This window comes from Leucopleurus acutus (genome assembly GCF_964270905.1).
Source record: "Leucopleurus acutus genome assembly, chromosome: 20".
In the NCBI taxonomy this organism is placed as follows: Eukaryota; Metazoa; Chordata; class Mammalia; order Artiodactyla; family Delphinidae; genus Leucopleurus; species Leucopleurus acutus.
In genome coordinates, this window is record NC_139162.1 from 46,855,974 (window position 1) to 46,928,062 (window position 72,089).

Genomic DNA, 72,089 nt, shown 5'->3' on the forward strand with positions numbered 1-72,089 from the left:
CGGCATGTGGGATCTTCCCGGACCGGGGCACGAACCCATGTCCCCTGCATTGGTAGGCGGACTCTCAACCACTGCGCCACCAGGGAAGCCCTGTTTACATATTAAAATGGAAAATCTGCTGAGTCTATGCTGGATTTCCAGGAGCTATGTAATAATTCAAATGGCTCCAATTCAGGGTGATGTTACCTACTACTGGTGGATTTTACTGTTTGCCTTCCAATTAACAATGTTTTTTTCTCTAAAGGATGAAAATCCTCAGTGTACAGTGCAGACTGTATTCTGGAATCCTGGCACCGTCTCCTGGGTCTGAGGTATTTCACCTGCCAACTTGCAACCTGAAATGGCCACTACCAGTGAGTAATTAGGGGGTGCCTTCTGGTTTTGTGCTGGGGGCACAATGGTGACTGAAAGAGTCCAGGCTTCCTGGAGCTTCCAGTCCCCTGGTCCTCAGACAGTGGCAGCCCAGAGGGGTCAGGGCCAGAATGGGGGAAGCACAGGCAGAATGGTCAGGGCTGGGATGGAGGAAGCACTGAGGGCTTTATTGGATGTCCCCCATGTCCTCTGAACTTTCCTTTTACCTTGCTGCTCTGACCACAACCTAGCTCTCCCATGAAGACATGTCTTTCCATGCAGCCCTTCTAAGCAGAGGCTGTTTTCTCTTCCTCAGCCTTCATGCCCCCTGGGCCTCTAGATAGCATAAGCTCCTCCGTGCTCCTTGTCGCTGCTTCTAAACCATTTTCTGCCTCTTCTCTAAGCCCCTTTGAAGTTTATACACAGCATCTGCTCCCATTCTTGTAACCAGCTTTATCAACTCCCAAGTCACTGCACCTCGTTGCATCTTTTTAGCTCCAGGCTCACTGCCACACAAGCTGTTCCTCTCATAATTCTTGGTGATTTCCAAATTCAGGTAGATGAACCTTTGACCGTTCTGGCCTCTCGAGATGCCTTGTCTTCCTCTTCTCTAGCGATCTCGTCCTCCACCCAACACTTCCCTCCCACACTTAGACTTTGTGCTGGGGACACAATGGTGACTGTGGCAGCCCCGAGATCCCAGGCCAGTGGGGGAGAAAGGCCCACCCCCATACAGTGGCAACCACAAAACCACAGCCCCTGCAGTCTCAGTTCCATGCATCTCACTGTCTGCCCATCACCTCCTGTCTTTCCAGCTCACTCCCTCTAAACCTATTGCTCCAAGGATCCTTCACCCCCATAAGGTGACCTCCTTTTCCCTGCCCCTCACCCCCTTGTGACCACAGTACTCTCACCACCCAGCCCGATTCCTCATCCAGTGTTCTCTCCTTTGCTCCCACCCTCAAACTTCTAACTTTATCTTTTGCACCCAACTGAGTCCACTCTCCACCTCCTCCGCACCTGCTCACTGGAAGCTGAATATGGATGGAGAAAAACCCACACCCATTGCCAGAGTGGGTCTCACTTCGGATTCACGACCACAAACCCAAGTGGGCCCTAATGCGGCCCAGCCATCCTATCACATGTCCCTAATTAATTCATTCTCTCGTTTCCTTTTTTTTCTTAATAGTATGGGAAATGTGCTCATTTTAAAATGCCTGATTAAGGCATAACTTACATACCATAAAATCCACCTATTTTAAGTGTATATAGGTCCGCACATTTTAGTAAATGTATACAGTTGTGCGCCCATCACCGCAATCCAGTTTCAGAACAGATCCATCATTCCATTTCATACAAATAAAACCATACAGTATGTAGCCTTCTGCGTCTGGCTTTTGTCACTTAGCATCATGTTCCGAATGGTTGCATGTATCAGTAGTTGGTTCCTTTTCATTGCTGAGGATTCAACGTATGGCTGTACCACATTTCGTTTGTCTGTTCACCTGTCGAGCGTTCGAGATGTTTCCAGTGTGCAGGTTATCAATGCTGCTATAACCATTCACTTACAAGTACTGGTGTGGACAAATGCTTTCATTTTTCTTGAGAAGAGTCCCAGGAGTATAATGGCTGAGTCACGTGATCAGAGTATGTTTACCTTTTTAAGAAACTGACACACTGTTTCCCAAAGCAGTTGGACTCATTTTCCTGAAGGATTATTTTACGCTCTCTCTTCTCATCAGACCTCAAAACTTACTCTTTCTTACTCTTAGCTGATGACCTTGCTTCCCACTTGAACGAGAACATACAAGCAATCATAAGAGAACTGCAGTATCCTCCTATCCCCGTATCTACCAGGCAACGGCACCTGTTACCTCCTATGCCGTAAAAGAAAACTGTTTTTGTGCTCATACACTTCACTTCTGACACCAAATGTATCTCCACACCAAGCAATTCTCCAGTTCTCTGCAGACTCCACCTGCTGACCTATACTTTAATTCAGTTCGGACACTAACTACCCAGAGTTGCATCAGACCCCACAGGTTAAGGACGGAGAGGAACAGAGGAAATCACTTTAAGTGAGGTGGTTGTGGAAGCCCTCTCTAAGGTAGCAACATGTAAGTGGACATTTGAAGGATGAGAAGCATCTAGTCATGTGATGACAGCTTTTCGCAAAGGAATGAAGTGAAAAATTTTGGCATGTTCAATACCCTGAAAGATCAGGTTCCCAGATCGTAGTTAGCAGGAAGGACAGTGATAGATGAGTCAGAAGAGTTTAACAGGGGCCTTGTAGGACAAGGTGAAGGAATTTGATTTTATGACAAGATAAATTTATAGCCAGTGGTCCTATTTATATGTAAAGAAGAGTCATCTAGTGGCTGTGAGGATGAATTACAGGCAGGGAAGAGCAGATGGTACGCTACTGTTGACATGAGTGAGGATGGTGGTGACAGTGGGCACAATAAGAAAGACAGATTTCAGGTGTGTTTTGATACCATCCAGAAAGATTTGTTGATGGACTGAATAGATGGCAAAGGGGAGGGAAGAAGAACAATTCCCCATTTTCTGGCTGCTAGACTGAGGACTGGTAGTGCTATTCACTGAGGTGGGGAAGACCACTACAGGCAGGGCACAAGACAGGTTTCAAAGGGAAGAGAGACTTCAATTTTTGACTTGTAGTTTGGATGAACACATTAAATCCTTGCTCCAACTCTGAGAGGTAGGTACTACCCTTAACTCTACTTTATTATTTTTTTAAACATTTATTTATTTATTTGGCTGCACCGGGTCTTAGTTGTGTCATGCAGGATCTTTAGTTGCAGCATGCAGGATCTTTAGTTGTGGCATGCAGGATCTTTAATTGCAGCATGCAGGCTCTTAGTTGTGGCATGCGGGGATCTAGTCCCCTGACCAGGGATCGAACCCGGGCCCGCTGCTTTGGGAGTGCAGAGTCTTAACCACTGGACCAGGGAAGTCCCATCCTTAGCTCTACTTTAAATATGATGCTTTTGGCTGAATGTTTGTGTCCCCTCAAAATTCATGTGTCAGAACCTATCTCCAATGTGATAATATTTGGAGGTGGGGACTTCGGGAAGCGATAGGTCGTAAGGGTGGAGGCTTCGTGAATGAGATTAGTGTCTTTATAAAAGAGGCCCAGAGAACACCCTTGTCCTTCCACCAAGGGCGCATGAGATAGCCACCTATGAACCAGAAAGCAGGCTCTTACCAGACACCGAATCTGCTGATGCCTTGATCTCGGACTTCCCAGCCTCCAGAACTGTGAGAAATTTAAACTTCTGTTGTTTATAAACCACCCATTTTATGGTATTTTTTTATAGCAACCTGAGTGGACTAAAACGCATGAAGAAACCGAATGACAGAGACATTAACGTGCCAGGGTTATAAATGATAAAGTCAGAATCTATTGATCTTTTTTTTCATTTTCTACTTCTTCCCTGCAATTATTCATCTTCTCATCCATCCATTTTTCTAATCCTCCATTTCTCCATTTTCCCATTTCCCCACCCACCTTATTCCCAATCTACCCATCTATCTCCATCCATCCATCCCCTCACCTGCCAACAAATATTCATCACGTGCCAGATTCCCCAGGCATCTGACACCTGCTGTGCAGGAAGGAACGTCAGGGATGAGAAGACATAAGACAGGCACACTGGTATGCAGCTTAGCTTAAGATATTTATTCAATGCTTTCCCAGTTGGCCTCAGTGGCTCAGCAAAGGGGTAGAGTGGATGAGGGACATACAGTGACAGAGTGCATCCCTCAATTATTGCAACCTCCAGGGGGCTCAGGTCCTGAAGTCCTCATTCCCGGTGGATGATGATCAGTCCAGACTGCAAGAGACAGACACTTAGCACTTTTTGTAGACTGAGCACCCATCCTGACTGCCCCTTTCCCATGAGGACCCAGGTGCCCCTGCTCCAATTAGCCTGGCTTCCAAGCTACATTCCTCACCATGGGGAGAAGTCCTGTGCTCTCCAGTTTTCCAGTGTTGTCTCCTTCTGGGAGTCATGCCCATCATTGGTCTGGTCCGTGTCAAAGTTTCCGCAGGCCCCACACAGCATCCCAGCATGGTCATCGCCGACCACCACAGCTAGCTGCCCATCGGTGCCAAGCTGCACCCGAACCCCTGCCTTCTGCTGGACTAGCACGGAGCCATCAGGATTCCGACTCACGGACACAGATGTTAACACCTCAGCTGGGAGATCCACTTGGAGACCATTCACCTGGTGGTTGGGGGAGGGTGGGTGAAACACAGAGGTGAGCTGGAACCACAGGAGAGCTGGGGTGTTACTAGGATGGAGAGCCCAAGGAAGACAACAAGTTCAAGGAGCGGAAGCAGAGATGCGGATTCTGAAAGAGATGGAGACCTGGATGATTGCACCAAATGGAGAGATGGAGACCTAAGGTAGCTGGAGACGTGGATGGACGGATAGAAGGACAGAGAGCGGATGGATGAACAGATGGATCAATGCATAAGCGGGCGTGCACACAACATTCCAAGGGTGGCCGGGGTTGGGGGGAAGCACTTGTACCAGATAGATAAACAAACAATCAGTCAAACCCCAGCATCCTCCTGTCTGATTCTAGTTTACAAAAGAAAAGAACACTTGAGCATTTCCTGTAAGTTACTGGTTCCCTAACAAGGCAGCTTCATCCCTTATTTTTTCAATGCTGATGTCTGAAGACAAGTAATGACCTAGCAAGTATAATGATCATGTGAGAAAATGACTATATTTCTCCATCACTGGCTGTGAACTCAGTAACCTTGGTAACCTTGTGAGTTTTCCCCTTTAAATAACTGTGTCTGTTGGTTTTTTTAAAAAAATAAATTTATCTATCTATCTATCTATTTATTTACTTATGGCTGCATCGGGTCTTCATTGCTGCACACGGGCTTTCTCTAGTTGGGGCGAGTGGGGGCTACTCTTCATTGTGGCGTGCGGGCTTCTCATCGCGGTGGCTTCTCTTGTTGCGGAGCACAGGCTCTAGGTGCATGGGCTTCAGTAGTTGTGGCGTACGAGCTCAGTAGGTGTGGCTTGCGGGCTCTAGAGCGCAGGCTCAGTAGTTGTGGTGCACGGGCTTAGTTGCTCTGCAGCATGTGGGATCTTCCCGGACCAGGGCTTGAACCCGTGTCCCCTGCATCGGCAGGCAGATTCTCAACCACTGTGCCACCAGGGAAGTCCTGTTGTCTGTTTTCTTCGATGAGTTAACCCTTCTGAAGTTAGATTCCCTAGCAAGCCTTGTTTCAAAGAAAAGTTCTTTTTTTCTAAATGCTTTTTATGTGACTCTTCCTCTGCCAGATGATTGGAGAGGTGGGTAGATAGACTGGAAAGATAGGCAGATAGGTCTGAAAAGATGGATGGACGGGTGGGTGAATAAATGGATGGATGGAAGGAAGGAATGGAGGGAGGGGAGGGGTGAGGAAGAGAGGGAAAAAGGAAAGAGAGGTAGAAGGAGGAGAGAAGGAGGGATGGATGCAGTGAAGGACAGTTGGAGAGATGGATGGAAAGTTTCCCCTGGCTGCAAGCTTCGACGATATAAGAACTGGGTCTGAGTTATCTGTGTTACCCAGCACATGGCCTGGTGCGGAGGGAACAGGGATGAATGTATTCACAAAACCAAACTTTTCCTGGGTACCCTCTTGGTGCCAGGCCCTGATCTGGGTACTGGTGACAAAGTGATGATCAAGATGAACAGGATCCCTGCCCATCCGAGGATTGTATTCTAGTAATGGAGAAAGGCAACAAACACAAAGAAATAATGGATAACCTCAGATAGTGATAAGCACTTGAAGGAAATAAAACAGAGTAACAGCACTGAGACTGGGATGGAGTCAGAGCTTCCATAGGTAGCTGGGAAAGGCCTCGCGGTAGAAGCAATGCCAGAACTGAGGTCTGAAGGATGAGAAGGAGCCAACTCTCAGAAAATCTGCATTGCAGCAGTGGGAACAGCGAACGCAAAGGCCCCGAGGTGGGAACAAGCTTGCTCTGCTGTATGAATAGGATAAAGGCCAGCTTGGCCTATTATCAGCACAGCCAATGAGGGAAGGAGCTGTAGGAAATGAGGTTGGTGAGGCTGGCAGCAGTCCGATCACACAAGGCCATGGCAGGGAGGCGGCTTGAGTTTGGCATGTTGTTCTGGGAAGTCACTGTAGAGTTTTAAGCGCAGAATGCCCTGATCTGATTCACATTTCTAGAACATCTGCTGTGTAGAGAATCGTTTCTTGATAGAGGAGCAAGGGAAGGTCAAGAGCAGGGGTCTGTTCACCTGAATTATGGATCAAGCAGAGGCCAGAGAAAAAGAGGGACTGGTCCGGATTACACTAACAAGAGAACTCAAGCTTCCCTGCTTTCAGCAGGGCTGAGTCTTGGACCAGCTTGATGCCTTGGTGGAGGGGTGTAGACAGACCATTCACTGGGGGAGGAGTGTGGGGAGCATTGGCTTTATCGCCCCATGAGACCCAGAGGACACCAGTGGATGTCTCTGCAATCAATGAACAGGTCATGGAAACAGAGACATGGGAACTTTAGGGCAGCCTGACATCTGTGTGTGGGTCTTAGGCTCTATTACTTGGGCCACAGACTCTGAGTCAGCATCAGCCCTCAGTTCGGCCAGATTCTCTCTCTAGAAATTTGGAATTGGGGTGGTGAGAACTGTGGGGTTTGGTAAATGCAAGGCAGTGGTAAGTCAACAGAAGTCAAGGGGCAGAAGGGAGAACCCACTGGGGCTGGAATGGACTCATGAGGCAAACAATGACAGGCCTGAGGGGGCCCTAAGAGCAAGCTGAAAGACGGCTGAGGGAAGGGTCGAGTGGCCTGGGATTGATAGAGTCCAAAGGGTGTTCCCACTGAGCACTGCACCTGGAGTCCATCTTGGTCCCTTATATCCACACAGTCACCACCACACTCCATTCCCATCGAAGTGGTTCAGAGCCTGGGTGCCGGTGGGTTCAAAGCCTGGATCTCCCGGGTACTCTCTGAGTGACTCGGGTAAATGATGTCACCTTCCGGGGCCCTAGTTTCCCCTCTGTGTAAAATGGGGATAATAATAGTCCCTGTCTCATGAGTATGTTGTGGGGAGTCACAGAGAATGAAGCTGATCTGGGGGACAGCAAGTCTAAAACACAGAGGTACAAATTCCGATGACACTGCCAGGCACCTGGATCCAGCCACTCCTGAGGCTCTGTCCCTGGATTTTCTAGTTATGTGGGCCAATCAATTCATTTTTACTCAAGGCACTCCGAATTTGGTTTTCTGTCACTTGCAACCAACAGTCTTGGTTAACACTAAAATCAAAACTAGTAAGTTACTTGAATGTGCTTTTGCTCTTCAAGAGCTCAGCCAGAATAGAGGGACTAAGTTTGAAGTACTGACACAAATAGAAATCCCGAGAAACAAACTGCAGAGATCTGTAAAGAAAACAGACAGCAAGGCAGATGGGCTGCCAGGAATGTAGGGACACTGCAACAGGAAGAACAAAGCTCAGGGGAGACATGCCCCCTGTGTCCAGGCTTACCCACACGCCCTTGTTTCGGGTCACAGTCACCAGTCCATCCTGGAAGAAGATGTGAACGTGGCCCAGAACTGCAGCTTTGCCATCGCAGGGCCAGACATCAGCAACCACACGGTACCACGGGACGGTCTCCTGTAGTCCTGGGCAGCGGAAAGAGAGCTCGTAGATGCCGGGGGAGCTGACGGCACTGCGGGCCCCATCGAAGGTGGTGAGGTTGGCATCCACAGAGAGGGAACAGAGGCCACGGGAGACCCAGCAGTCCCGGACCCCAGCCTGGACCTCGCATACGCGGCCTGGCGGACAGCTGGCCGCTTGGCACGTCTGGCCGGTGCTCGAGGAGCAGGAACAGCGCTCGCTGCAGTCTGAGGTCAGCAGGGAGGAGTTCGCCTGTGCACAGAAAGGGGCCAGGTTACAGTGGTGCGGTGGACTGAAAAAACAGACACAACCCGTCAACCCTCTGGACCCATGCAGAGTGACTTTGCAGTAGCTCCCATTAAGAAATGGAGTTTCCCCTTCCTCATGAATCTGGGCTGGCCTTAAGACTATGCCTTGGTTATTACAATGCAGCAGAAGCAACGCTGTGCCAGGTTCAAGCCTGGACCTCAAGAGACCTTACAGATTTCTTCTCTCTTTCTCGGAACACTTCCCAGACGCCACAGGCTAGCCTGCCTGAGTATGAGAGACCCCGCGGAAGAGAGACAGCCAGCCCTCAGCTGACCCACTGGGGGACCACAGATGTATGAGTGAGCCCAGGGGTGGCAGAAGAACTGCCCTGCTGATCCCAGCCCAAACTGCAGAGCTGCAGAATTGTGAACTAAACAAACCGTTGTTTTAAGCCACTATGTCTTGGGGGTGGTTTGCAACCCAGCAAAAGCTAACTGATACAGGTAGGAGTGGGCACTGGAGATATTCCAGAGTCCTGGCACCCCCAGCCTAGAACAGAGGGGTCTGGAAACCCAATTCCAGGAAATGGACTTTCTCCTGTCTGACCGGCTGTTCTTTCTTCACTGCATTTTCAAGTTCCCCCTCATCTCCCAAATCCTGAACACTATCCTGCCCAGGGCTTAGTCCTCAGATCTATTCTTTATCTACCATTTACTACCTGGTGATCTCACCAAATCTCATGAAGACTAAAAGCAGTGTCTGATCCTCAGCTGCACCCTGGCCCAGGGTGTGGGTCGGGTGTGGGTAATTGTTATAGAGACCATTATTGAGACAACAGGTGAAATTCAAATAAAACCTTTATGTTAGATAACAGTATCAAGTCAGTATTAATTTTCTGACTTTGAATTGTATTGTGGTCAGATCAAATGAGTTTTTTATTCTTAAGAAATCCTTGCAAAAGTATTTAGGGGTAAAGGGGTACTATGTCTGCATCATACTCTCAAATGGTGCAGAAAAAGCAGTATGTGTGTATGCATACAAACATATATATATATATATATATATATATATATATATGGAGAGAGAGAGAGAGAGAGAGGGGATGATAAAGTGGCAAAAAAGGTCAACATCCGAAGTACCTGAGTAAAGGGTAGGCAGGAGTTCTTTGTACTATTCTTGTAATTTTTCTTAAATTTGAATTATTTAAAAATAAAAGTTTGAGAACTTTACACAAAATGAATACATTTAATTAAAAAAAAATTACCATCTCTATACTGATGACTCCCAGATTTATGTCTCCAGCCCAGACCTCTCCCCTGAATATCAGACCTACAAATCCAAGAAACCTAGCACGGGCAGAGTGGTCAAGGCTGGCATGGGGAAGCACAGGGGTCTGTGGGGGTCCAGAGGAGGAGCCTAACCCCACCTAGGGGATCAGAGAGGGCTTCCTGTAGGCGGTGAGGCCTGAAGGAAGGAGTAGGAGTAGTTTGGCATTTTCTTCCGCAGAAGTCCTGCACTTCTAGACACTCTAGCCTACCTTTCTGCCGTTAATAAAACTGGGAGGAACAGGGAAGGGGTGTGGTAATCCATCTTTCCTTTATTTGATAAATATGCTTTTGAAGAAGCAGGACAGCCTAGTAGTTCAGAAGGTGAGCCCAGGCTGCTGGGGTGTGCATCCCAGACTCCCCACTTGCTAACAGGTAGCCTTGGGCTGACTTCTCTCTGTCATCCATAAAATGGGGAAAATAACAATAGTACGTGACTCGTAGAATCGCTGTTACTATCAAATGACGTCTATAACAAACCTGGTGCATAGTAAGGGCTCAAAAAATATCAATCACAAAAGTAAATTAACTTTCGCTTCCCATTATTAAATGACTGTAGCTGTGCTCTGCTATAAATTACTATTATTTTTACTGAGTGTGATGAACATGGAGGGTGAGGCCCAGTGCTCAGTGGGTGCCTTTCAAGCACAATCACCCCCGATTCCTCAGACACCTATGGTGCAAGGATGATGACTAACCCCATTTTACAGATGGAGAAAATGAGGCTCAGGAAGGAGACTGTAGTAGGCCCGATAATGGCCACCCCAAAGACATCAGGTCCTAGACCCAGTAAATGTTACCTTATATGGAAAAAGGGTGTTTGCAGTTGTGATTAAGAATTTTTGAGATGCTGAAATTATCCTGGGTGGGCCTTAAATACAATCAAGTGTATCCTTATAAGGAGGAGCCAGAGGGAAATTTTATGACACATACAGAAGAGGAGGGGAAATGCGACATGGAAGCAGAAATTGGAGTGACATGGCCATAAGCCAAGGAATGCCTGCAGCCACCAAACGCTGGGAGAGGCAAGGAACAGCTCTTCCCCTACAGCCTCTGGAGGGAGTGCCGCCCTGCCGACATCTTGCCCCAGTTATCCTGATTTCTGTCTTCTGGTCTCCAGAACTGTGAGAGAATAAATTTCTCTTGTTTTAAGGCACCGAGTTGCGGTCATTCGTCACAGCAGCCACAGGAAACTAACACAGGGACGTTACTAACATTGAGTCACACAGCAGGGAAGTGGTGGCAGCCTCTCTGTCCCCATCCTCGAGGGGGTCAGCACAGAAACTCTGAGTCCCCCTCAAGCCCCTCCACCCTCCCTGCCCATCTCAAGCTCCTGCTTACTGGCAAGTATCGGCCATCATGGGTGCAGCCGCAGTCTTGGACAGGGATGCAGACACCCTGGGACAGCAGGAAGCGGTCGTCACACTCGCAGCCCTCAAAGCAGCGGGTGGTGCAGCCCGTGAGGCCAGAGAGAGCCGCACAGGAGCCCTGGCAGGAGCGCGTGCAGATGGAGTAGTGGCTGTGGGCAGGGCACTGGAGCGCTGCGGAGAGAGAAGGCAGGGTGGGGTCATGCCTACACACGGCCATTGAATAATGAATGGGGCCTACTGCACACCCAGCTCTGGGCTGCCGGTGCTGGGGACACGGCAATGAAGACAGCTCCAGGCCCTGCCCTATCTGTCAGTGGGACAGATAGCGATGGCCCAGTGTGATCAGGGCTGCATTGGGGAAATACAGACAGAAGGTCAGGGCCAGGATGCGGCAAGCACAGGCAGAGGGGTCAGAGCCAGGATGGGGGCTGTGAGGACCCAGGGGAAGCAACCAGAGTGAGGGCCTGGGCTCTGGCTAAGCAACTGGTGGATGGTGTGGCTGCCCCGCGATGAGGACCAGGATCAGGAATAGGAGGATCAGGTTTGGGGTGAAATGCTGATGTCATACAGGAACACAGGAGGTGTGTGAGGGACCCTGAGGACACCAAGTGCAAAGTGTCCAGGAGGTCACTGGACCCATGAGGCTGGCAGTCAGGAGAGAGGTCAGACATGGAGACAGGCAGTGTCTACTGCCAGCACCGAGGACAAATCTGAGGCTATAAGGGTAGGTATGGGCCTGGATGTAGGTCCTACCCTGAGGAGAATGAAGGAGACACAGCCCTGCCCTGGGGGCATGAGTGGCCACTGCCTTGTCCAGGAGAGTCCAAGGAGACATGGCCCTGTCCTGGGGGTTTGAAGGAAACAGATAAGCCCTAACTGGGGGTATCTAAGAGGTACAGTCTTGGGCTGGGCGTCTGAGGGAGCTGCAGCCTTGTCTTAAAGGATCTGAGGGGCTATGGTCCCATCCTGGAGGAACTGGGTGAGCCACAGACTCAGGCTTTATTGTGTGAGCTTCTGACCTGCCTGACCCACCCTCCAAGGTCACCACAAAAAAGGTTCCGGATGGGCCTTGAGAAGAACTGCATCTGAGGTCTCAGGAGAGCAGGCCCCTGAAAGGAGTCTGAGAAGGGCCGGTCAGCCAGGCAGGAGGGAAGCCAGCAGGGTGTGCTGGGGGAGGAGCTGGGGACTGCTCCTGAGATGCACACAGGACAGGGAGCAGGCCAGAGGGTACCCCCGAGCCTGGGCTGAAGTCCTCCCAGGGGCCCATGGACACTCACGGCAGAAGCTGTCTGTCCTCCAGGGCTTCACGGCCACGCCAGCTGCCTGGCAGGCCGCTGTGTAGGCTGACAGGCTGCGGCAGAGGGTGGCACTGTTGCCCTTCTGGGCACAGAGGTCATACACGCACTGGCGGAAGTACTCAGAGGGGCTCAGAGCTGCATGGCAGGCCGAGAAGGGGCCCTTGGCATCCTGGAGCCGCCCGCAGGCCTCAAGGCTCTCATACGGCGCCGTCTCCTCTGCTGAGCACAGGGGGCAGCCCTGGGGCCCACAGCCCTCGCCACAGCCCTGGGAGGAGCCGGGTGCCCGCCATGCGGCTCCAAAGGCATCCACGCTGGGGGCCATGGCGCCACTGGGCAGGACAAAGTCATCATTCCAGTTGCCGTTGAAGTTCCCACAGAGGCCACAAAGCCGGTCACGGAAGGGGCTAGGGATGGATATGAGGATGTAGGCATCGCCGTCAAAGAGAAGACGCAGCTCCTTGGTGGTCTGCAGAATCATGTTCCGGCCCTCGGCGGTCACCCGCACGTGGCCCACAGCCACAGGCAGGGCTACAGCCTCGCCATCCACAGTGACCTGGATGGAGGGTCAGATGCGTCAGGGCTCATAGAAGCGCAGGTAAGGCAGTTCCCTCAGACTCCCAGGATGCAGCTGTCTCTCTCTCAGTCACACTGGGGTGGGGCCATGTCCCCCCCAGACTTCCCAGGGTAGGGTCGTGTCCCCTTCAGAGACCCCAGGGCAGGGCTGTGTCTCGTTCAGTCCCCCGTGGGGCAGGGTCATATCTCGCTCAAAACCCCCAGGGTGGGCCCTGTCCCCCTCAGAGCCTCCAAGGTGGGGCCAGGTTGCCCTCAGACCCCCAGGGCAAGGCCACGTCCACTTACCTGTGGTCCTCGAGCCAGGCTCACAACCTGGCCAGCCACAGTAACCACCAGACGCTGGGGATCTCCAGCCGCATTATTCTCAAGCACAATGGTAAAGTCCTCGTCCCCAGGCTGTGGGTGGCAGACCTGGGCCAAGATATAGGAGCAGGAGCCATGCAGGTCATAGGCACGGCCGTCGAGGGTAATGTAGTGGACGCCCCCGCTGGCCAGGCAGCGGCCACAGCCTGTAGGGCGACAGGCCTGGACGCCATCCTGTAACCGGCACTCCTCGTAGGGCCCGCAGGCCGCGCCCTCCTGGCAGCTGACCTGGCCGCCCGGCCCACACTCGCAGCGCCGCTCACACTCAGGACCCGGGTAGAAGTCCTTGCCCAGCGGGTAGTAGCGGCCCTCGTGGAGGCAGCCGCACTGGCCCACAGGCACGCAGGTGTCTCCACTAAGCACAAAGCCAGCGTCGCAGAAACAGCCCTCCCGGCAGGTGGATTCGCAGCCCTCGGGCGCTGAGAGGCTAGGGCAGCTCACAGGGCAGGAGTCACCACAGAGCTTGTAGTGACTGTGGGCCGGGCACTGGAGGGCTGTGGGGACAAGAGGGAATGAGCCAGGCAGGCACGAGGGAGGAACACAGGGGAGGCACAGAGCGGGAGAACCTGCCCAGGTGAATCTGTATGTTCTGCCTGAGTACATTTCGTGAGTGAATCTGTCCGGGGATCTGAGCGGGGTGTCTGATCCACTACATCTAACGGGGGGATTCAGTGTGGGGACCTGGGGTCTCTCTGCCCAGGTAGTGTGTCAACCGGATCAAGTGTTTCTAAAGATCAAGTCGATCTGACTGGGTGAATCCAACCCCATATATCTGACCAAGATATGCAGGAACCAACTGTATCTCAGGGTGTGAATCTGGCCGGATGTACCTTGGGGTATGAATCCACACGAGTACGCTTGACTGTCAGTGTCTGACCTGGAGCCTCTCACGGTCTCGACGACAGGGTCTGTCAGTGTGTGACTCTGACCACATGTATGTGGATTGGGTGAAGCTGACAGGATAAATCTGACCAGGAGATCTGTCTGAGGGGAACTGCCCAGGACTATCTGACCTGAATCTGTATGTATCTGCCTGGGGCTATGTCAGGGTCCTGATTCTACGTGGGTATATCTGCCTAAGTGTGTCTCAGTGTAAATGTGATCAAGTGTCTCTAACCAGAGGAGTCTCTGTCTGAGGTTAGGGGACCAGTTCTATCCGACCCTGTGTATTTCCCTGTTTAAAACCGTCTAGGGGCATCTGACCAGGTGTAACTCTCTAGGTCTCTCTGACCAGGGGTAGCTGAGAGAATCTACCTGACCAGGTGTTATCTAGTTGTGGAGCTTGGACAGGGTCAGCCACCCCAGTCTATCTAAGCGCATGAATCCTGAGAGGGTACTGGACGCAGGGTTTCCAACCACGTGTATCTGAGTCTCTACCACTGCAGAATGTGACCTGGTATATTTCAGTGTGTGAATGCCAAGGTGTTTCTTTCACAGGAGATATCTGGGCTCAGGGGAGGCAGGGTGGTGCCTAAGCCCCACCGAGGAGAAGGCTCTTGTCTTAGAGCCCTGGGAAGGGGGGAGGAGGGGAGCCCCCTGCTATACGGCCCATGCATAGATCAGTACTCACGACAGAAGTCCGGCCGCCTCCACTCGCCAAGCTGGGCCCCAGCGGCCTGGCAGGCTACCACATAGGTGGCCACGGCAGGGCAGAGGCCTCCCGGATGGCCCTGAGCCTGGCAGGCGTCCAGCAAGCAGGCCTGGAAGTACTGCGTGGGCGGTACGTGGCTGTGGCAAGGAGCCAGCGGGCCGTCGGGGGCAGAGATCACGCCGCAGGCGTCCGGACCGCCGAAGGGCTCCTGCTGCTCCTGCGTGCAGGGCTGCGGGCACGGCCCGGGCACGCACTCCCCGCAGCCCTCGGCGCCGCCCACTTGCCAGCCGTCCGGGTTCCCGCCCACCGCATTCAGGTCGTCGTTGGGGTTCTGGTTGTAGTTCCCGCAGAGGCCACAAAGGGTGCCCGCGTACGCCGCCGGCACGCGCAGGCGCACGTTGTTGTCTCCGTCGAAAGCCAGCGAGATCGCCGTGGCCGTGGTCACCACCACGTCGGCGCCGCTCAGGTGTGCGCGCAGGCGCGAGTCCAGCTGGAAAGGCAGCGCCACCAGCGTGCCGTCCACCTACAGGGTCGGGGTGGGAGTGGGGGTGGTGAATGTCGCAGGCACAGGTTCGAATCCTGACTCCACTATCTAGTGGCGGGGGTGGGGGGGGTGGGGGGTGGGGGTGGGGGTGGGGTGGCGGGTAGGGTCCCTGTGCACGTGACCTCCCCCCTTGTAATTATAATGGTAGTACTAATAATAAGCGACTATAGGCACGATGTCACTGGCTCCTCACACTACCCTCCGAAGCAGGTACTGTTCTTAGACCCATTTTACAGAGGAATAAACTAAGGCTCAGAGATGGGGAAGCCACTACTCCAAGCCATCCAGCTCCAAGGCCTACTCTCTCTCGATCCCTCCATCTGCCCTGTTAACCTGTGAAAGGCAATCAGAGTAGTGGCAGACCCCTAACTGTCCCAGGCAACTCCAGGGCTGGTACATGCTCTTGCCTGGCCCACTGACCCCTCACCTGCAGCTGTCGGGGCCGGCGGGCACTGAGGGTGAAGCTGTGGCCATAGATGTGCAGGGTGACAGTGCGGGTGTAGCTGATGGCCTGGCTGCCCCGGTGCTCATTGTCTACAGTGACCGTGAAGTTCTCTACCCCCGGGGGTAGTCTGTGGCAGGGCATACTCAGCAGGTACTCGCAGGCGCCTTGGAAGTTGAATTGGTGCCGATCCAGGGTGATGTAATGGGGGTCACCCCAGGCCTGACACTCAGCTGTGCTGATAGGGCGGCAGCCATGCTGGCCTGAGGGCAGTAGGGCACACTCTTCACCTAGCCCGCAGCTGGCAGGCTTGCAGACCAGTGAGCCACCGCCAGGCCCGCAGTGGCACCGCTGGGAGCAGGTGGCATCTGCCCAAAACTCGCTGCCTGCCTCGTGGTAGGTGCCGTTGGCCCAGCAGCCGCAGCCACCATCCAGGGGAACGCAGCGGTCGGAGCTCAACACGAAGCCTGAGTCACACTGGCAGCCCTCGGTGCAGGGGCCCCCACATGGGGCAGAGGCGGTGGGGGGTGCAGGAGACGGGCAGCTGGCTGGGCAGGGGGGGCCACAGAGCTCGTAGTGGCTGTTTTCTGGGCAGGAGAGCTCTGTGGGTGGATGAAGGAGTGGGAGGGAAAGAAAGGGAGAGAATGGTGTCAGGAGGTGGGGTCTGAGGATAGGGTAGGAGGAGACAGACAGAGACCACGAGAGACAGAGCAGGAGACAACGAAAGACCCAGAGACAGGGAGAGAGAGGATGAGAGACAATCAAAGGGAGACACAGAGACAAGCGCCAAGAGACTGAGAGACAATAACAAAAACAGAGAGACAGAGAGAAAAAAACCAAACAAACAGACCCAGAAGGACTGGAGTGAAACCAAACCAGCCCCAAAGAGACAGGACCCCTGCCCCCAGCTTCTGCTCTGTCCCCCAACACTCACCGCAGCCGGCCTGCGTCCTCCAGTCCTTGATGACAATCCCAGCAGCCTGGCAGGCAGCGGCATAGGCAGCCAGAGCCTGGCAAAGTATGTCCTGGGCCCCACCGCCCAGGCAGACATCCAGAACGCAGCCCTTGAAGAAGCTATCAGGGGCCACGTGGGCATGGCAGGCAGCGAAGGGGCCTCCGGAGCCAGGGGCCAGGGGTCCACAGAAGCCGGGGCCCCTGTACTCCTCCAGTCGGTCCTCGGCACATGTTGGGCAGGACCCCTGACATTCATCCCAGCACAGTGGGTCCCAGCCTGGAACCCGCCAGCTGCCGCCCCAGACGGGTATGGAGGGAGCCAGCGTGCCGTTAGGGAAGGCTTGGTCATTGCTGGGGTTACGGTCCATGTTCCCACAGAGCCCACACACCACACCGTGATAGCTACTGGGCAGGGTCACCTCCACTCGCCAATCCCAGTCATAGCTGACCCGCAGCCCAAAGTCGGTGGCCAGCACCGCTCTCGATACGCCCTGGGTGACTGAAAGCTGCCCACCGGCCACAGAGATAGGCAATGCCATCAGCACGCCGTTCACCTGGGGGAAGAGGGGGAAGGGAGGCAAACATAGGTCACTGGAGATGCCAAGACCTGGCTCTGGCCCCCTGCCTCCCTTGCTCGTCCTGCCGTGGCTGGGAGCTGCCAAGGCCTTCCCCGTGACTGCTGGTCATATAGTCATTTGACAAACATTATGGACATCTGCTCTAGTCCAGGCCCTGGAGAATGAAAGCCCACTCTGCTGCTTTTTCTGGGTTTCTCTTTATTTTTTTTTGCGGTATGTGGGCCTCTCACTGTTGTGGCCTCTCCCATTGCGGAGCACAGGCTCCGGACACGCAGGCCCAGCGGCCATGGCTCACGGGCCCAGCCACTCCGCGGCATGTGGGGTCTTCCTGGACCAGGGCACGAACCCATGTCCCCTGCATCGGCAGGTGGACTCTCAACCACTGCGCCACCAGGGAAGCCCTGGGTTTCTCTTTTGATCTTTGTCTCCCTCCCTCATCTCTCTCTCTCTCTGTTTCTCTCCCTCTTTCTACATCTAGACCTATCTCTCTCTCTCCGGATTCTCTATGAGTTTCTCTCATTTGTCTCTCTCTCTGGGCCCCCTCCCTTCTCTGTGTCTCTCTCACTTGTGCACTATCTCTCTCTGCATCTGTGTGTGTGTGTGTGTGTGTGTGTGTGTGTGTGTGTATGTGTGTGACATTCTCTCTCTAGGTCCATCTCTCTGGGTCTCATTCACCTAGTCCCTCCCCCTCTCATCATCTCCTGTGCATCTCTGTGTGTCTGGGCATTCCTTCCACTCACTTACCATCATTTATTGAGGGCCTGCTCTGCTCCGTACTTCATTCTCTCCCTGTGAGCTGACATTAATCTGCATCTCCATTATTCTGGGCAGTCCATCTCTCTCTCTCTCCATCTCTCTCAATTTCTCTTCATGTCGGAGGCTCTGGGCCTCTCATTTGTTCCCTCACAAACAGTCAAGGGTGCTTACCTGGGTCAGACCCACAGCTGAGCACTTTACATGCATCACCTCACTGTGGGGCAGGGCCTGCTATGATCCCCATTTCACAGATGAGGAAACTGAGGCCCACCAAGTCAAGTCATTTGCCCAACATCACACAGCTCATAAGGAGAGCCTGGATTCAAACCCAGATCTCTAAAAAGGCAAATTCTAAAAAGGCAAAATTTAAGTCCTACATTAAAGCCCTTAACAAAGGGCTAGACTCATTTAATTCCCAATAGAGGTGTGATGTTTTTGTTGTAATTATTATTGCTCTTGCTGCCATTTTGTTTCAGGCCTAAGTGAAGAGAGAGAGCACTGAGCTCCTAACTGTGGCTGGCAGGACCCTTCCCACCCTACCTGGGGGCTCAGGGGCCATCCTTACCCGGACTTTGCCGATCTCGCCTTTGTGGATGGAGATGGTGGTGTTGAGGATGGTCACGGTGACCAGCCTCACGTAGGACACAGAGGGGTTGCCCCGGTTCTCATTCTTGGTGGTGACAGTGAAGGATGTCAGGCCCTGGGCGCTGCTCCCTGGGCAGCTGGTTGATGCCAGCACATAGCTACAAGTACCCTGGAAGTCAAAGTCCCAGCCATCGAAAGAGTGGTAGTGTGGGTCACCCCACAGCCAACACGTGGCCTCGTAGTTGGGCACGCACACACCCTGGCCATTCTTCTCCTGGCATGTCTCATGTGGCTGACACGTCACACCATGGCACGGGTCTGGGGGCAGAGGAGAGAGGACCTTGAGGGGCTGCCAAGCATACGGCCAGCTACTTCCCAGCATCTGCCCCAATCTGTGCGAGGGATACTGGCTCTAAGGGCAACTGGGGGTGAGACCAGATTCCAGGTTCCTCCCATCTGAGATGCAGGCCCTACAGTCTGCCATTTCTGAGACCAGGCCCTGGGTATCCCTCCACGTCTGAAACTCTGTGTCCAAGACCCTGTCAAAGGTCCCCACATCTGAGACCCAGGCCCTGCTGTTTGTTGTCTGAGACCCAGGCCCCGAGGTCCTTGCAGCCAAGACACAGGTCCTAGGGTCCCTACATCTGAAACCCAGGCTCTGGGGTCCCCTTGCTTGAGATCTCAGCCCCAGAGGACCAAGGTCTGAGACCAGAGACACAGGAGTCCCTGTGTCTGTGATGCTAGCCCTGTGGGCATCCCTGAGGACATCCACAGCCCAGGGTTCTCTGTGTCCAAGACCTCGGGCCCGGGTTCCCCCACACCTGAGCTCCCAGCCTCCTGAGGGCCACCACACCTGAGACTCAGGTCCTGGAGGTCTCTGTGCCCAAGACCAAGGTACTTCGGGAACTTTCTGGTGAGAAACTAACCCCAGAGGTCCCACCATTTGAGACCCTGACCCTGGGGTCCTTGTATCTGAGTCTCATAGCCTGGCAATCCCTCTGTGCAAGATTCTATCTCCTTGGGGTTGCTGTGCCTAAGACCCTGGCCTTGGGGATCTCATTTCTCAGGCCTTACCTCCGAGGGTCTCTTTGTCCAAGACTGTTCCTAGGGCCACTGAATCTGTGAACCCAGCTTTTGGAACCCCTGTGCCCAAGACCCCAGCCTTAAAACTTCCTTCTCTCTCCCCCTGTGCCAGTTTTCAGTTGACTGCCCCTTAGCTCCAAATCCACCAATAAAGTTAGGTTTTGTCAGCAGAAGGTGCTGGAGGGTCACGGCAGGAGGAAGGGGCTGGTCTGCTTCCAGTGGGCTTTGCTCTCCAGGCTCCTGGTGGCAAGCAGGGCCAGCAGCCTGGGGGGCACCCACTTGGTGAGGTTCACTGGCCCCAGCTGGTTTCCCAGCGAGTCACTCAGGCACCCCGGCAGGTGGCTTCCCAGTGAGTTTTGCCAGCACCCCAGTGGGGGTTTTCCCACCTTCCAGCGCAGCCTGCACAACCTCTCTGCCACCCTCCAATGAGATCTGCCTCTCAGCCTTGGAGTGGGGGCCGTCTTCCCAATTCCTCCCTTCCTTAGGTGCTCTGCTGTAACCTTTGGGGGCAGGGGCTGCTCCCTACATCTGCCCTTCCTGTGTCTGTCGGCGTTCTTTTTATCCCTTAGGAGTCAATCCCTATTACAAGCAAAGAATTCTATTAAACTTTCCCTATTTAAGCTACTGTGTGGCTTCTGTCTCCTGTTGGACTCTGACCAAGATACTCTGGTCCCTGGGAGTCCCTGATATCCTGCCCATCAGCCCTGAGATCTCAGTCAGTTCTGGAGGTATATCCCTTTATCCTCAGGAATAATTCTCTGCCCTCCAACCCATGAAGTCAGTCCTGTGGGGTGGCTTTGTGGTTTAGACTTAATCCTGAGAGGTGTCCCCTGTCTGAGAGTGTGTCCCTATAAATCCTGATCTTTCACTTGAGGTGGGTCCTGTATTCAAGACCCTGGCTTTGGTGGGGTCTCTGCCTTAGACCTCAGGACTCTGCTTTCTGTCCCTGTGGGTCCCAGTCTCCTCTACCCCTTGGGGATGGTGTCTGAAACCCTAAGCCTAAACCCGCATACCAGTGGCCAGCAAACTATACACTTCCAGCTGCTGGTTTCTGTAAATAAAATTTCATTGGAGCCACACCCCATTCACTTACAAAGTCCACAGCTGATTTCATGCTGCAAAGGCAGAGGTGAGTAGTTGTGACCAAGACCGTGTGGCCTGCAAGTTTAAATATTTACCATCTGGCCAATTAGAGAAAAAGTTTGCCGGTCCCTGCCTTACACTGACAGTCTCTGCCATCTGCCCTGGGAAACCTATCCCTGAGGGTTCCCACAGCCTGGTTTCCACCATAAGAGTCCCTGCCTTCCAGTCTGAAGGGCTACTGCCCCTGGCCTTGGGAATCCCAGCATAGGGGTCCCCAGGTCTGAGACTTCAATCCTTAGTCCTCTGTGCCTCCCACCGTGAAGAGCCGGGTCATATCACCCTCAGCTGCAGAGTCCCCGTCCTCTGTTACCCCAGCCACACCGGCCCTGGCCCCAGCCCAGCACCTTTGGTGACGCAGCTCAGGACGCCTCCCGAGGGCTGGCACACCTGCTCTGGATTGCAGCTGTGGTCCTGGCACAGCAGGCCTTTTCCGGCGTGGCACACGCACTGCTGCTGGCAGTTGTCAATGAGTACAGTCTGCCCCAGCTGTGGGGACAGAGGACACAGCTATCAGGGTGGGAGCTGACTCTGGCAACTTTGGTGTTCCGGGCATAAAGGGGTCTGGAGGACATAAAAGGGACATCTTCCAGCAGGGTGGCCCCTTGTCTAAGGCACAGCATGGCCTTGGGGCCCAATTTATTCATTCATTCAGTTTCATTCATTTACTCACTCATTTGTTTATTCCAAAATAGCTACTTAATGTCTGCTGTATGGGAGAAACACAGGAATTAAGGGCAAAGGCTCTGGAGCAGATTGCCTGGGTCTGAAGCCTGTTTCTGCTATTTCCAAGTTACACCACTCTGCTCAAATTACTTAGCCTCATTATGCCTCAGTTTCCTCATCTGTAAGTTTCAGGTAATAATGGCACCAACTTATGAAAGTATAACTGAGTTAATAATCCATATAAAGTACAGATGAAATGAAAAAGGATTTCCTTTAAATACCCAGAATGGAGAGGAAGCGGGGGTAGCGGTGAAATAAGATTGGGGAAATGTTGATTATTTTTGAAGGCTGAGTGATGGGTACACGGAGATTTACTATACTCTTCTCTTGACTTCTACCTGTGTGAAAATTTTTATAATAAAAAGTTTATATATAACATTATATAAAAAGTATATATATTATATAGAAATCAATAAATTCATATATATTGTACATACAGCACTTAAAGCAGTAACCGGCACACAGTAAGCACCATACGCCTGTGTGCTGTAGTACTATTATTATTCGTATGAGGAGGCAAACAGAGAGGGTTCCTGCCCTCACAGAGCTCTCAGACCTTTGAGGGAGACAAACTTTAGATAAACACACACTCAAATCAAAGGAAAAGGAGGAACTCTCAGAGACTGGGAGAGGGAAGCAGAGGGAGTTAGCCTCTGGTATCACAGAGACGAAATCTAGACCTGGATACAAAGCCGAAACTTGACCTGGGGAGCCGGGGATGGTTTCAAGTTGCAGGACCTATGGTCTTTATTTGGAAAGGTCTCACCTGCTACCTTGGGGATGGTAGATGAGAGGGAGCAAAAGTGAGGGCTGGGAGGGAGACAGCTGGGAGAGGACAAACTTGGACCACGGTGGGGCCATGGCGAGGGGAAGAGGAGTGGGTGGGAGAGACGTTCAGGAGGCCAAGCAGACAGGCCGTGGGGCTAATGGGCAGTGGGAGGGGGGTCCAGCTTGCAGTCCCCAGCTCTGCCCAGGATGACCAGGTCCCTACCTCGTAGTAGACACCGTTGTGGTAGCAGCCGCATTCCTGGATGGGCACGCAGGCTTGGCCGTCGTTGAGGAAGCCGGAGTCACACTGGCAGCCCTCGGCACAGCTATCTGGGCACTGCGGGGGGGCACTGAGTGCCCAGCAGCCCAGGGAGCAGGTGTCTGCACAGAGCTCGTAGTGGCTGTTAGGGGGGCACTGCATCGCTGCAAAGAGGGGGTGCAGGTCAGAGCCCCTGGGAGTGAGAGGTTGCAGGGCCCAGGGTCTGCCCCTTCTGTGCCTCTACCTCCCCCTCTCTCTGCCCCTCACTCACGACAGAAAGATTCGGTCCTCCAGGGTTCGATGTGGCCTCCAGCTGCCTGGCAAGCACTCACATAGGCATGAACGTTGCTGCAGAGAATGCTCTCGTTCCCGCCACCCACACAGAGATCAAAGACACAATCTTTCAAGGGACCCTGGGGGTCCACCAGCTTGTGGCAGGCAGCCAGCGGCCCCGTGGGGCTGGTGAGGAGCCCACAGAACTGCTGCTGCTCGTATTTCTCCTGCAGCTCAGGTTTACACTCCAACTCTGTGTCACAGCTTTCGCCGGGCTTGCAGGTGGGCAGGCAGGGAGAGCCTGGCACTGCCTCCTGCCAGGAGTTGCCGAACTCATTGGAGCTGCCTGCCTGCGAGCCATCGGGCTTCTGGAAGTCGTCCTTGGGGTCGCCGTTGTAGTTCCCACACAGGCCACACAGCTGCTGGTAGTAGTTGCCTGGGATGGTGACCCGCACATTGTACGCGAGGTCATAGGCCACGCGCAGGCCAAAGTCAGTCTCGATCACAACGTCTGAGCCATGCTGGGAGGCGCGGACCTGGCCCTCGGCCAGCACCACAGGCAGCCTCTTGTCCACACCATTCACCTGGGAGGTGGGAGATGCCATGCTTCAGAGGGTACACTTTGAGAGGTCAGACCCTAGATCAAGCCCCTGCCTGACACTGAAGATCTGTGTGACCTCACCTCTCAGGGTCTTAGTTTCCATATTTGCAAAATGGGCCTAATAATAGGGTCTTGTAGTGGGTTGAATGGTGGTTCCCCAAAGATATGTCCATCTAGAACCTCAGAATATGACCTTATTTGGAATAAGCGTCTTTGCAGATGTAATTAGGGTAAAGATCTTGAGATGGGATCGTCCTGGATTAGGGTGGGCCCTATATCTAATGACAAGTGTCCTTAAAAGAACCAGAAGAGGAGAAGATACAGGAACACACAGGGGAAAAGGCCATGTGAAAATGAAGACAGGGACTGGAGTGATGTGGCCACAAGCCAAGAACACCTGGAACCACCAGAAGCTGCAAGAGGAAAGGGAGGATTCTCCCCCAGAGCCTTTGGAGGCGGTGCATCTCTTGCCAACACTTTGATTTCGGACTTCTGTCCTCCACAACTGTGAGAAAGTAAATTTCTGTTGTTTTAAGCCACCAAGTTGGTGGTAATTTGTTACAGCAGCCTCAGGAAATGAATACAGGTCTCAATGTAATAACACCCTTATGAAAGCAGGGACCAGGAGGGAGGAGAAGATGGAGTGGAAGGGGTAGATGTCCGGAGGGGATAATCAAGGGGCAGGGAGGTGGAGACTGAGCCACATGGGATAAGGTCTTGGTCCCCCACTGTAGGCTCTGACTGGCACCCCCTCTCTTTGCAGACCCCATGCCTCCCACATCTACTCAGAGCTCTGTGCCCCCTGCCCCTGGCCTGAGTGCTACACATGCTCCACCCACAGATCACCCTCTACCCCAGGCCCCTTCCCTTCACGTTCCAGCCCTGCTCTCACCGTGACCTTCCACTGCTTCTGCTCCAGCCGCAGGGTGAAGTTGGCCACCTGGACAGTGACCACCCTGGTCACGCTGACTTTCCCATTGCCCCAGGCCACGTTCTCCTGCAGGACGGCAAACTGGGCCAGGCCAGGCTGGGTCCCGCAGGTCCGAGCCAGTGCATACACACAGGTGCCCATGAAGTCGAAGTGGCGGCCGTCGAAGGTGGTGTAATGGGGGTCTCCCGATGCCTGGCAGGTGGCAGAACCCACAACCACACAGCCCAGGACGCCACCGGACGGCTGGCAGGCCTCGTGTGGGCCACAGCTGGAGGGCTCACAGGACACCAGGCCACCCTCCTCACAGTGGCACAGGGAATTGCACCCCGACCCCGGGTGGAAGGTCTGGCCGGGCGGGTGGTAGGTGCCCTCGTACACGCAGCCACAGGAGGGCAGCGGCACGCAGGACTCACCGTTGAGCACGAAGCCCTCATCACACACGCAGCCCTCTTTGCAGTCGAAGCCACAGCCCCCAGGCACCAGGAGGTCTCCGCAGGACAGCGGGCAGCCGTAGGAACACACCTCGTAGTGACTGTGGGGCGGGCAGCTCAGGGCTGCAGGGAGAGCAGCCATCAGGATCAAGAATCCCTGCTCCCTGGGGACACCGTGGACCTCCCCCCACCCACACGCATGCACACACACATGCTCACACACACCCACACGTATAAGCGGTACAGCGGCAAGGAGACCCTCTGTTCAGTGGGGCCTGGCAAACATATCACAGTTAATCTACTCCTGATAATTAAGATACTATTCCAATTTAACGGTGGTCTGGGTTTATCTGTAATGTCTTTAATGACCTTATTCAAGTCGGTAACAAGTTGTGGATCCGTGGTACATATTTTAACCATGCAAATGCGTGTGTGTGTGTGTGCGTGTGTGTGTGTGTGTGTGTGTGTGTGTGTAATCTATGCAGTGTATTTGTGAATGCAGTATTTTTAGCTTCTTCACTCTATAGCAGTAATGCAGTAGTAGTGGTAGTAATTCTATAGTAAATTAAAATATTTGGCCAGGGTGGTAAAGAAAAAAATGAAAAAGAACCCTGTTTCTCTCTCCAAACTCCAGTCATTCCAGATTATAAAACAGCTGGTTTCCTCACAAAAAAAGAACAAAAAACCCCCCCTAAAACTGAACTCACTCAAGCCTCTATCTGCACCATCCAATACGATAGCCACATGTGGCCATTTAAATGTAAGTTAATTAAAATTAGGTAAAATTGAAGATTTAGTTCCTTGGTCACACTAGCTCGATTTCAAGTGCCCAATAGCCACACGTGACTAGTGGTGACCAGATGGGACAGCTTAGGTGTAGAACATTTCCACCATCACCAAAGTTCTATTGGACAGCACCATTATAGAGCTAATATCCAGTTTACAAGAGAATCAGGGGACAGAGGGACAAATTAAATACACTGTGAAGAAGCAACTAGCCAAATCCAGAAAGTAGGAAATTCTGTAGAATAAATGACCTGTTTTTTCCATGAACAAAGGATAGAGGGATAGACATGTGATAAAGCAAGTATAGTAAAACACAGATCGTAGAATCTAGATGGTACGTATACGTGTGTTCACTGTAAAATTCTTTCAACTTTTTTGTATATTTGAAAATTTTCATAATAATATGATGGAGAAAAAAAGGAGGGGGCTGTTACAGGATAAAAATGAATACAGAAAAATCAACCCAGTGCAGTGTGGATTTGGTCTGGATCCTCATTCAATTAAAGCGAAAAAAACACATTTTTTAGACAATTGGGGAAATTCGAACCCAGGTTGGGTATTAGAGGATGTTAAAGAATTAGTGTTATTTTTGTTGTTGGTAATAACAGCACTGTGGTCATGTTGCTTAAAAGTCCTATCTGCTGGAGATGTTTACTAAAGTATTTGTGGCAAAATTCATGTCTAGAATTTGCTTTAAAATATTTCCACAAAATAAAAAAAGAAAGGGGTGGTGGTGGAGGAGATAGATGAATGAGAATAGCAAAATACCCACAAGAGCTGAAGCTGGTGCTGGGCACATGGGTTCAGGCACCCCCCAGGCCTCCCTCTGCCTGGTGTCTGAGTCCTCACAACCCAGTCTTCTAGAACTTCCAAGGGGTCCAAGGGAAAGAGTAGTTTTAAGGAAATAAGAGATTCTCAATTACTACAGAGGCCATAGAATGCAACAATTAACTGTACAAATTCAGGAGTCAACTGGCCTGGGCTCAAATCATGCTGCCCTGCTGTGTGACCCCAGGCAAGTTACTTAATATCTCTGCGGTTCCATTTCCTTGATGATCCCACCTCACAGGGTGGTGGTGAGGATGAAATGAGAGCTGTTAAGCCCTTAGAACAGAACCTGCCCAGTGGGAAGTGTGCCACACAAGTCCTGGCTCTAATTATGCGAGTTCTTCCTAAAAACGATCGGCCTGAGAATGCGCCTCTGATGGAGTTGCATCTGCTTTCCCACTGTATTTTGCGATACATGGGCCTCTCACTGTTGTGGCCTCTCCTGTTGCGGAGCACAGGCTCTGGATGCGCAGGCCCAGTGGCCATGGCTTACGGGCCCAGCCGCTCCGCGGCATGTGGGATCTTCCCAGACCGGGTCACGAACCCATGTCCCCTGCATCGGCAGGCGGACTCTCAACCACTGCGCCACCAGGGAAGCCCCGTGTTTAATTTTTTTTATCAGTTGTGTACTAACGAGACTTGCAATGATAACTCTCTATCCTTTTTTTTTAACACTTAGGGTCTATGGTCTCAGGCATTTCTAAAACTTATTAAATGTTGCTCACTCATGCATATGTTTGTGGCAGAGATGTACGATGGGGATTGTGACAGACGGACGCTGGCCACCCCTTACTCTGGGTTTGGCCATGGTACTGACTTTGGCCAATGGGACATTAGCAAATGTGATGTCAAGCAGAGGCCTGGAGTGTGCTTGCCCACTGGGGGCTGTCCGCCCTTGCTGCTCTTTGGTACCTTGAGACCACTGTGTGAAGAAGCCTGTGCTAGCCGGCTGGAAGATGAGACCAAGCAGAGCAGAGACAAGCAGTCCTGGCTGAGATCCTCCAAACCAACCAGCCTGACAACTGCCAGATGTGCAGGCAGGGATCCTTAGGAGCTCATCTCTGAATGACAGGTGCCAAATGGGGATCAGACCTGGGGCCACCAGCTTTACTCAGCCATCTTACAAATATTTACTGCATCTGTGACCTCCTAGCTGTCGTGATCCCAGGCATGTAACGAACTTTCCGAGCCTCTGGTTCCTCATCTGTTAAATGGGTATAACCATAGCCCCTGCCTCATGGGGCTGTTATAAGAATTCAATGACTTAATGATATTTATACATTAATGAATATACGTAAGGCTGAGTCCCCCAGTCGTCACTCTCGGTACTCACGGCAGAGTTGCTCACTCCTCCAGGGGTGCACAGTGGCCCCGGCGGCCTGGCATGCAGCAGCGTAGGAGGCCAACGCGTCACACAGTGGTCCAGACTGGCCTGGCAGCAGGCAGCGGTCGTAGACGCAGTCTCGCACAGCACCCTGTGGGTCCAGTGTGTGGTGGCACTCCCGGAAGGGCCCACTGGGGTCGGCAAGGATCCCACACTCCTTCTTGCTCTGCAGCTGCTGGGCCACCAGGGTGTCCAGCTTGGGACAGTCGCCTGGCTCAGCTGCTCCACAGCCTGGCCTTGTTTCCTCCTGCCAGCTCTTCCCGAAGGCCAGTGCGTTGGCAGCTTGGCCTCCACCCCTCAGAGCCAGGTCGTCAGCTGGGTCCCCGTTGAAGTTCCCACAGAGCCCGCACAGGGCCCCTGCATAGCTGCTGGGCACCTTGGCAGTCACATGGTTATCCCAGTTATAGGTGACAGTCAGGCCAAAGTCTGTGCGCACGACAGCATCTTGGCCCTGGCGGAACACCTGCACCTGCCCGTCTGCCGCCTGGAAGGGCAGGTACTGAAGGATGCCGTCCACCTGGGTAGAGATGCGGGAGGACCAAGAGGTCAGGGTATTCAAGGCTCTGTGACTCACCCCTCGCTCACTCAGCTCTGGCTACTCTGGGCTCCTTGCTATCCTCTTGAGCACATTATGCTTGATCCACCTCTGGGCCTTTGCACTTGCTGTTCCCACTGCCTGGCAAATCATCCACCTCTCTTCATCCTTCAAGTATTTGCTTAAATCCAAATCCCTAACCCACGGCCTTCAAAGCCTACAGGATCTGTCTCCCTATTACCTCCCTGACCTAACCTCCTCCCACTCTCCCCCTCACTCATTCTGCTGTAGCCACCCTGGCTTTCTTGAGATTCCCCCAACTCTCCCAGTTTAGTCTAACTTTAGGGCCTTTTCACCTTGCCAAGAACACCGCCTACCACTTTTCTCCTGGCTGCTTCCCCTTCATTCTTTAGGACCTGGCTTAAATCTAAGCCCCTTCCCTAGAACACCCTGCTTAACCTTGGCTCTTGTCCACCTTTGTGCCTGCACCACCTCCCACATCACTCCCTCAGGCTCCCTGCTGTCTCCTTGCTGTCTCCCAGAACATATTAAGTGCACTCCCACCTCTGGGCCTTTGCACTTGTTGTGACCTCTTCCCGGGATACCTCTCATCACTCTTTAGTTGGCCACCTCTACTTCGTATTCTAGGCATCAGCTTTGATCCAAACCCCTTACAATGGCCTAAAAGACCGTACACGATCTGAGCCTCACTGCTCTCCAATTTAATTCTTCAGGACTGCCTCCTTCCCCACCCGGAACTCCAGCCATGCAGACATTTTGATATTCTCCTGAACTCACCAAGCTCAGCCCAGCCTCAGGGCCTTTGCACTTGCTATACCCTATGTACCCTATGCTTGCAACATACCTACCCTCTTCCACATCTTTATTCTTTGTCTGGCTGCCTCCCCATCACCCTTCACATCTCAGCTTAAAATCAAATCCTCTACCCACTAGGCCCTGCGTGTCCCCTCTTTTCTGACTTCATCCCCTACCCACCTCTCTATCCCATCTCCCCAGGCTCACTCTTTCAGGTGCAGCCTCCTTGGCCCCGTGCTGTTCTCCTGAACTCTTCAAGTTCAGTCCAGCCTCAGCCTTTGCACCTGTTGTTCCCTCTGCCTAGCAACCACTACTCTTCACCTGGTGGTCTCTTCCTCATCCTTCAGGTTTCAGATTAAATCAAAAGCCTCTATCATAGCCATCCCCTCCATCATCTCCTACCTCGCTCTCCCTTCCCTCTCTCCATTCCAGGCCCACTGGTCTCCATGCTGTTCCTCTACCCCTCATGTTTGTTCCTGCCTCAGAGCCTTTCAGTTGCTGTTCCTTCTGCCTGGAACAGTCTTCCATCCACTTCCATCCCTGCCTGTTCCATCTCTTTCTTCAGGAAAGGCAATAGAATGCAGAGGTTAAGAGTATGGACTCTGGAGCCAGACAGCTTGGCTTCAAATATTGGCTCTGCCACTCATCAGCTGTGTGACCTTGAATAGTTGACTTAACTTCTCTGTGCCCAGATTTCTCCTCTAACAAGATTACCTATTTCACAGGGTTGTTTTTACAGAGATTAACATACGAGTTACTGTATGTCAAGCATTTAACACATAGAAGTAAATTTTATATATATATATATATATATATATATATATATATATATATATATATATATATAAAATTTACTGGGTGGTGGACCCTGTAAGAACCCTCTGTCCAGAACCCTGTGGGCCCATCTGTAAGTACCCCCACACCCCTGTAACACCCCCCCAACACCTTTTGTTCCCGACTTTTCACATGTCACCTTACTCTCTGAATATCAATTTTCCTCCAGAAAATGCACCAATCTTTAACTTTGGAGGGTTCATAACAATAAAACATTGAGTCAACATTTACTGAACACTTGTTGGGCACCAATGTCTCTTTTAAACATCTTACAGGGCTTCCCTGGTGGCGCAGTGGTTGAGAATCTGCCTGCTAATGCAGGGGACACGGGTTCGAGCCCTGGTCTGGGAAGATCCCACATGCCGCGGAGCAACTAGGCCCGTGAGCCACAACTACTGAGCCTGCGCGTCTGGAGACTGTGCTCCGCAACAAGAGAGGCCGCGATAGTGAGAGGCCCGCGCACCGCGATGAAGAGTGGCCCCCGCTTGCCACAACTAGAGAAAGCCCTCGCACAGAAACGAAGACCCAACACAGCCAAAACTAAATTAATTAATTAAAAAAAAAACCAGTTTAAACATCCTACAAATAGTAACTCGTCAAACCTCCACAACCACCTTGTGAAGCAACTCGCATTGGCGAGGAACCATCTTATTACCCCATTTGTCAGAGGACAAAACTGAGGCACTGAGAGACAAAGTCACACAGCCAGGGAGAGGCAGCACCGCCTGGCTGGGGGGCCCCAAGCCTAATCACTGGCCACAAGGTCTTCTAGCAGACCCCCACCCTCCCCCAGTGGCCAGACCCCTACTCTTTAAGGGGAATTCCCTGCCCCTCCACCCGGCCTTGGGCACCCATCACTCACCAGCACTCGCCCAGGGTACTCCCGGCGCACGGCCACCTTCACACCACGAGCCTCCACGCGCACGGCGCGGGTGTAGCTCACCGTCTGGCTGCCCCGATGCTCGTTTTCCACCAGCACCCGGAAGGCAGGCAGCCCCGCGGCCTGGCCGCACGAGCCGGCCAGCAGGTACGTGCAGGTGCCCATGAAGTCGAATCGCCGGCCGTCGAAGCTCACGTAGTGCGGGTCCCCAGACGCCTGGCAGCTCCCGAAGCTGTCGGGGTAACAACCCAGGAGACCGTTCTGGACGCGGCAGCGCTCTCCAGCTGGGCACCCCTGCGTGTCGCTGCAGCGCACCTGCTGGGTGGCGGCGTCACAGGTGCAGCGCCGCAGGCAATACTCATCGGCCCACACCTCCTGGCCGGGCGCGAGCGGGCGGCCCTCGAAGTTGCAGCCGCAGGACGAGGCGGCAACGCAGGCTCCGCCGCTGGCCACGAAGCCCGGGAGGCACACGCAGCCCTCGACGCACGGGCGCGAGGAGCAGTTGGACGGCACCGCGGCGGGGTTGCAGGAGGCCGGGCAGGCGGGGCCGCAGAGCTCGTAGCGGCTGTTGGCGGGGCAGGACAGGGCTGCGGGGACACGGGAGCGGGGTCAGGCCAGCACAGTCAGAACGTGCCAGGACTTCCCTCCCCAACCCAGCTCCTTCCTCAGAGCTCCCCAGCTCAGTTAATGACACTTCCACCCTTCTGGGTGCGCAGGCCCCAGACCTCAGGGATACAGTTGATTCCTTCCCCTTTATTCACTGGACAACCAACATGTCGGTAAATCCTGTGAGCTCCATGTTCAAGATCTATCCAGAATCTGCCCCTTTTTCCTTTCACCACAGTCCCCACCCTTGTCCTGTTCACCCCAGCAGCCTCCTGCCTGGTCTCCCCCCTGCTCCCATCCTGCATCCCATTCTATTCCTCACATGCAGCCAGAGGGATCCTGTGAACACTTGAGTGAGATGACATCCGTCTCCTGCTCAGAGGCCTCTTGTAGCTCTGTCTTGCTCAGGGTAAAAACCAGAGTCCTCCTGGTCCATGAGGCTTCCCATAATCCACGATCTGCCCCCACCACCTCCCTGTCCTCGTGTCCTCTCACTTTCCCTCTGGCTCACTCCGCCCCAGCCACAGTGGCATCCTCTCTGGCCCTCACACTCCCTCCTCTGGGCCTTTGCACTGGCTTTTCCCTGCGCCTGTATTAGCCTTTCCTCACATGGCATGTGGTTAAGAGAAGGTTACTGGAATGTAGATGGCCTGGGTTCAAATCCCAGCTCTCCCCTTCTTAGCTGTGTGATTGTGAGCAAACAACTCCAATTTCTCTGTGCCTCAGTTTCCCCATCAGTAGAATGGGATAATAATAGTCCCAGTATCACAGGAGGCTCATCTATGTAGAGACACCCCATGTAGAGCATCATTATGAGCTCACACTGTTGCCTAATCCCGGTCTCTGTTCCAATGGCAGCTTCTCCCAAGGGTCTTCCCTGAGCACTCTCTTCATGAGTCTCCCATTTGCTCTTATCCCATGAACTCTGTTTCTTTTGCTCTCTGAAGCTATTCCACAGGTTACTGCTTACTCTCTGTCTCCCCTGCTAGGATTATAAATTCTGTGAGAGTGGGAACCTGATCTGTCTCAAACGTGGCTGAATCTGCAGCACCGAGGACGGGGCCCGGCCCACAGGAGATGCCCAGTAAATACCTCGAAAATGAATGGGTAGATGAGTGAATGCACTCGTTCTTCTTTTGCACCAGGCATTGGGGAACTCGGCGGTGGTGGGGAGTGGTGTTCACTGGGCAGTGAGGACACAGCAGTGACCAAGACAATCCCCAAATGGCCTCAGTGTCTCCCCTCGACTTACCCCTCTCTGGAGTTCCTGTCCCAAGCCAACGGGCCTGGGCCTGGAAGCCTCCTCCTCCTTCCTGTGCTAGCCTTTCTGCCTCCTGAACGTTTCTCTGGGAGCCTCACAAGGGCAGAGACAGGTGTTTTGGTCCCCACTGTGCCCATCGTCAGCACAGGGGTGGGGCCAGATAGGGACTCAGGGAATGCATGTTGGATGAATGAATACATGAGTGAATGAATGATTCAGTGGATGGATACCTGGCTATGGAGCTGGGACTTTATCCAGAAGACATCGGGGAATCATGGAAGAGTTATAAACGAAGAGATGTTCGCATGTCTGCTTTGGGACATCTCATGCCAAGTCTTTGCACATGCCCTTCTCTCAGCTTGGAACCCACTTCCTGCCCCCCCTTTTTTCTATCTAGCTCCAATCCCTCCTACAGGCTTCAGATTGGGCATCCCTTTCTCTAGGAGATCCCACTTGATTCCCCAGACTGAGTCAGGAAGCTTCTCTGGTCTCCCATAGCCCCTCTGAACTTCCCCCATCCCAGCCCTGACCACTCTGGACTGTCACTGTCTAGTGTGATACGTCTGCCCCAACCTTAGGCTCACTGTGGGCACAGCCTGGCCATCTTGGCCACTGCTCCGTCCCTGGCATGGTCCAGCTCCAGGCTGGATCACAGTAAATGCTCAGATATTGAGCAGATGCAAGGGGTCCCCTGCCTCCCACCATGTGCTCCCAGCCCCCACCAGGGTATCACTCACGGCAGCTGGCTGGCAACCTCCAGTTCCCAACAGAGATGCCAAACTCCAGACAGGCCTGGGCGTAGGCGTTAAGGGCACGGCACAGGCTGGCCCGGTCCCCACTGGCCACACATAGGTCATATACACATTCCTTCAGGAAGGGCTGGGGGTCCAGGGCATCACGGCAGACGGCAAAGGGGCCATCGAGCTGGGTCAGCATGCCGCAGAGACGGCTGCCCTCATAGTGCTGGGCCTGTTCTGCGGTGCAGGAGGGACAATTGTTCTGGCAGCCGTCCTCACATAGGTAGTCCTCGTCGTCCAGCTTCCAGCTACTGGCAAACTCCACAGCATCAGGAGCCTGCTCCCGGTCAGGTGTAAGGAAGTCATCAGTGGGGTCACCATTATAGTTGCCACACAGACCGCACACCTGGCCTTGGAAGTGCACGGGTAGGCTCAGTGCCAGCTGGGCATCCCAGTCATAGGAGACTACCAGCCCGAAGTCCAGCTCTACCATGGCCCGTGTCCCACTCTGGTACACGCGCAGGCGGCCCTCAGCCAGGGAGGCAGGCAGGCGTGAGCGCTGGCTGTCGATCTGCAGAGGGAGTCAGGAGAGGAGGGTCAGATCCCCATGTGGTCTGGCCTTCAGCCCCTCATCTCCTCCCACTTGCTTCCCCTGCTCTAGCTGCGTGAGGATTCCTTCCTCCCATTAGTGCCACTGACCAAGCCTCAGGATCTTTGCTCCTGCCTTCCCCGTGACCTGAAATGTTCTTTCCCTAGATATACACTTGGCTCACTCCCTCACCTCTTACACAAACTTTGCTCAAATATCACCGTCTCAGGGAGGCCATCCCAGACCACCTTATTTTATATGGCAACTCCTCCCTACTCCCTATTCCCCTTCCCTGCACTATTTTTTTCCCTAGAGTGTCTAACCTTCTAAAATGTCATCTGCAAATATCTGATGTTTATCACCTCTCTAACTTGACTACGCTGTCAGCTCCACGAAGACAGGGCAGCTGCTTCATCTCCAGTGCCTAGAACTGTACCTGGTAGAATAGCAGGTGCTCAGGAAGGGAAGGAAGCCCCTGCTGTATTAAATAAACATCCACTGGGCACTGACCCTGTGCCTGGCCCTGGCCTGGGAGATCCTGGAGATACACTGATGACAAAGACAACCCCAGACCCTACTGTCATGGGGCTCCCAGTCCAATAGGGGAGACAGACCTGTCACTAGACAATGACAGATCAGAGTGATCAGGGCTGGGATAGTGGAGGCACAGGAGGCTGCAGGAGCCTAGAAAAAGAGCCAGACCCGAACTTTCAGGTTAGGGAAGGCTTCCTGGAAGAAGAGACAGCTGAGCTGAGCCATAAAGGACCAGTGAGAGATAGCCACGAAAACCAGGAGGGGGAGTGGTGTTCCTCTGCAAATGTCCTGAGTGGAGAGAGAGTCCAGCCAGGAGATAAGGAGTGTGTTCTCTCTGTCCCCTGGGCCCATTTTCCTCTTCCTAAGCATGTCTTTCTTATACTTTCTTCACAAAGTCTTGTCTTAGCCGAGAGGATGGGATATGAAAAAAGGAGTAACAGGCAGAGGGGACAGCATAAGCAAGGTCAAAGGTAAGATAGATCGTTCATTCAGTCAGCAACGCCTCCATGAGCCTTCCTGTGTGTCCAAGTCTTTGCCAGGCAGTGACCGAGACAGCCCACATTCACAGGCTCTCAGTCCAGGGACCATTGTTCAAATCTGTCTTTTCCCTAAGACCAGTGATCTTCATTTTTAAATGACACAAGTAGTGCCTGTTCAGTACAGAAAACTTACAAAATATGCACGAGCAAAAATGAGAAAAGAGAAAATCACCCATACTGCTGTACACATACACACGGGGAGGGGGAAGGGTAAGCTGGGACAAAGTGAAAGAGTGGCATGGACATATATACACTACCAAATGTAAAATAGGTAGCTAGTGGGAAGCAGCCACATAGCACAGGGAGATCAACTCGGTGCTTTGTGACCACCTAGAGGGGTGGGATAGGGAGGGTGGGAGGGAGACGCAAGAGGGAGGGGATATGGGGATATATGTATACGTATAGCTGATTCACTTTGTTGTGCAGCAGACTAGCACAACATTGTAAAGCAATTACGCTCCAATAAAGATGTTAAAAAAATACTCACATTTATGAATCATGCCAGGTTTTTTTCTACCTTTAAATATATTTATACTTAAAAAAAAATAATGAGACCATGCTGAAGTCACCATTTCATGAACTCTTTTCTCCTAAGAAGCTCTTGTGGACATCCTACCATGATCCTACCAGGAACTCTAACCTTTGTCAGGTCACTGACCTCTGTAAGGATCTGACAAAGTAATGGACCCTCTCCCTGAAAAACTACACAGCATATGCAAGATTCTGCACAAAAGTTCAAGGGATTTGAGGTCCCCCTGAGCTTGTGTTCAACCTCTCTAGCCTTCAAGAACACTACTTTAATCCACTTGGTTATTAATCTCACAGATCCACCTGCACACTCACAAAACGAGGGAGATACAAGAATATTCATGGCAGTACTGCTTGCCAGCATGAACAAGGCATCCAACCACAGGGGCCTGAGCTAAATGAACTATGATGCATCCAGCCGATGACAAACTGTGCAGCTGCAGAAAGGAAAGAGGAGGCCCCCTTCCTACTGACAAGGAGACAGCTTCAGAATGCACTGTTCAGTGCAAAAAGTCAGGTTCAGAACAGAGCACAAGTACGGTACTGTTTGCTGAGAGAGGGGAGACGTAAGAATGTATTGCTTGTGTTGGCATAAAGAAACCCTAGATGAATACTCAGGAAACTAGTAAAAGCCATTACCTGTGGCGAGCAGGGAAAGCAGGTAAAGATAGGCGTAAAAGCAGGATCTTTCATAACATGCCTTTTTGTTTTGAGCTGTAAATTCTTTTCCTATTTAAAAAAATTAATCGCAGCAACATGGAAGAAACTCGAAAGTATCATGCTGAGCAAAAGAAGCCTTACACAAAAGGCTTCTTGCACTGGATGATTCCTTTACTATGAAGTTCTTGAACCAGCAAAACTAATCTATGGTGGAAAAAAATCAGAACTGTGATTGCCTCTAGGAGTGTGTGGGCCATTGTTTGGGAAGGGGCATGAGGGAATTTTCTAGAGGGATGCAAACCTTCTATATCTTAACAGAGGTTTCATTTGCACATTTGTCAAAACTCAGTGAACAGTGATTTGTGGATTTTATTATGTTTAAATTTTGATTTGTGGATTTATTTATGATTTGTGGATTTTATTACATTTAAATTTTGTTTCAAAAGTAAGCAAAAAGAAGTGTGAAAATATTGTATTCTAGTTAACGGTATGCTTGCTAAAATCTTTAGGAGTGAAGTGTATTGATGTCTAGGACTTATTTTAAAGTGAATAAAAAGTAAGAGGGTGGGCTTCCCTGGTGGCGCAGTGGTTGGGAGTCCGCCTGCTGATGAAGGGGACACGGGTTCGTGCCCCGGTCCAGGAGGATCCCACATGCCGCTGAGCGGCTGGGCCTGTGAGCCATGGCCGCTGAGGCTGCGCGTCAGGAGCCTGTGCTCCGCAACGGGAGAGGCCACGACGGTGAGAGGCCCACGTACCGCAAAAAAAAAAAAAAAAAAGTAAGAGGGATTGTTGAGTGGCCAGAGGGATGGACAGATGATAGATGTGTGATGAACTAAGCAGAGTAAAATGTTTAGAATCCAGGTGATTGGCAAATGGTGTTCACTGTACAATGTTCACTGTACAGCTTTTCTGGGTGTTTGAACATGTTCATAATAATACTGTAGGAAAAAGGGAAATTATTGTTTCTATTTATTTTGCTGTTATTATATTTCTGTAATTTATATTGGCTGAGTAGTAATCCATTCACCAAAGGCAGAATAGCCTAGAGGTTAAGACAGAGACTCAGGAGCCAGCCTGGGGGCGTTCCCAGCTCCATCTCTTACTAGCCCTAAGCCCTTGGGAAGTCATTCATCTCTCTGGACCTCAGTTTCCTCATCAAAAGTGTTAATAATAATAACGCCTACCCCCATAGATTGCTGTGAGCATTAAATGCGTTAACACATGGAAAGTGCTAAGAGACAAACCCGGCACATAGGAGGTGCTCACTACATTTTTAGTGTTTGGTCACTTAAGAAATTATCCACTGTTGGACATTTTGTCTTCTTTCTCTCTCTGCCCGCCCCCTCTTCTTGCTATTATAAACACATCGGCATAAACTTTTTTCTCCTAACCATATCTCTGAGCATTCTAAAAATTTTTAGAAATCGAACTGCTGGACAAAAGGGGTTTAAGGTTCTGCCACTGATTCTCAAATCCCCCCTCCCGAGCCCCCACGCCCTCGGCCCACTTCTCTGCACCCTCCACCCCTTGGCAAAGGGCTGGGGTCTGGGGCCTGACACCCAGGAACTGCCTCCTCCTTCTGCTTGTTGGGTGGCTCATGGGTTTCTTTTTAACCCGGAAGCCTCCCCCGGATCCTTACCCGAGCGAAGCCAATTTCCCCGCGGGCCAGCGACACCGCGTGGTTGTAGGCGCGCACAGTAACCAAGCCCACGTAAGAGACGCTGCGGCTGCCCCGGTGCTCGTTCTTGGTCTCCACGCTGAAGGCAGGCAGGGTCTGGTCGTCGCTGCACAGCTCCGCCATCGAGTACAAGCACGTGCCCATCATGTCATAGCGGCGGCCATCGAAGGTGGTGTAATGGGGGTCACCCTGGGCGCGGCAGGTGGCCGCAGAGTCTGCCAAGCACCTGGCCTGCCCATCCAGCACCTTGCAGAGCTGCTTGGGACCGCACTGCTTGCCTTCGCAGGAGGGCTCCTGGGTCTGCAGGGCTGGGGAGGGAAGAGGGGTGGCCACAAAGAAAGAGTCAGGAGTGTCCACCCTACCAGGAATCCTGGAGCTCTCCCCCCCGGGGGAGTTTGGGCAGTTAGCTCACAACTACCCATTCTAGAAGTGGGGGGACTGAGGTCTGGAATCTCAGAGGGAGAGAGCTGCTCAGGCCTGACTTCTCTTAGGTTTTCTGGTTCCCCAGAAAACACAGCTCAGCCCAGAAGAACTGGAAGGTGGTGAAGAACCGCCAGGCAGGAACAGTCATGGAAAGGTTAATGTGTGGCTTTTCTCTCCCTGTTTCCCCCTTGCCCCTACCTTCCCAATCAGGCTAAAAGGCTAAGGGATCGTTTTTATTTTTTATTTATTTTTAATTTTTGGCTGCACCACACAGCATGCAGGATCTTAGTTCCCTGACCAGGGATGGAACCCATGCCCCCTGCAGTGGAGGCGTGGAGTCCTAACCACTGGACCGCCAGGGAATTCCCCAAGGGATCTTTTTTAATGATAGAAAATGGAAGACAGAGACTGTTCAATAGAATGGAAACGGTGGTGTCAGGCCGCCTAGGTTAGAATCCTGGCACAGTCAATTAGCTGTGTGACACTGGAAAGTAATTTATAATTCTGTATGTCTCCGTTTCCTCACTTGTGACATGGGGGTGATAATAATACCTTCTTCACAGGGATAGTTGGGGAGGGGGGAGTGGCCCGGCTCAAATAAGCTAAAATATAAGCAGGGTTTGGAACTGATCTCAGGTGTTAATTAGGTTAATTATTACCTATTACAATCAATCACCCACCTCTTCCACATTACTATTCAAGCCTGAAGTGGCCCTTTGAAGTTGGGTAGCTTCCATGCCCTGGAGGATGGATGGGAGGGGCATTTTTGCCAGTGCTGGGAACCCTACTGTCTAGGATCCTTGCTTTGGGAAGGGGATCCACGTAGGAAGAGACAGCTCTTCCTCCCCTGCCTCCTAGTCTTCAGAAGCTCTTGCCTTCTGTCTGCTCATAATAATAGCTCACCCTTATGTAGCCGTACTCACTTGCCCGATACCCTCTAAATGAGCTACAAATGTTAACTCACTGCACTGTCACTTAACAACCCTGTGAGGGGTGCAGTTATGATCCCCATTTTACAGATGTGGAAACAGGTCCACAGAGGTGAAGTCACATGCCCAAGGTCACACAAGCAAAGGTGGGATTTGAACCTGGGAAGTCTGGCTTTAGCATCTGTGCCCTCAAACGCGGCACTGCTTGGAGGCAACTCCTCGACAGGCTGGGCCCAAAAGTACACACAGGGCCAGGTCCTAGAAATTAACTATGTTAACACATACAAGACACCTAGAGTGGACCCTGGTATGTTGAGAAATACTCCCCCCACATGGTAGCCATCATTATTATACTTCTAGACCTCCTGAGTTTGGCATTCCTATATGAGGTGTTGGGGGAGTGGCAGTTAGCAACTGGTATGGTTGTGTGTCAGTAGCTAAAATAACAAAATATTCCCAACCTGGTTGGTGAGAAGCTGCTGACCTGACCCGACCCCCCACAAAGATCCCTCCCTCTTGGCACCTTGGCTCTCCGCAGTTACCTTTCCGCAATGCCACCCCCCACAAAAGCAACAGACAAAGGGCTGATGCCAGACACCCTGGGGGCTTCTAGGACCCTGCTGCAGTGCTCTGACTGGCATCTCTTCAGACTGGTTGGGACCCTGGATCATACCAGTTGCTAAACACTTAGAGTATTGTTCGTGCAGGGGGGTGGGGGGACAGGGAGGGCTTGGGAAGCCTTAAGGAAAAGAAGGATGGCAGGGAGGATGCAGGTGAGTGGGAGACAGCCCAGCTGAGCCAGGAAGCCACAGATGAGCACAGAGAGGGTGGGAAAGGGGAAAAGGCAAGTGAGCTGGCAAAGGGGTCCCCAGGTGGACAGGGCCAGAGGTCATTTCTGATCACTTACTCCGGCCGCACGCAGCTGCTGTCCCAAAGCTCACGTCCTGGTTCAGCCCAAAGGTGAGCAGCCCAAAGCTGGTAGCAGCCTCAGCCACATGGATACTGTCCTTAGTGCCGAGGTCCACTTCAGCATATGAGAACTCACTGCCTGGCACAACGGCCCAGGTGAGATTGGCCCCCAGCCTCTGCCCATCTATGGTCAGCTCACCAGCAGCCTTTGTCGGTGCCACTACCAGGGCCACGCACTTACAGTTTGGCACGCACTTCACCACATAGGCAGGGCAGTAGGCTGCCACGTCTGGGATCAGGACCAGGTGGGGGTCATAGGTCACTCCATCTTTGGTGGTACCCGTGCCAAACAGCAGGACTTGGATGCCCACATCTGCAGACAGGTAGAGTGGCTGGGACTGCTGGATCTCAAACTCTGCCACGTTACCTGCCTGGAGCTCACGGGAGCCATTGGTGCCCCCGAGGTTGTAGGTCAGTTTCGTGGCCTGGCTGGCCACGACATAGACCAGGTCGGAGCGGGTCTGCAAGGACAGAGGGGGCACCACATAGTAGGTGCCCCAGGCAGATGTGGGTAGCAGCTGCTCCACCACATGGTTGCAGTTCATGTTTTTCTGGGCACAGCTGTGGCCAGAGAGGACAGCCACGGGGCTACTGGTGGTGACTTTTGACCCTGAGAGGTTAGCTGTGCTCTGCACCTGGGCCACCTGGTAGGGGTCCAGAGTCACACTCAGGACATTGCCCGCTGAGTAGGACTTGCCCTGGAATGTCACTGACCCCTTCAGCTGTATACTGACAGAGGCACCGTCTGCACCCGCCACCACAGCAAACTCCTTGAGATTCTGGGACGAAGCGCTGGAGGGTGTGAACACAAAGTACTCAGTGCCTAGGGCGCGGACAGGCCACAGCTGTGTCGCATCTGCTGTGTTGGGCTTAGCGTTTATTGCCTGCACAGAGATGGTGCGGTCAGAGTGGACCACCACCGCATGCTGGAAGGTACTGCTGCCGACCATCTCAGCCTCGGCAGTGATGTTGACCATGACTGACTGCCCGGGCCTCACAGTGACCTTCTGTGAGGTGCCGTCTACCTGGCTGAGGATGGAGACTGAGGTGAGGTTGTCCGACAGACTGGAGAGGAGGAGGTAGAGGTAGGCTTTGCTGTACCCGCGATTATAGTTCTGCAGGAAGGCCGTGAGGAATTCCTCCCCCCCGCTGTTCTTGGGGTCCACTGAGGCCTCCTGGGTCAAACCTGGGGTGAGAAAATGCAGCTGTGGGTCTGCTTTACCCAATTCTCCCCATCAGAGAAGTAACCTCATACCCCGTGCCTGGGTCACATGTTGAAATACTAATGTGGGTTTCTATTCTCTCTTCTCTCTCCTTTCCCCTTATTCATGCAGTGTTCACCTACCAGCCTTTCTGGCTTTTGCCTTCCAAAAGCCTGAACACTTCAGACAGGGATCTCAAATTCAAACACTGGCGGGGCCAGGCAAGTGATGTAAATGTGTGAAACAGAACTGTGCAGCTAGAGCATTCACATGCCATGGAAAGTGGGGTGTTGCTATTAGCTTTAATCTGTTGTTATGATGATGGCTTATGGGCTCTTTCTTAAAAATGTCAGATCTTACCATTTTTTCAAGAGAAATTGGATATCTGAATTTCCATGTGAAATCTCCAATCCAAAACGGTTTTAAGTAAGCACTATGGGGCCCAAACTGGCTGGATTCAGGTGCCAGTTTGTGATTTCTGTCTTCATAGGATTAGGGGTGTATGTGAAGGGGAAAAGGGGATTATGGGAGTATGGACAAAATGTCTCCTAGAAATAGAGAGGAGCGGGGACTTTTCAACACCTCAATCTAGGAAAAGATTCTCCAGGGCTGAGAAGAGAGAGGGGGAGGGAGAGAGATCACTTTACAGGATCTTGGAGAGAGCTGTGGTGGTTATAGGACTGTCTGCTGAATAAGGGGAGCCTTGAAGGACATCCCAGTGTCCCATGGGGCCAGGGGATCAGGGGCAATGAATGTTTCTAAAGTAACCTAAATAGATGTTCACTGGTAAAGAGGGCCGGCATGTCCCATCCCTCCCCCCAAACTTTAGCTTTACCTAAGACTCTAGTTCTGGACATAACTCTATAATTGGGCACCAAATCCCCCCAGCCCCCCCGCCAAGAAAGACTTTAGTGAAATTTTCCATCACCTCAGCAGAATGAGGCTCTAAGTCAAAACTTTAGTTGAGCTGCAGAAAATCAAGAAAGTAGTAGTTCTTACCTACTTGAATTTGGGGACTAAAGTTTTTACCTGTTTCCCTCTGGAACAGAGAGAGAATGGGTGAATTCCACCACATTTCTCTGCAGGACTTAAAGGGTCTCTCTCCCATCTCAGCTAGCCTGGGGTGGCACTGGGAGATGTGTTTGTGGAGGGGGCTCAAATGGAGGGTGCTGACCCAGGCAGGTAGAGTTCTTCAGACTGGAACCAGGACATAGATGGGATTTTGGTCTGACTTACCCCACAGGAGGGTTGCTCCGGCCCAGAGCAGCCACCAGCTCCGCAGAGAACCCATGTCTGCAGTGGAGAAAGAGAGCGGGTCATAGGAGGCGGTCTGCCCCTCCTGCCAGAGGACAAAAGGGCCCAGTCTCAGGACAAGGGCTGCCTGGGCACCAGGAAGGCTGAGGTGGGCTGAATCCAAGGGCCAGTGTGTGTGTAAGGGGAATTGGACATCTGGTGGGCCTGGGGGCTGGGCAGGGAGGGCAGGACAGAGGTAGGATAGGGCGTTGGATGTCCAGTGGGTCTGGGGGGAGTGGGATGGGGAGGTCTAGAGCCAGGGGCAAGGGTAGGGGACCTGATGTCCCACTTCCAAAGGGGATGCAGCCTCTCTCACCTGCAGGTTCCCGGAGCTGCAGGACTAGCCCCAGGTTCCCTGGGCTGGGCTATATAGTAGAGTTTCTGGACTCCTCAGGCCACGCCCTGGGCCACCTGCCAGGCAGATGATGCCAACTTCTCGGAGGAGGCTGCTGATCCCAGGGCCAGCTGGAATGGGGCCCCTGAAGGCCTGAGAAGGGTGGAGGGCAAGCTTGAATGCCTGAGTCCTGAGAGGGGTGTGAGAACAGCTGGTGGCTGTGCCTGGGGAGCCTGCTGGAAACGTCAGTCCTGGAAGGGTGGTGTCCCTGAGAGAAACAGCTGGGGAGCAGGGTGCTGAGGGCCTGGAGCTGGGTCCCCAGGGGGTGGGGAGCAGGAGTCGAAGGTGGCATTTGGTCTTGTTTGCTGGTTCAACGGCTACATTTTTTCCCTTTGTCTCCTGCCAGGAACAACAGTGAAGGACCCACATCCGGGTCCCCACCCCCCACAAGCTGTTCCCTGGTCCCCAGCCACACATATCCTCTTTCCAACCACTCAGGGTGGGGCGCAGGTGTCTGAGGTGTGCAGGAACCTGAGCACCTGACTCAGGACTTTGTTGTGAGACACAATACCTCCACCCCAGACAAACAGGGCCTCCTGGGTACCTAATCTGCAAAATAGGAACATCAAAACTAGCTTCACTGGGCTTACTTGTCTCCCAGAGGGCACTCTGTAAACTCTCAAGGAGTGTAGGTGGGAGGCAGGCTCTTCTGGTGTGGTTCGAGGTGGGGAGCAGGTGGCACCTGGGGGCTGGAGCTGTGTGTAAAGAACGATGCAGGACCCTGTTTCCTGGTTCCACGCAGACACTGGGCTTCACTTTCTGGAGAATTTGTTTTCTGGGAGGTGTTTTTTTTTTCCTGAGACGGGATTCGCTGAACAAGTTTTGGGTGATTCTGTGCCCCCATCACCCCAAAATCTGCCTGGGATGGGAGTTGGGGGTGTAGGTCACATACAGGGAGCAGAAGCAGAGACAGCTGAGAGGTGGTGTGGGCATTCTGAGGTGGAGTCCATTCCTCCTGAGGGGCTGACCCGACCCATGCCCTGCTCTCCTCCGCCCAGTCCCAGGACTCATTGCCTGGGGAGTCTCCCCTGGAAATAGCAGCTGCAAAGCCTGGGTGTCCTCTTGGACAACACCCCAGCAGCTGCTGCCCCCAGGACTTCTCCTCTCTTATCACAAGGCTTGGGCCTCTGCATGGTCGGGGTGGATGGGGGCTGTTAGAGCCCCACCCAGGGCAGGTCCCCAGAGGGAGAGAGAAAGGCTCAGAGCTGAATGGGCCCCAAGGTCAACCAGGAAAATGAGGTGAGTAAACAAGAGACCGGATAAGAGCCAGACATACTAAGAAACAGGCAGGGGTGAGGGGACCAATGGGGAGTGAGAGCTTTGTGGGGAGTGGTGCCTGAGTACCCGAGGAAAAGGACCGGAAGGAGGGGCTGCTGGGATTCCTAAGGAGGAAACAGCTATTGCAAACCAAGATGTCAAAATCTTCTGTCGGATACACCTTGTTTAGCCTGAGACACTCAGAGAAACAAGGGATGAGGGAGCAGAAAATTAGAGTAAGACTGAGAGGTGATTCTGCCCCCCAATCTCTGAGCCTTGAGGTCTCCCCTGGTTGACCCCAGAGAGATGCCTTCCCCCTCCTCAAAACCCATTGTTGCATTCTGCGGCCAGAGTCCCCAGAAGTGGGGCGGCGGTGGTGGGAAACCTCACAATTTAATATTTGACACCCCTGGGACCTTCTCCCTCCTTTCAGAGCCCAGGGGGTGTGAATGTGGTGGGTGGGTATGGTATGACGCATCCTGTACCCTACTCCATATCATATCGATTCTCAGAAACCCCACTGAGAACCCGCCGAGATAACCTGTGGGGACTTCTTTGTGGTCAGCGAAATCACATCCATCCTGCCACTGGCAGCCCTGCTCTGAGCCCAAACAAGGGGCGTTTGTGTGTCCAAGCCCTCTATCCTCTCCCTGCTGACAAGATCTGTAGGGGACAGGTCTGTACTGGTCATATGACTTGAGACCACTGGGACCCTCTGGCTTGTCTGGGTTTTAGAGATCCAGGGTACAGGTGAAGACAATTTACTCTGCAGCTCAATTCAGATTTTCTGGCAATTTTGAACTTCGTTCTTTCATGCTCTGGATCCCACAAGGGTCTCTGGACCCCCTTGGGGAGCTCCTTCATCTTGCACAAGTTGCCACTAACCTCCCTGAGGTTCAAACTTGATCTTGTTCCTCCCCTGCTCAAGGAAATTCCATGCTTCCCTGTCCCTGTGAAAGCAAGTTCACACTCTTAGCAGAACTATCTCAAGCCCTAACGCAAGGAAATTCCATGCTTCCCTGTCCCTGTGAAAGCAAGTTCACACTCTTGGCAGAACTATCTCAAGCCCTAACGCTCCGTTTCCTGCACCTTCCACCTTGTCATTGCCTGTGCAGTTCCTTCCACTTGGAACACTCTTCTTCATATTCTACCTGCTAACTCCATGCCTGGAATCCAGACATCATTTCCTGCATGTGTCATTTCCTGAGAACCCGAGCTGAGGCTAATCTCTTTTATTCCTCCTATACGGCACTGGCTATCTGCTCCCTTGCTTTATGGAAATTCCCTTTATTTGTTTTACCTTCTTGAAACTTCAGACCTGCTACAGCTATGTTCCTGTTCTTCACCTCCCCACCCATCTCTCTTTGACCCACCACAATTTGACTTCCATGTGCATCGAAACTGTCCTGCTAAATCCTCCAGTCACCTCTTACTTGCCACTTGATTCTAGCTCCTCTTTAACATTTGACATGAATGCTTCCTCCTCAAAAATTTCTAATGTCTTGGTTTCCATGATGTCACTTTCTTCTGGATCTTGTGTTACTTTGGTCTGTTTCCTATAATAACCCCTTTAACATTGGTGGTCCTCAGAAATAATGCCATTTGCAGCAACATGGATACAACTAGAGATTATCATACTAAGTGAAGTAAGTCAGAAAGAGAAAGACAAATACCATATGATATCACTTATATGTGGAATCTAAAATATGGCACAAATGAACCTATTTACAAAACAGAACAGACTCATAGACATAGAGGACAGACTTGTGGTTGCCAGGAGGGAGGCGGGGAGGGAGAGTGATGCACTGGGAGTTTGGGGTTGGTAGATGCAAACTATTACATTTAGAATGGATAAACAACAAGGTCCTACTGTATAACACAGGGAACTATACTCAATATCCTGTGATAAACCATAATGGAAAAGAATATAAAAAAAGAATGTATATATATGTATAACTGAGTCACTTTGCTGTACAGCAGAGGTTGGCCTAACATTGTAAATCAACTATACTGCAATTTTAAAAAACTGGTGGTCCTAGACTCTCTTTCTCTGCTTCTTTCTCTAACTACCTCTTTTCTCCAGGAGATCTTATCCATGTCCATTTATGCTGTCTAATAGAACTTTCTGTGATTATGAAAATTTTCTGTGTTTTGTGCTGTCCACTGTGGAAGGCAATGGCTCCATGTGTCTACTGAGCTCTTGAAATGTGACTAATGTAATGGAGGAACTGAATTTTTAATTTAATTTCATTAACCCATTTAAAATTAAAGTAACCACCTGTAACTTGTGTCCATATTAGACAAGACAAAACTCTAGAATTGTTGCTAGCCCAGGCTCCATTTCATCTACCTAGTCAGCTGCTTATATGTCTGTCACCCACCTACCAACCTATTTATTCTCTTTTATACCCATTTTTACATTCCTGGCCCCCTTGTAGGCAACCATTCTAATGTGATTCATGAGACTATTTTTAATGTCTTCTTGAAATAAAATACACATGTTAGTAAGTGCACAAATCATAAATGTATGTAGCTCATTGAATGATCTCAAAATGAGTACATCCTTATAACCTACACCCAGGTCAAGAAAGAGAATGTTTCCAGCATTCCAGCAGCCCTCTTCATTCTCCTTCTTAATCACTATCCACTCCCTACCTCCCATAAGGAGCCACTATTTTGGCTTCTAACACCACAGATTATTTAGCTTGTTTTTGAACTGTACACAAATGGAATCATAGGTCTATGTTGTTTTGTGACTGGCTTCTTTCACTCAGTGTTATTCCGTGTACATAACTATAGTTCATTTTCATTGCCATATGGTACTTGCTTGTTTAAAAATCACTACAGGGACTTCCCTGGTGGTCCAGTGGTTAAGACCCCGTACTTCCACTGCAGGGGTCACGGGTCTGATCCCTGGTCAGGGAACGAAGATCCCTCATGCCGCGGCCAAAAAAAAAAAAAATCACTACATATTTACCCATTCTACTGTTTCCACTTTGGGCTAATGAATACTATCTTCTGCTGCACATGTGCACAGTTTCTGTTGGGATGTGCTGTGGAGTTCCTAATGGTCATTTCTGGGTGATTTGGCTCAGCTTTAGTAGATGCTACCAAACATGTTTCAGTTTGAACTCCCATGATCAGTGTATGACCAATCTGGTTGCTCCACAGCCTCACCAATATTTGGCCTTGTTAGACTTTGTAATTTTAGCCATTCTAGAGGTGTAGTGGTATTGGGTTGTGGTTTTCATGTGCATTTCCTTGATTTTTTAGTGAAAAAATCAAGAATGTACTTGTTCACTTTAGTAATCTATTTGTTGAAGTCTCTTGCCCTTTTTTTTTTTTTTTTTTTTTTTTGCGGTATGCGGGCCTCTCACTGTTGTGGCCTCTCGCGTTGCAGAGCACAGGCTCCGGACGCGCAGGCTCAGCGGCCATGGCTCACGGGTCCAGCCGCTCCGCGGCATGTGGGATCTTCCCGGACCGGGGCACGAACCCACGTCCCCTGCATCGGCAGGAGGACTCTCAACCACTGCACCACCAGGGAAACCCTCTTGCCCATTTTTTAAATTGGGTTGTCTGGTTTTTTTTCTTATTGATCTGTACAAATTCTTTATATATTCTGGATACAAGTCATTTTTTGTTAAATGTTTTGCAATTATTTTTCTCGTACTCCATGACTTATCTTTTCACTTTTTTTTTTGGCCCACATTGTGTAGCTTGTGGGATTTTAGTTCCCTAACTAGGGATCGAACCTGGGCCCACAGCAATGAAAGTGCACCAAGTCCTAACCACTGGACCATCAGGAAATTCCCTTTTTTCACTTAAAAATATATTGATTGATTTGGCTGCACCAGGTATTAGTTGCAGCGTGTGGGATCTTTGTTGCTGTGTGTGGGATCTTTAGTTGCAGCATGCGGGCTCTTAGTTCCCTGACCAGGGATTGAACCCCGGCCCCCTGGACCATGAGGGAAGTCCCCCTTTTCACTTTTATAATGATGAAAAAATTCTTAATTTTAATGTAGTTCATTTAATCAATCTGTAACATTTCATGGCTGGCCTTTTTTTTTTCTGTGTTGAATTCTTCTAATCCAGAAACATTCTATTTTTCCTATTTATGTAGATTTTCTTGGATTTATTTCACCAGTATTTAAATTTTTTTCAGAAATATTATGGGGACAGGAAGTAAGAATTCTGAGGGGACTTAGAGAAAATAGAAAAGTGATGTGAACCCTGCTACCTTGGCATGTGCTCTGTCTGAAGAAACTAATAAACATGCACTCTGAAGACTTTCAAAGGGACACTTTGTGCTTGATGTAATGGTTAGTGAGAGTGAGTGGGCTCTGGTAGATATTGACTCTGATGAGGAATGAATAGATATTTCTCATCATTCTCAGGACTTGTGATCAAACCCTTTTATACCTGGACTCTGCAGAGTGGATCCTCCTACCTAGAGTGAAAACATGACACCATCCAGGAAGTTGAAAGAATGCCTCCCAGTCAGAGATGCCATTTTTCTCTTCCTTGAATAGGTGAACTACAGGGGTTTGACAACTTCCTGCCTGAGCCATGCCCTTCTCCAGCAACCACAGATGGAACTGAAAGGAAAAAGGAAAAGCAGCAGGTAGTGGGCAAAATTATCTAACTCAAGATTTCAGAGCTGAGTTGATGCAATTCTATGAAGAAAAGCTTTTGGAAAACCTTTAAGACTGAGTTAGGGGACCCTAACTCAGTGAGCTGGGTTCTCCACCCCCAGCACCCTGTAATTCCTTTACCAAAACACATTTCACATTGTCTTGTAATTGTTTTCTTGACTTCCTTAATCTGAATAAGGATGTGTTTATTTTGCTGATCAGTGGATCCCCAGGGCCTGGTATAGTCCTGGCTCATAGTGGGTAGTTAATAATTATTTCCTGATTGAATGGAGAAATGAAGAGAAGCTCTGGAGGGGTGACACAGGTTTGTGGGGTTCAGCTCTGTCTGTTGTATGGCCCTTCGGTGGAAGTTGTCCTTCCCATAGCGATAATGGAGGGTGGTATAGACACTTTGCAGAGGCAGAGTGGGAGAATCAGGCTGCCTGGTCATATAACATGGATACGCTGTACTTCAAGTACACAGCTCAGATCAATGGTCTCTGTGTTCATTTTTTTTTCTAGGAAAAGTGATGTTGGCTATTTTTAAGCTTAGTCAAATATTGCTGTGACACACAACATATATGTATTAGCCAGATCTGAATAAATATAGACCATAGGACTACATATCTGAAATTTACAGAAATATTTAAAGAGAAAAATGCAAATGCCCTGGTGGTTAAGAACCTAAAGTCACTTGGCCGGCTAGTGCCAGAAATGGAATTCCATCTGGCTCTCTGGGCTCCAGGTGCAGTGCTATTTCCACTCTGCCACCGACTCACAAGTCCTTTTGGTGGGGACATATAAAATATTACTGTTTTGCACATGAAAAAGTAGTCAAACAATTCTGGATCACTTAATTGTTGTAGTTCCCACTTCTCTCCAAGGAAGCCCAGTATCTACCTTGAAGGACATCTATAAGGTGTCTTAAAGGCTCTTAAGTTGTTTGCTTAAATTTGCAATAGTTATACATACTTGTTGAACATTTTTCAACCAATTCAAAGTGTGGAGATAAAAAGTATAAGTATTGCCCACCTACCCTCCTCATTCCCCATCATTTCCCAGAGGATAACTCCAGTTAGCAGTTTGATGTATACCATTCAGTCCTTTATATATTCATATATACTTATATACACATATGCATATGTACACATACATAGCTCTTCTAATAAGGAAAAATGAGATCAGTTATAGGTTCAATTGTGTCCCTGCAAAATTCATATGTTGAACCCCTAATCTCCAATACCATAGAATGTGAGCTTATTTGGAAATAAGCTTGCTGCAGATATAATTAGTAAAGATGAGCTCATACTGGAGTAGGGTGGGCCCCTAATCCGATATGACTAGTGTCCTGATAAAAAGGGGCAATTTGGACACAGAGTTAAACATGCACACAGGGAAAACACCACGTGAAGATAAAGGGAGAGATTGAGGTGATGCATCATCTACAAGCCAAGAAATGCTGAAAATTACCAGTAAAACCATAAGAAGCTGGTAGAAAGGCATGGAACATATTCTTCCTCACAAAGGAACTAACCTTTCTCCAAACCCTTCTGACATCTTGGTCTTGACTTTCTGGCCTCTAGAACTGTGAGACAATGCATTTCTATTCTAAGCCCAAAAAGTGTGTTTTCTCAACACACAGATCCTGAACATGTTTTGTTAGATTTATACTTAAATACTTTATTTTTCTTTGGATCTATTGTAAATAGCATTGTGTTTTCAATTTTGGATTCTACATTTTCATTGTTAGTGTATAGAAATGCATCTGATTTTTGTGTGTTTATTATTTGTTTTTGTTTTTTTTAGAATCCTTGGGATTTTCTATGTAATCATGTCATCTGAAAATAAGGACAATTTTATTCCTTTCCAATCAGTATTTTTTTAATCTTTGTTTTGCTTTGTTTAGCTGGCTAGAACTTCTAGTACTGTGTCAAATAAGAGATGAACATCCTTACTTTGTTCCTAATAAGGGGAAAAACGTTCAGTCTTTCAGCATTAAATATGTTAGCTGTAGGTGTTTTTTTTCTTGTTTCTTTTTTTTTGTGGCCGTGCCACACAGATCTTAGCTCCCCAACCAGGGATCAAACCCACTCCCCCCCGCAGTGGAAGCACAGAGTCTTAATCACTGGACCACCAGGGAAGTCCCTGTTAGTTGTAGTTTTTTGGTAAATGCTGTTTTATCAGGTTGAAGCAGTTCCCCTTTATTCCTAGTTTGTTGGGGTTTTATCATAAATGGTGTTGGTTATTGCCAAATTATTTTCCCATGTCAATTGATATGATCATATAATTTTTCTTCTTTACCTTGTTGACATGGTGGATTACATTGATTTATTTTTTAATATTGAAGCAGCCTTGCATACCTGGAATAAATCCCACTTGGTTATGGTATAGAATTCTTTTTACACTTTGAAGGCTTTGATTTGCTAATATTTTTAAGGGTTTTTTTTAATCTAAGTTCATGAGGGATACTAATTTTCTTTCTCTCTCTTCCTCTTCCTCTTTCTTCTTTTTGTAATGTCTTTGCCTGGTTTTGGTGTCAAGGTAATTCTGGCCTCATTGAATGAGTTGGAGAGTGTTCCCTCTTCTATTTTCTGGAAGAGATTGCATAAAAGTGATGCTAATTCTTCTTCAAATGTTTGATAGAATTCTCTAGTGGAACCATCTGGACCTGGATATTTCTTTTTTCAGAGCCTTTTAATTACAAGTCCAATTTCTTTAATGCCTATTCAGGTTATCTATTTTATATTGGTTGAGTTTTTATAGTTTATGATTTTTGAAGAATTGATCTATTTCATCTAAGCTGTAAAATTTGTGAGTGTAGAGTTGTTCATAGTATCCCCTTATTACCATTGTAATGGCTGCAGGGTCTGTAGTGATATATCATCTTTTATTCTTGATATTGGTAATTTGGGTTTTCTCTTTTTTTACCCTTGTCAGTTCTGCTCTATGTTAATTAATTTTATTGATCTTTTCAAAGAACCAGCTTTTTGTTTCATTGATTTTCTCTATTATGTTCCTCTATTCAATCTTATTAATTTTTGCTGTTTATTTTTTCCTTCCTTTTAATTGCTTTGTGTTTATTTTGGTCTTCTTTTACTAGTTTCTTGGGTAGGAGCTTAGATTATTGGTTTGAGACTTTCCTTTTTTTTGCGGTACGCAGGCCTCTCACTGCTGTGGCCTGTCCCGCTGCGGAGCACAGGCTCCGGACACGCAGGCTCACCAGCCATGGCTCACAGGCCCAGCGGCTCCGCGCATGTGGGATCTTCCCAGACCGGGGCACGAACCCGTGTCCCCTGCATCGGCAGGCAGACTCTCAACCACTGCGCCGCCAGGGAAGCCCGAGACTTTCCTTTTTTCTAATGTAAGCATTTAGTGCTATAAATTTCCCTTCCAGCACTGCTGTAGCACACCCACATATTTTGATGTATATAAATATATATAATGTGCATACTGGAGTCGTTGGATAGAGTATTCTATGAATGTCAATTAGATCCTGTTGATCAGTGGTGTTATTCAGTTCTTCTATATCTTTGCTTATTTCCTCTCTATGTTCTATGAATGGTGAGAGTGAGGTTTTGAATTCCCTAACTATAATTATGGATTTGTCTATTTCATCTTTCAGCTCTACTGGTTTTTGTTTCATGTAGTTTGAATCTCTATTGTAAGTATACATTTAGAATTGCAATGTCTTCTTGGTGGAATGATTTTTTGTCATTATGTAATATCCCTCTTTATTCTTAGCAATTTTCTTTGCTCTGAAGTCTACTTTATTTGATATTAATATAATAACTTGTGGCTTTTTAAAGTGAATATTTGCATGGCATATTTCTTCCCATCCTTTTATTTTTAACCTACGTATGTTGTTATATTTGAAGTGAGTTTTTTTGGAGACAGCTTTATAGTTGAATCATGTTTTTAAAATTCACTCTTTTGTGTATTTAGATAGAAATTTACATCTAAAGTAATTATTGATGTGTTTGGGCTTAAGATTGCCATTTTATTATTCATTTTCCATTTGTCCTCTCTGTTTCTCATTTTTCTAATATTCCTGTGGGTTATCTGAGCATGTCTTAGAATTCCATTTTGATTTATATTCTTTTTGAATACATTATTTTGGATAAATTTCTTACCACTTGCTTTAGGTATTACAAATTAATATGTAACTTATCACTTAAGTCTAACATCAGTATTTTACCACTCTGATTGAAGTGCTGAAACTTTACTTCCATGTAGGTTCTTTTACCTTCCTCACTTTAAAAAATATAATTGTTTCAAGTATTTCCTCCATCTACAGTAAGCACCACATCAAACAATGTTATAATTGATTTTAAATTATATATATGATTTTTAAAACTCATGAGAAAGGTAGCCTATTATATTTATCCCTGTTTTTACCCATTCTGCTATTCTTCCTTCCTTTCTGAAGTTCTGAGACTTCTCTTATCATTTGGAGTTTGCAGGACTTCCTTTACCCATTCTTTAAGGGTGGTTCTTCTGATGACAAAGCCTCTAGTTTTTCTTCGTCTAAAAACTTAGATGGACTTCCCTGGTGGCACAGTGGTTAAGAATCCACCTGCCAATGCAGGGGACACAGGTTCGATCCCTGGCCTGGGAAGATCCCACATGCCATGGAGCAACTAAGCCCGTGTGCCACAACTACTGAGCCTGCGCTCTAGAGCCTGCAAGCCACAACTACTGAGCCCGTGAGCCACAACTACTGAAGCCCATGTGCTCTAAGGCCCGCATGCTGCAACTACTGAAGCCTGCGTGCCTACAGCCTGTGCTCTGCAAGAGAAGCCACTGCAATGAGAAGGCTGTGCACCATAACAAAGAGTAGCCCCTGCTCACCAAAACTAGCAAAGGCCCGTGAGCAGCAACGAAGACCCAACACAGCCCAAAAAAATTAAAAATAAAAATAATAAAAATAAAATAAATAAATGAAAACATTATTTCCCCTTAACCCCTGAAGGGTAGTTTTGTTGGATATAGGATCCACAGTTGACAGTTCTTTTCTACTGGCACTTGAAACATATTATGCCATGCTTTCTTCTCAATGGTTTTAGATGAGAAATCCATTGTAATTTGATCAGCATTTCCCTGTAGATAATGTATCATTTTTCTCTAGTGCTTTCAATATTCTTCTTGCCTTAGCTTTCATAAGGTAATTATGCTCTGTCTTGGTGTGTATTTCTTTGGATTTATTCTGTTTAGCTTCTTGAATCTGTAGGTTTATGTCTTTTGCCAAATTTGGTAAGGTTTAGTCATTATTTCTTCAAATACTTTTTTGGTCCTGCTCTTTCTTCTCTCCTTCTGATACTCTATGATACAAATGTTAGATTTTTTGTAATTGTTCTGCAGGTTATCTAAGGATTTGGTGGGGGGTTTTTTTCCTGTCAATTTTCTCTCTGATTTTTTTATTGATTGGGTAATTTCTATTGTTCTATCTTCAGAATCACTTATGCTCTCCTCTATCATATTCATCCTGCTCTTGAGTCTTTCCAGTGAGTCTTTAATATCAGTTATGGTAGTTTTCAGTTTTATCATTTCCATTTAATTCTCTTTTACATTTTCTGTATCTTTGGTGAAATTTTGTATTGTTTTCATTTGTCTCAAGAGTATTTGTAATTGCTTGATGAAGCATTTTTATGATGGCTACTTTAGATCTTTGTCAGATAATTCTAACATCTAATTCATCTCAGTGTTGGCATCTGTTGATTGTCTTTTCTCATTCAAGTTGTGATTTTCCTGGTTTTTGTTATGATATGTGATTATTTATTATGTCTTGAACATTTTAAATATTATGATAGAAAACTCTGGATCTTATTTAACTCTTCCATTTTAGCAGGCAGTTACCATGTTTAGGTTTAGCAGGTAGGTCCTGGCCTAGTTTTGTGTGCTGTGGTTCCAATGACACTTTAATTTTCAGAGGACTTGTAGTGTTATTCTGTTCTTTTTCCTTTTCCCAGTTCTGGTTGCACTTGTACCCAATTCATGTTGTTACCACCAATGGAAACTGAAAGCATTTCCTAGCGTCCAGATGGTGCTGCTAGATTAGGGGTAGGAGACACTAGCATAAAGGGGTGGAGAGCGCTTTCCTGTACTGCCCAGTGCCAGTGGGGCTCCTGCTTGATCACTACTGATATTGCCCATGGAAGAGAAAAGCACATACTTGGGTGCCTTCTGTTGCTGGAAGGAGGCTAGAGAGCCACTGAGCCTGGGCCACCTCCTGTCACTGGGTCAGAAGTTGAGAAATGCTGGTTCACTGTGTTGTTCCTCAAGTCCTAAGGTCCCCAGCCAGCTAGACTTCTACTTTCTACCTTTCAAAGACCTCTTATGAATGTCTGCTGTATTATTTCCAGAGTTTTTCATTGCACTTATCAGGAAGGGGTAGGGAGAAATGAGCCTCTGCCATCTTGTCTGGAACCAGAAGTCTCCACTTATTATTCTAATAATTTATTTGTAGGGGTTTTCTTTGGATTTGCTATGTGCACTATCATATTGTTTATGAATAATGAGTTTATACTTTCTTTCTCATCTTTATATCTTTTCTTTAGGCTGTCTATTACACAGTAGAAAAAAGGGTATATTGGGGGTATCCTAGTCTTGCTCCTGAACAGAAACCAAAAACTTTCAACATTTTGCTACTGAGTATAATGCTTGCATAGTATTTTTGTGGGTACACATCATTATATTTTAAAAGTTCCTTCTATTTTTAGTTTTTAAATCATAAATGAATGTTTAGTTTATTAAATGATTCTTCTGCATCTATCTCAGTGATGCTAACATCCATTGTTGAGTATTACCTAGATCTAGGGTTGCCAGGTCAAACACAGGACATTCAGTTAAATTTGAAATTCAGATAAACAAAATTAATTTTCAGTATAAGCATTTTCCATATAACGCTACTATAACTTTGTAAGTATGTCCCATGAAATTTGTATGCCAAATCTGGCAACCTACCTAGATTCATTATTTCTTTAGGGGTTTGCAAAATGGGGATTTCTAATTTATCGTTCTTTCTTCATTTATTAGCTACTAAAAGAGAAACATCTGTATACTAATATATACATATACTACTATACAGAGAAACATCTCTCATTAATTCTTTGGTTATCCTGAGTTGCAGTGAATACAGAAAAAAACAACTTAAATGCTTCAATTTTCAGATTTAGACAGTTCTCTCTGAAGGTAAACAAACATTGTGTGTGTGTGTGTGTGTGCGTGTGTGTCTGTGTTTAATATTATTATGAATATATAGGTTTTGAACATATTTGCTCTTTCAATTTCCACCCTAGACCAGTAGGAGCCTCCTTAATTTACGGTATGGCAAGATGTTCCAGGCTCATCTTTGTACATTTCTTGACCAAATCCGGAATCAGCCATTTCTCAGAGAGCTTTGATTCCTATCAGGAATTTACCAAGTTGTATTTAGAGACCATAATCTGGGCACTAGCAGGGGAACTGCCTTTTTGTTTAAATTTTTAAAAATTTTATAGAACATTTGTATGATTCCAAAGCCAAAACTTTATAATGAGGTATCTTCACAGAGGTCTCACTGTCATCTCTGTGCCCTCTACCATATTTCCTCTTTTGCCCTATATGAAACCATTTTTATTCATCTTTCCATTGTTTCTTTTTGAAAATATATATGTGTGTATTTTCATTTCCCTTCTTTCTTACACAAAAGGTAGCATATCATATACACCATCCTTCACTTTACTTTTTTGTGTAACACTTCATCATGGAGATCACACCATAACAACAGGTAAAGATCATCTCCATTCTTTTTTAGAGTTGCATAGTATTCTACTGTATAAATATACCTTAGGCTTATTCAATCAGTTCGCTACTGATGGATATTTTGGTTTCAAGTATTTTTCTGTTACAAAAACTGATATCACAAATAACTTTATGCATTCATTATTTTATATTTTTGCCACTGTATCTTTGTCATAGAACCCTAGAAATGATATTAAAATGAGAACTTCTGGATCAGAGGGAATACATAATTTGGTTAGAAGTGAGATTGATAGGTAAAAAGCCACATGTATGTGACTTTGCTGGAAATTGCCAGATCCTCCTTCCTGTGGCTTGTACTAGTTTTCATTCCTACCAGCAATACCAGTTTCCCCACAACATGACAACAGAGTATGATGTCAATCCGGTAGGTGAGAAATTATATCTCAATGTAGTTTTAGTTTGCATTTCAAGTATTATAAATGAGGTCAATCACCTGCTCATTTGTTTAAGGACTTGTGTTTTCTGTGAATTCTGTTCTTCTGTCTTTTTACTTTTCTCATTGTGTTTTCTGCCATGCAAAAATTTATTATTATGTAGTCAAATGTATCAATCTTTTCTTTTACTGCTTCTACATTCTGAATCATGGTTAGCAAAATTTTGCCCACTTCAAGATTATAAAGGAATCCGTTATGTTTTCTTTTAGTATTTTTATAGTTTCGTCTTTTAAAATACAGATCCCTGACCCTTTTTTTTTTTTTGACCTCTAACCCTTTTAAAATTTATCCGGTGTATGGTGTGAGAAGCAGATTTAATCTGATCTTTTTCCATATGATTCTCCACTTACCTCAGTACCACTTATTTTAAAAATTCTTCTTCCCTCCAATGGTTTGAGATGCAACCTTTATCATCTACTAAATTTCTATATGCACGTGGGTCCATTTCTGAATTTTCTAGGCTGTTCTTTTGGTCTATCCATTCATATGCTAATACCTCATTGTTGTAATTACAGAAGTTTATAGTATGTATAACTCTCTGGTAGTGCCTCTCTATCATGGTCCTCTTTCTCAGAGTTTTCCTAGCTGTTCTTATTTATGCTTTCAAATAAGTTTTTATAGTCAACTTTTCTAATTCTAGATTAAAACCTGATGGTATTTTTAAGGGAGCTGCATTATATTTATAAATTAACTTTGAAAGAATTACTATCTTTGGGATTTTGCTGGTGGTGCAGTGGTTAAGAATCTGCCTGCCAATGCAGGGAACACGGATTCAACCCCTGGTCCTGGAAGATCCCACATGCCGCAGAGCAACCAAGCCCGTGCACCACAACTACTGAGCCCACGTGCTGCAACTACTGAAGCCCGTGCGCCTAGAGCCCGTGCAACAAGAGAAGCCACCACAATGAGAAGCCCATGCACCGCAACAAAGGGTAGCCCCTGCTCGCCGCAACTAGAGAAAGCCCATGTGCAGCAACGATGCAGCCAAAAATAAATAAATGCACCCACAAATAAATAAAATTTTAAAAAAGAATTACTGTATTTATTATGTGAGACTTCTATCCAAACACACTGCCCTTCCATTTGTTCATGTTTACTTTTGTGTCCTTCATGAGTATTTATAGTTTTCCTCATATAAGTTTTACATATTTCTTAAGTTTCTGCCTGGGTATTTTATTATCATTACTATTTGCTCTTGTGAATAGGGTGTGCTCTTCTATTACCTCTTCTAACTGGATACTGCTGAAGGCCGTTGATTTCTGTACATTAATTGTATGTCATGTTACTTAACTAAATTTTCCTATTTGTGGTTGCTCTTTGCTGATTCTCTTATAACCATATAATCATCAAATAGAGATAGTTTCCAGTTCTTATGCCTCTAATTAGTGTTGGCTAATGGCTCCAGCATAAAGTTAAAGGGACTGAAGATAGAGTGCACCCTAATCATAATACTATCTCCCTCCCTCTGTGACAGGAGACTGGCTCTATCAATTAACCCCATTCTCTAAATCTCTGCTTCTGCACATCATCTTATAATGATGATCAAACTTCTTTAAAATACATATGCACATGCACACACACACACACACACACACACACACACACACACACCTTTCTAACAACTCGTTCTGACCTAACTACAGCCCTCTTACTCCCCTTTCCATCAGAGTCAAGTTTCTTGAAAGAGCTATGTATACGCTCTGGCTCAACTTTCTATATTCTTCCACTTTCTACATTCATTCTTTCTACATTCTTCAGCCCCTACAGTCTAGTTTCCACCCCTACCACTGCACTGAGTTTATGCCAGCCTAGGTTACCAATAATCATTGTAATTATATCCAGAGAACATTTTCCTGCTCTGGTGTGATCTCTCACAAGCACCTCTTTTATGAATTTTCTCCTTCTGTTGGCTTCTCTGACAGCACATACTTATGTACACACACACACACACACACACACACCTGGTTTGCATCTAACCGCTCAGGCTGGAACTTTCAAGCTCCTAATCCTTTGTCACTTCTCATCTTCGAGCCTCTGCCATTGCTGCCTCTTCTTACATTCCATACTCTTCCTAAGCCGTCTCGAGGAGCCTTCTCTCCTTTCCTGGCTTCAGATACCACCATAAGGTGACTCATACCCTATAATGGTTTTAATGACCTTCTGCTTTTGTTATATTTCTTATTGTAAATAAGATCCCACACAGAAGTTATCAATATTCATTATTTACCACCATATAATGGCTGAGATGTAAAAACTAAGTTGATGGTGCTAGGCCAATATAAGTACAGTGATAAGAAACATGGCACAGTAGTTCTTGATAACACGGGTACAAGTTCAGGAGAAAAATCCATGATTCTACACCAAGTGAGGATTTTGAAAATTTTAAGAACAGTTCTCCTTCGAGTTCCAGATGGTGTGTCTAATTGTCTAGTTGATACCTGTTGGATGTCTCAAAGGCACCTCAAACTTAGTATATCCCAAGCCTCATTGTCTCCCTCCACCTACCCAGGTCCTTTTCTTATTCTGAATCTCAGTGAACGATGCCACCACTGGCACCAGTTCTACAAGCCGGAAACCCAAGAGTAATTTTCCTGTTTAATTTTTTAAATTAATATACAGTAGAATTGACATATATGGATGTCTGTTACCACTACCACAATCAAGATACAGAACAGTTTCACCATTCCCCAAAACTCCCTCATGTTGTCCTTTTTCTTTTTTTTAATTTTATTTATTTATTTTTGGCTGCATTGGGTCTTCATTGCTGCATGCGTGTGGGCTTTCTCTAGTTGCAGCAATCGGGGGCTACTCTGCGTTGCGGTGCACAGGCTTCTCACTGAGGTGGCTTCTCTTGTTGCAGAGCACGGGCTCTAGGCACATGGGTTTCAGTAGTTGTGGCTCGCGGGCTCTAGAGCACAGGTTTGGTAGTTGTGGCGCACGGGCTTAGCTGCTCTGCGGCATGTGGGATCTTCCCGGACCAGGGCTTGAACCCGTGTCCCCTGCATTGGCAGGCGGATTCTTAACCACTGCGCCACCAGGCAAGCCCCATGCTGTCCTTTTGTAGTCCCACCCGTGCTCTCCCCATAACCCCTGGCAACCACTGAATACGTTCTCTGTTCCTACAGTTCTTTTTCAAGAATGTCTTATAAATGGAATGAGACATTAAGTAACTTCCAGTTCCATATATCCATTTGACTCTGGGACATTCCCACCTAAATGTTTCATGGGTACCTTAACCCAACATCATAACCCTCCTTCCAAATCTGCTTCTCCCCCTGTATCTTCTCAGTGAACAATACGCCCTCATCCAGTAGCCCAAGCTTGGTTCTTCTCCCTTCCTTTCATCCCCACTTCTAATGAATCACTTAGTCTTATTACTTATACTTCCTTTACATCTCTCAAATTCATCTATTTATTTCCAAGTCAACTGCCATTTTTCCAAGGGATTCAGGTAGCCATCTCTTAGCTGGATTATTGCAATAGCTTTCTGGTTTTTTTTTTTTTTTTTGCTCAAAGTCTTATTCCCTTTGCATCCATATCTACACTGTAGTAAGAGTGATTGTCCTAAACAAACAAAATCTTGTCAAGTCATCCCCCAGCTTAAAACCCTTCAGTGGTTGTCCCTTACACTTAGGAGAGATTTTAAACTCCTTGGATGACACTCAAGACTCTGCAAATTATGCCTCCAGCTCTCCTTTCCTATCTCAGCTCATCACTCCTGGTCCCCCCATGTCTCCTACACAGACGCTCACTTGCGCTGTTTCTTCTTTTAGTCTGGAATGCCCTTCTCCCTCACGGCTCTAAATCCTACTTATTCTTCATGTCTGTTTGGCTATAACCTCCTGCCTGGGTTAAGTGCCATCTATTTTTATTCCTGTAGGAGAACCCCAATGCTTCCCTTATCTTTTCTCTTACTAGAGTGATTTTCAAAGTGGATCTGCAGACCCCTGCATCTCCCCAACCCTTTCAGAGGGTCCCTGAGGTCAAAATTATTTTCATAATAAAAGTAAGTTGCTATTCAGATTTTTTATTATGTTGAAATTTGCACTGATGGTGCAAAAACAATGGTGGGTAAAACTCCTGGCCCTTGTCCCGCATCAAGGCAGTGGCACCGAACATCCTAGAAGTTGTTGTATTCTATACAACCACTCACAGCAAAAAACAAACAACAAAAACCAGTTTCACTTAAAATCCTTCATGAAGCAGTAAAAATTATTAATTCCACTAAACCTCTACCCTTGTATACTTTAATATCCTATGTGACAAAATGCAAGGTATGTATAAAGCTGCACAATGATATATGATGACTGTCTCAAGAAAAAGCTTTTGTTTATTTGAGTTATGAACTGTACTAGCAGCTTTTGTCATAGTGTAATTTTTTTTTTACATTGAAAGAACAATTTAAAAACTATAGACTTAAGTATCTGGCAGATATTTTCTCACAAAGAACAAAGTGAGCTTTCCCTTTAAGGAGAATAACTGACAGAATTTGTGACAAATGATAAAATCTGAACCTTAAAGGGGAAAAACATATCTGCCACCATGTGCTTAACAATTTTCTAAATATTTATAGATTTTCTGATGAGATCATTGTGGATACTTATGACTATGATTTTTGATATTATATAATGGAAATGTTTCAACATTTTTGGAAATCTGAATAACTCAGTAAACCAGTATTTTCCAGATATGTGATGCGTGATGTTATTAAAAAGTGAATAGGTAAAGGATCTGTTCAAGATAGGTAAAAGAGCTATTCAAAATGCAAGACAGACCAACAGATTTTTAAAAGTTTGTTGATATGGTTTCAGACTGTACATCGCAACTAACCTTTAAGAAACTACCATTTGTAAAGTTTTGCTGTAGTGTTAAAAATAAAGAAGATCCACGTTTATCTAGCGAGACTATGAAATATACCCCTATATTGTAACTGCTCCAGACTTTCCTCATATACTTCAACCAAAACAACATTTCGCAACACATTGAATGCAGAAGCAGTTATCAGAATCCAGTTGTTTTCTCTTAAGTGGGACATTAAAGACATTTGAAAAACTCAAAACAATGTCAGTCTTCTCAACAGACTCTCTTGTGTGTGTTTGCTTATGGCTCTCATTAAGATTGATTAAGCCTACTATACATAATTTCTCACTGATTACAACTAAAAGCTCTGGCCAGAATAGAAAAAGCAACTACCTGAGGACCCTGAAAAGTAATTGAGGGCAGGCATATTGGGGAGGGAAGTCAAAATTCGAAAAATTTCTGATATGGTAGTGAAGTTTCTGTGGGTTTTTTCCCCCTCCTATATCTCCCTACTTTAACCAGATGGTGATCCAAATCCCAGATCTGGGAGGCAAACGAAGGCAGAAAAATTTTAAGAAATTCTCTTTTCAGTCAGAGGACAGGAAAGGATCACCTATAAGCAGAAAGTGTATGTGTGGGGGGCAGGGAGATGTTGGGGAAGCCAACAGAGAAATTAAATTTTAAAAATTCAAACTGAGAAGAAGACAAAAAGGGGGAAAGATAAGAACAAAACACAGAGGGAACAAACAGAAAACAACCTAAGTCCAATTTATCAATAAATACATTATACTTAAATGAACTAAGCATACCAATTAAAAGGCAGAGATTGTCAGGTTAGGTTAAAACTATATGCTGGGACTTCCCTGGTGTCACATTGGTTAAGAAGCCTCTTGCCAATGCAGGGGACACAGGTTCTATCCCTGGTCTGAGAAGATCCCACATGCTGCACAGCAACTAAGCCCGTGCGCCACAACTACTGAGCCTGCGCTCTAGAGCCTATGAGCCACAACTACTGAGCCCACACGCCGCAACTACTGAATCCCGCGTGCTCTAGGGCCCACATGTCGCAACTACTGAGCCCGTGTGCTGCAACTACTGAAGCCTGTGCACCTAGAGCCTGTGCTCCACAACAAAAGAAGCCACCACAATGAGAAGCCCAAGCACCGCAATGAAGAGTAACCCCCCTTGCCACAACTAGAGAAAGCCCGCACGTAGCAATGAAGACCCAATGCAGCCTTAATTAATTATTTTAAAAAAGAAATGCACCTCTTTTTTTTAAAAAAAAGAATAATCTTAAAAAAAAACCTGTATGCTGTCTGACTTTAGAGTGACTTCAGCATCATGGCAGCGTGACACTCCTTTGTGTCTCCCCTTCAATCTACAACCAGTAAAACATCCATAACTCAACAAAGGTGCCTCATCCCAACACATCAGGATGCCAGAGAATTCCTCACATCTGTACATCTAAAGGTGGGTGGATTGGAACACATAGAGGAGGCAGAACAGGGGGAACAGCAGAGGTGGTTTGTGACCTGACCCCTGGAACCTGGCCATGGTGGCTGATCTTGCAGAGAACCCAGTAGCATCAGGGAGACAGTGTACATGACACCAGCCTCCCGGCTGCAGCAATGCTGCTGGCCACAGGGAACCACACAGCAGCAGCAGCAGGGCCTGTGACCCTGTCCATCAGGGTCCAGCTACAAAGGGACCCACAACTCCAGCCCTGCCCTGTCTGCAGCAGCAGAGCCCACCAACCTGAAAGCCTGGTCATGACAGAGATGCCTGTCACCCTGGCTCTCCCTTGGCTCCCCGCGTTGACAGAACCAGGACACCCCAGATATGGTGGAGGCATGCACCATCCCAGTGCCCCAGGTGGTGATGCCACATTGGCGGCATCAAGGCACCAAGCAGCTACACTGAGGGCACCAAGGGACCCCTCTGACAGAGGCAGTGGAGAGTGGAAAGTACTTCTCAAACATGTATAACCGGGGGTAGCTCTGGTAAGAGAACCCAAAAGCTTTGCTATAGCGCCACCTACTGGAAAACACAAGAAAGGCCTCATTGCTAATGAATCCTTAGCCTCAAGTTCAAGGGGGAAAAAAAAGCTTTACCTGAGGAGAAGGTTGTTCACTACTCCAAATGCTCCAGCTAAGGAACAACTTATCAGGCACCTTGAAGAACCACGGTAACACGGTATCACAAAAAGACAATGGCAATTCTCCAGAAACCAAACTTAAAGTCACAGAATATTGTGATCTAATTGACAGAGAATTCAAAATACCTGTCATGAAGAAACTCAGTGAGCTGCAAGAAAACTCAAAAAGGCAGCTCAATGGACTCAGGAATAAAAATAATGAACAGAAGGAAGACTTTACTAAAGAGATTGAAACTTAAAAAAAATAACCAAACAGACTAGACCTGAAGAACTCAATAAATGAGATGAAGAACCTTTAGAAAGCATTGGAAATAGGGCAGACCACATGGAAGAGAGCTCGAAGATAGAAATCTAGAAATGATACAGGTAGAAGAGGAGAGATAATTAAGATATTTAACGGATTACTCAGTTTTTCTGGGTATCTCCCATGTATACATGTTATTAAAATTTGATTTTCTCCTGTTAATCTATCCCATGTCAATTTAATTCTTAGAGCAGCCAGAAGAACCTAGAAGGATAGAGGGACATTAATTCCTCCCCAGTAGTTGATGACAAGGATGGAATGAAACTTTACTGGCTGGACACTACTCGCCCTAAGGCTACTACAGTTAAGAGATTCTGGGACACCTGACAAAAGCAGGCAAAAGGTAAGAATTCTTACCATGTCAGTCAGTCTCCCAGATCTCTGCCTGCAGCATCTGTAGAAACCAAGAGTCGTGAGAATTTTCCTCTTTTTTTTTTTTGAGGATTTTCCTCTTTTTTAAAAACTAGATTCACAGGAGAAAATATTTGTAGATCCAGCTCCTTGGACTCCGTGACTCTTGGTTTGAAGTTTGGTAGAATACTCCTGGTTTGTGGATCCTTTTCCTCCCAAAGATGGTCATTGCTTTTCTTTGTCTGTCTTTTGTGTCCTCTGTCATAAGGAGGAAAACCATTGGCCAGATTAGGTTTTCCTTTCTTTTTGTTATATGTCCTGAGAACCTCACTCATTGACCAGTGAGAATATTCTTTCTGATCTCCTCCATCTGGAAAGTGCACGTACCAACACATATTTGGCAGTCAGTTGAATAGACTGGGATTCCAAGCTGAGTGTTTGGAGTGTTTGTTCAACTGGGTCAGCTCTCAGAGGAGTTTGTCATGAGGGTCTCAGTCCATAAGGGGCCTTTGTCATCTCAACCTTTGTTGTTTCCACTTGTACAATGAAGGTCTTTGAGTTCTTAGACTATTTTTGGGAGTGAACTTTCTGGATCTTGTGAGGGCTGTATCCTTTGCACTCTCTTGTGGGGCTGTCTCTTGTGTTTTATTGGTTTGAGTTATTATTAAGATCCTACTCGTCAATGGCCAAATGATGGCCATTTGAATTGGAAAATTTTCGAAACTGGTAAAGTTTTAGAGAGTTCTTATCCTCAACAATTGTACCTATTTTAATTGGTATGCAGAAGCCCCAAGGCTTCAAAATTCCAAAATAGCTTGATGGAAGGATTTGCTGTAGAAGGCTAATGAATGATTAAAGATATAAATAGTACCTAAAACAAAGGACTGTAAGACTGACATAGCTCCCCTCTATCCTCCTTTATTTGAGCACTAATTCTAGTAACCCTCTGACTGAATTGAAGAGACTATTAAAAAGGTTACCTTTAATTTGTGGTTGCCAAGGTGCGGGGGGGGGGGAGGGAGAGGGATGGACTGGGAATTTGGGGTTGGTAGATGCAAACGATTATATTTAGAATGGATAAACAACAAGGTCCTACTGTATAGCACAGGGAACTATATCCAACCTCCTGGGATAAACCATAATAGAAAATAATATTTTTAAAAAGAATGCATACATGGATAAAACTGAGTCACTTTGCTGTGCAGCAGAGATTGGCACAATACTGTAAATCAACTATACTTCAATTTTAAAAGAACTACTAAAAAAAAGGTTACCTTTAGAAATGGGACCACCTGAGGCTGTAGGTGATCTTCTTCAGGTCAAAGGCCAAACTGAGGGCCATAGTTAAAGAATTTCTTAAGTGCAAAGAAAACAAAAAATAAAATGGCAGTACTAGGTCCTCATTTATCAATAATCACCCGAAATGTAAATGGATTTAATTCACGAATCAAAAGACATAGAATAGGTGGATGGATTAAAAATTAAAACAACTATATGCTGCCTCCAGGAGATCCACATCAGTTCTAAAGACAAACAGGCTCAAAGTGAAGGGATGGAAAATGATGCTCCAAGTAAATGGAAGCCAGAAGAAAGCAGATACAGCCACACTCATCAGACAAAATAGACTTCAAGCCAGAAAAGGTAACAAGAGAAAAGATGGATATTATATATTGATAAAGGGGAAAAAGCATCAAGAAGACTTAACAGTTATTAATATATATACACCTAACATAAGAGCACCAAAATACATAAAGCAATTATTAACAGATCTAAAGGGAGAAATTGACAGCAACATGATAATAGTAGGGGACTTAACAGCCCACTTATATCAGTGGATAGATCATTCAGACAGAAAGTCAACAAGGAAACAGTGGCCTTAAATGAAACATTAGACCAGATGGATTTGACAGATTTGTAGAGACCATTCCATCCAAATGCAGCAGGATACTAATTTTTCTCAAGTGTACATGGAACACTCTTAAGGATAGATCATATGTTGGGCCACAAAACAAGCCTCAGTAAACTTAAGAAGATTGAAATCATATCAAGCATCTTTCCCAACCACAATGGTATGAAACTAGAGGTCAATTACAAGAAGAAAGCTGGAAAAATCACAAGTATGTGGAGACTAAACAACACGATACTGAACAAGGGGTCAATGGAGACATCAAAGGAGAAATGGAGAAATACCTGAAGACAAATGAAAATGAAAATATGAGATACCAAAATCTACAGGATGCAGCAAAGCAGTACTAAGAGAAAAGTTTATAGCAATACAGGCCCATCTCAAGAAATAAGAAAAATCTCAAATAAACAATCTAACTCTATACCTAAAGGAACTAGAAAAAGAAGAAGAAACAAAGCCTAAAGTCAGTAGAAGGAAGGAAATAATAAAAATCAGAGCAAAATAAATGAAATAAGGACAAAAAGACAATAGAAAAGATCAATGAAATTGCTGGTTCTTTGAAAAGATGTTAGAAATTGGCAAACCTTTAGTTAGACTCACTAAGAAAAAAAGAGAGAAGACTGATCACTAAAAACAGGAAAAAAAGGAGAAATAACAATGGAAACCACAGAAATACAAAGGATTATAAGAAAATATCATGAACAGTTATACACCAACAGATTGGACTACTTAGAAGAAATGGATAAATTCTTAGAATCATACAACCTTCCAAGACTGAATCATGAAGAAATAGAAAACACGAATAGATCGATCACTAGCAAGGAGATGAAACAGTAATCAAAAACCTCCCCAAAACAAAAGTCCAGGACCAGATGGTTTCACTGGTGAATTCAACCAAATATTTAAAGAAGATTTAATACCTATCCTTCTCAAACTCTTCCAAAAAAATCAAAGATAAGGGAATGCCTCCTAACTCATTTTATGAGTCAACATCACCCTGATACCAAATACAGACAAGGACAATACAAAAAAAAGAAAATCATAGGCCAATATCTCTGATTAACATGGATGCAAAAATTCCCAACAAAATATTATCAAACTGAATACAACATTATACATTAAAAGGATCATACAACATGATCAAGTGAGATTTATTTTAGGGAGGCAAGGATGGTTCAACATCAGCAAATCAATCATTGTGATATACCATATTAACAAAATGAAAGATAAATATCATATGATCATCTCAGTAGATACAGAAAAAAAATTGACAAAATTCACCCACTTATGATAAAAACTATCAATAAAATGGGTATAGAGAAAGCATACCTCAACAGAATAAAGGCCATATATGACAAATCCACAACTAATATCATACTCAAGGGTGTAAAACTGAAAACTATGCCTCCTAAGATCAGGAACAAGACAAGGATGCCCACTCTAATCACTCTTATTCAACACAGTACTGGAAGTCTAACCAACGCAATTAGGTAAGAAAAAGAAATAAAAGGCACCCAAATTGGTAAGAAAGAAGTAAAACTGTCACTACTCACGGAAGACATGATTTTACATATGGAAAACCATAAATACACCCAAAAAAACTATTAGAAATGATAAACAAATATAGTAAACTTGCAGGGTACAAAATCGATATACAAAAAACCTGTTTAATTTCTATACATTAACAGTGAGCTAGCAGACAGCTAATATCTAAAATATATAAAGAACTCATACAACTCAAACAACAAAAAAACAATCAATTAAGAAATGGACACAGATTGGTTCAAGATGCTGGAGTAGAAGGACGTGTGCTCACTCCCTCTTGCGAGAGCACTGGAATCACAACTAACTGCTGAACAATCATCAACAGGAAGACACTGGAACTCACCAAAAAAGATACCCCACATCCAAAGGCAAAGGAGAAGCCGCAATGAGACGGTAGGAGGGGCGCAATCACAATAAAATCAAATCCCATAACCGCTGGGTGGGTGATTTACAAACTGGAGAACAATTATACCACGGAAGTCCACCCACTGGAGTGAAGGTTCTGAGCCCCACATCAGGCTTCCCAACCTGGGGGTCCAGCATTGGGAGGAGGAATTCCCAGAGAATCAGACTTTGAAGGCTAGCGGGATTTGATTGCAGGACTTCGACAGGACTGGGAGAACCAGAGACTCCCCTCTTGGAGGGCACACACAAAGTAGTGTGCACATCAGGACCCAGGGGAAAGTGCAGTGCCCCACAAGAGACCAAACCAGACCTACCTGCTAGTGTTGGAGGGTCTCCTGCAGAGGTGGTGGCTCAGAGTGGGGACAAGGACACAGTCAGCAGAAGTTCTGGGAAGTACTTCTTGGCATGAGCCCTCCTGGAATCCACCATTAGCCCCACCAAGGAGCCTGCAGCCTCCAGTGCTGGGTCATCTCAGGCCAAACAACCAACAGGGAGGGAACTCAGCCCCACCCATCAGCAGAAAAGCAGATTAAAGTTATACTGAGATCTGTCCACCAGAGGAACACCCAGCTCTACCCATCACCAGTCCCTCCCATCAGGAAGCCTGCACAAGCCTCTAACATAGCCTCATCCACCAGAGGGCAGACAGCAGAAGCAAGAAGAACTACAACACTGCAGCCTGTGGAATGAAAACCACATTCACAGAAAGATAAGACAAAATGAAAAGGCAGAGGACTATGTACCAGATCAAAGAACAAGACAAAACCCCACAAAAACAATTAAATGAAGTGGAGATAGGCAACCTTCCAGAAAAAGAATTCAGAATAAAGATAGTGAAGATGATCCAGGGCCTCAGAAAAAGAAAGGAGGCAAAGATTGAGAAGATGTAAGAAATGTTTAACAAAGACTGAGAAGAACAAACACCTAGAATAATTAAAGAACAAACAAACAGAGATGAACAATACAATAACTGAAATGAAAAACACACTAGAAGGAGTTAATAGCAGAATAACTGATGCAGAAGAATGGATAAGTGACCTGGAAAACAGAATGGTGGAATTCACTGACACGGAACAGAATAAAGAAAAAAGAATGAAAAGAAATGAAGACAGCCTAAGAGACCTCTGGGACAACATTAAACGCACCAACATTCGCATTATAGGGGTCCCAGAAGGAGAAGAGAGAGAGAAAGGACCCGAGAACATATTTGAAGAGATTATGGTTGAAAACTTCCCTAACATGGGAAAGGAAATAGCCATCCAAGTCCAGGAAGTGCAGAGAGACCCAGGCAGAATAAACCCAAGGAGAAACATGCCAAGACACATAGTAATCAAGACAAAAATTAAAGACAAAGAAAAATTATTAAAAGCAACAACTGAAAAAAAAAGACAAATAACATACAAGGGAACTCCCATAAGGTTAACAGCTGATTTCTCAGCAGAAATTCTACAAGCCAGAAGTGAGTGACACGATACATTTAAAGTGATGAAAGGGAAGAAACTACAACCAAGATTACTCTACCCGGCAAGGATCTCATTCAGATTCGATGGAGAAATCAAAAGCTTTACAGATAAGCAAAAGCTAAGAGAATTCAGCACCACCAAACCAGCCCTACAACAAATGCTAAAGGAACTTCTCTAAGTGGGAAACACAAGAGAAGGAAAGGACCTACAAAAAAAAAAAACCCAGAACAGTTAAGAAAATGCTAATAGGAACATACATATCGATAATTACCTTAAATGTGAATGGATTAAATGCTCCAACAAAAAGACACAGGCTCGCTGAATGGATACAAAAACAAGACCCATCTATATGCTGTTTACAAGAGACCCACTTCAGACCTAGGGATACATACAGACTGAAAGTGAGGGGATGGAAAAAGATATTCCATGCAAATGGAAATCAAAAGAAAGCTGGAGTAGCAATGCTCATATCAGACAAAATAGACTTTAAAATAAAGAACGTTACAAGAGAGAAGGAAGGACACTACATAATGATCAAGGGATCAACCCAAGAAGACGATATAACAATTATAAATATATATGCACCCAACCTAGGAGCACTTCAATACATAAGGCAAATGCTAACAGCTATAAAAGAGGAAATCGACAGTAACACAATAATAGTGGGGGACTTTAACACCTCACTTACACCAATGGACAGATCATCCAGACAGAAAATTAACAAGGAAACACAAGCTTTAAATGACACAACAGACCAGATAGATTTAATTGATATTTATAGGACATTCTGTCTGAAAACAGCAGATTACACTTTCTTCTCAAGTGCACATGGAATATTCTCCAGGATAGATCACATCTTGGGTCATAAATCAAGCCTCAGTAAATTTAAGACAACTGAAATCATAACAAGCATCTTTTCTGACCACAACATTATGAGATTAGAAATAAATTAAAGGGCAAAAAAAGTAAAAAACACAAACACATGGAGGCTAAACAATACATTATTAAATAACCAAGAAAGAACAAATCAAAGAGGAAGTCAAAAAATACCTAGAGACAAATGACAACGAAAATGCAATGATCCAAAACCTAGGGGATGCAGCAAAAGCAGTTCTAAGAGGGAAGTTTATAGCAATACAATCCTACCTCAAGAACCAAGAAAAATCTCAACTAAACAATCTAACCTTACACCTAAAGGAACTAGAGAAAGAAGAACAAACAAAACCCAAAGTTAGTAGAAGGAAAGAAATCATAAAGATCAGAGCAGAAATAAATGAAATAGAAACAAAGAAAACAATAGCAAAGAGCAATAAAACTAAAAGTTGGTTCTTCAAGAAGATAAACAAAATTGATAAACCTTTAGCTAGACTCATCAAGAAAAAGAGGGAGAGGACTCAAATCAATAAAGTTAGAAATGAAAAAGAAGAAGTTACAATGGACATGACAGAAATACAAAGCATCATAAGAGACTACTACAAGCAACTCTATGCCAATAAAATGGACAATCTGGAAGAAATGGACAAATTCTTAGAAAGGTGTAACTTCCAAGACTGAACCAGGAAGAAATAGAAAATATGAACAGATCAATCACAAGTAATGAAATTGAAACTGTGATTAAAAATCTTCCAGCAAACAAACATCCAGGACCAGATGGCTTCACAGATGAATTCTATCAAACATTTAGAGAAAAGTTAACACCCATCCTTCTTAAACCCATCCAAAAAATTGCATAGGAAGGAACACTCCCAAACTCATTGTACAAGGCCACCAT

General features: G+C 47.5%; 1 protein-coding gene across 1 annotated transcript; it reads right to left on the bottom strand.

Moving 5' to 3' along the window:
* Positions 1-4,322: 4,322 nt before the first annotated feature.
* Positions 4,323-43,297, bottom strand: FCGBP (Fc gamma binding protein; the record flags this gene model as incomplete). Its single annotated transcript, XM_082861899.1, has 20 exons — positions 43,190-43,297; positions 42,817-42,873; positions 40,317-41,564; positions 38,019-38,365; positions 33,530-34,100; positions 30,908-31,512; positions 27,810-28,377; positions 24,393-24,985; positions 22,898-23,483; positions 22,591-22,790; positions 21,221-21,362; positions 18,631-18,968; positions 16,712-17,285; positions 15,763-16,379; positions 14,771-15,314; positions 13,123-13,694; positions 12,244-12,817; positions 10,938-11,137; positions 7,891-8,274; positions 4,323-4,598 (listed from the first exon to the last, which is right to left on the bottom strand). Exons 2-20 carry the CDS (start codon positions 42,869-42,871, stop codon positions 4,323-4,325), a joined length of 8,994 nt encoding a protein of 2,997 aa, XP_082718025.1. The 5' UTR covers positions 42,872-42,873; positions 43,190-43,297.
* Between the last annotated feature and the right edge of the window lie 28,792 nt (positions 43,298-72,089).